The sequence below is a fragment of the Leucoraja erinacea genome, chromosome 6, assembly GCF_028641065.1.
Source record: "Leucoraja erinacea ecotype New England chromosome 6, Leri_hhj_1, whole genome shotgun sequence".
Lineage (NCBI taxonomy): Eukaryota > Metazoa > Chordata > Chondrichthyes > Rajiformes > Rajidae > Leucoraja > Leucoraja erinaceus.
In genome coordinates, this window is record NC_073382.1 from 2,681,812 (window position 1) to 2,742,886 (window position 61,075).

At 42.9% G+C, this 61,075-nt stretch overlaps 1 protein-coding gene across 2 annotated transcripts; it reads right to left on the reverse strand.

The window, feature by feature from the left end:
• Window positions 1–13,464: 13,464 nt before the first annotated feature.
• On the reverse strand, window positions 13,465–60,380 carry jade3 (jade family PHD finger 3). 2 transcript variants are annotated; one of them, XM_055636482.1, is made up of 12 exons: window positions 60,246–60,380; window positions 33,846–33,927; window positions 33,679–33,738; window positions 30,553–30,635; window positions 28,152–28,309; window positions 25,639–25,829; window positions 24,651–24,862; window positions 21,609–21,776; window positions 20,047–20,163; window positions 18,268–18,744; window positions 18,030–18,147; window positions 13,465–15,179 (listed from the first exon to the last, which is right to left on the reverse strand). In XM_055636482.1, the coding sequence occupies exons 3-12, from the start codon at window positions 33,725–33,727 to the stop codon at window positions 14,254–14,256; spliced, it is 2,499 nt and encodes an 832-aa protein (XP_055492457.1). In that variant the 5' UTR covers window positions 33,728–33,738; window positions 33,846–33,927; window positions 60,246–60,380; the 3' UTR covers window positions 13,465–14,253. The 2 variants fall into 2 exon arrangements, with proteins under 2 accessions (XP_055492457.1, XP_055492459.1); XM_055636484.1 differs by lacking the exons at window positions 13,465–15,179; window positions 18,030–18,147 and having other exon boundaries at window positions 18,262–18,744.
• Window positions 60,381–61,075: the final 695 nt, after the last annotated feature.

The following is a 61,075-nucleotide window of genomic DNA, read 5'->3' on the forward strand; positions in this document are numbered from 1 at the left end:
AACATCACCTATTCATTTTCTCCAGAGATGATGCCTGACCCACGGAGTTACTCCAGAATCTTGTGCCTGTCAAGGTGAATTCATTCTTTGGGCTTTATTTCTAGAAACAAACAAAAGGGTCCCAAATCATCCCCCACAGCTTCCCCTCCCTCTGTGCTCAGGGTTTATAATGGGCAGGTGACTTGGCTGAGGCTCATTTGTCTGCAGCCGGGAGAGGTACAGACTTTAAAGGGGGCGTGTCGTCACAGACTATAAAAATAAACATTCTTAATTCAATCACAAATGTTATGAAACGTTTGTTACACTGACACTGCATTCCATCAAGATGCATTTGGATGTTTCAGTGTGTAAAATAGTTGGGGGGTTTTTCCTCCTTAGTCCAGTGATGCTGAGACTAGGATTAACACTCTGACTATTACTAGTATTGTGGGGTGGAAGATTGCAACCTTCACCTGTTTCGACGAATGCACTCAAATAAGATCAATGCACAATCAAATAAGATCAAATAGGACAAGTTGCCCTACAACTTTAGACTGTGCACGCCATACGCAAGAAAAAGAGACTAGAATTGTAAAACCATCAGGATTTTGAAATGGGACTTTGTTGAACTGTTTAGCTTACATGATACACATAGAAACATAGAAAATAGGTGCAGGAGTAGGCCATTTGGCCCTTTGAGCCTGCACCGCCATTCAATATGATCACGCTGATCATCTAACTCAGTATCCTGTACCTTCCTTCTCTCCATACCCCCTGATCCCTTTAGCCACAAGGGCCACATCTAACTCCCTCTTAAATATAGCCAATGAACTGGCCTCAACTACCTTCTGTGGAAGAGAATTCTAGAGATTCACCACTCTCTGTGTAAAAAATGTTTTTCTCATCTCGGTCCTAAAAGACTTAAACTGTGACCTCTTGTTCTGGACTTCCCCAACATCAGGAACAATCTTCCTGCATCTAGCCTGTCCAACCCCTTAAGAATTTTGTAAGTTTCTATAAGATCCCCCCTCAATCTTCTAAATTCTAGCGAGTACAAGCCGAGTCTATCCAGTCTTTCTTCATATGAAAGTCCTGACATCCCAGGAATCAGTCTGGTGAACCTTCTCTGTACTCCCTCTATGGCAGAAATGTCATACCAGGAATACCATCGTATTTTTATGGAAAATTCTATTTATGTGGCAGAAAAGAAAAATAATAAACTGTCAAAACATGCTTAGTGAAATCTTTCGTGATTATTGAACAGACCTTTCCACAACTATGCAATTAAACTTGCAGTAACCTAACCCGCCTGCAGATGTCAGTATTGCCATAGTGATATCACCCCAAACACAACACCTCCATTTTGATGAATCTGGATACTGTTCAATAATATACCAACGACCAAATACTTCAGAAAATTCCACTGTCAATGAAATGAAATATTTTAATTTGGAACTATTTTAGTTACGCTAATATGCTTTTGCAGCTCAGACATGGCATTGGCAAAGTGAAGACAATAGATAATAGACAATAGGTGCAGGAGTAGGCCATTTGGCCCTTCGAGCCAGCACCGCCATTCAATGTGATCGTGGCTGATCATCCCCAATCAGTACCCAGTTCCTTCCTTCTCCCCATATCCCCCAACTCAGCTATCTTTAAGAGCCCTATCTAGCTCTCTCTTGAAAGTATCCAGAGAACCTGCCTCCACCACCTTCTGAGGCAGAGAATTGCACAGATTCGCCACTCTCTGTGAGAAAAAGTGTTTCCTCGTCTCCGTACTAAATGGCTTACTCCTTATTCTTAAACTGTGGCCCCTGGTTCAGGACTCCCCTAACATCGGGAACATGTTTCCTGCCTCTAGCGTGTCCAAGCCCTTAATAATCTTATATGTTTCAATGAGATACCTTCTCATCCTTCTAAACTCCAGAGTGTGCAAGCCCAGCCGCTCCATTCTCTCAGCCTATGACAGTCCCACCATCCCGGGAATTAACCTTGTAAACCTACACTGCACTCCCTCAATAGCAAGAATGTCCTTCCTCAAATTAGGGAACCAAAACTGCACACAATACTCCAGGTGTGATCTCACTAGGGCTCTGTACAACTGCAGAAGGACGTCTTTGCTCCTATATTTGATTCTGGAGGTGCCCTCTACATACACTTCAAGCTGTATATTCCTTAAGTCATGAATAAGACAGTTAAGGATGGAATCCTGGGTCACAAGCTTGTCGAGCAGAAAAAAAAGAAGCAAATTGAATAATGAGTGGATATGTAGGGGACAGGAATGAAGAAAGGACGGTGCCCAAAAAGAGGCAATGAGTAACCACAATGTCACTGGCAAGTTGAGCAAAATGAGAGAGTTGACATTCATAGAGGTGGTGTAATCAGCAAGGAATGCAGACTGAAGGGATTCAGACAGTGCGGTTTACATGTATCACCCATCAGGGCTCCATTATTATAGCGTCACCTATGAGTTGGAAGATTGGAGATACAAGTCCTCCCGTTATGTTTTAAGGCATAAGGAAACTGGGTTTGCAAACCAGCAGGGCACTGAGCGATTATCGAACTGTGGCATCTCCTGACTGAAATAGTCACAGAGGCATAGAAACATAGAAAATAGGTGGAGCAGGCCATTCGGCCCTTCGAGCCAGCACCACCATTCAATGTGATCATCCACAATCAGTACCCCGTTCCTGCCTTCTCCCCTTATCCCTTGATTCCGCTAGCCCTAAGAGCTCTATATAACTCCCGCTAACCCCAAGAGCTCAATCTAACTCGTGTAGCAGGCAGCATGTAAACAGGCCCTTCGAACCAACGTCCACACCGACCTACTGTACATGTACCATCTACACTAGTCCCACCTGCCTATATCCCTCTAGCCCATATCCCTCTAAACCTGTCCTCTCCTTGTACCTGCCCAATTATTTCTGAAACATTGTGCCAGTCCCTGCCTCAACTACCTCTTCTGGCAGCTCGCACCAATGTTTAACCAAACCCTCTGCTAACATATTGGAAGGGGCATTAAAGCCAAGATTTCACTGTCACATTGTTTTGAAAGGAAATCAATGATTGTTTCATGGAAACATGGCTCACCACTGACCCAGCCACACCACCTGAGGTTTTCTCTATTTATTGCCTGGACCTTACGCAATCCTCAGGCAAGGAGAAAAGTGAACACATCTGATTTTTGGCCAATGCTTCATGGTGCACTGATGCGATGGTCTTAGCTCAATTCTGCTCCCCTGATGTGGATACCTGCTCATAAAATGTCATCCCTTTTATCTACAAAGGAATTTCACCTCGACCAGGTTGTCTGTGGACTACATAACTCCACGAACTGATACCGAGATGGCTCTGGATGAATTATTCTCAATGATACAGCAACTCCTGATGTCCTGTTCATCACAGCTGGTGCCTTCAATCCGGTTAACTTCAACAACATACAAAGGGACACAATATGCTGGAGGAACTCAGCAGGCCAGGCAGCATCTCTGGAGAACGTGGATAGGTGACGTTTCGGGACAGGACCCTTCTTCAGGTTAAATGTTTGGTCAGATGTTCAAGTGGAGGAAGAGTCAAGTAGATGAATGAGTGGGTGATCAGGAAGGTGGAATAGGAGATGAATGGGCAGCTGATAATAGCTGGTAGGACGAGACTCTTCTTCAGACTGATTGGGGGGGGGGGGGGTCGTGGGAGAAGCTGGAAAAGAGGAGAGGCAGGACAAAGTGTGGCAGGTAATAGGTTAACGTAGGTGATGTTTGTGATAAGCAGATGGTTGGAATAAAGGCCATCTGAGAACAGAAACATAGAAAATAGGTACAGGAGGAAGCCATTCGGCCCTTCGAGCCAGCACCACCATTCATTGTGATCATGGCTGATCGTCTCCAATCAATAACCCGTGCCTGCCTTCTCCCCATATCCCTCGATTCCACCAGCCCCTAGAGCCCTTTCTAACTCTCTCGTAAATCCATCCAGTGATTTGGCCTCCACTGCCCATTGTGGGACAGGATTAATGTGTTGATGTTTGTGAAGCCAGAGGGAGGAAAGAATCGAGTGGTGGGAGGTGGGGGAGGGGAGCAATAGATGGGAGAGCAGGTGGGGTACAGGGGAGGGAAGGGAAGAGATGGGGTGGTGGGGGAGCAAAGGGAGGGGAGGGGTTAGTTAGTTAGTTAGTTAGAGGCTACCTAAAATTGGAGGTCAATGTTCATACCTTTTGGTTGTAAACTACCCCCAAAATACCATCAGCATGTCTCTTGCATAATGGAGGATGTTAACACACTTGACCACTGCTACACCATCATCAACAGCGCCTGTCGCTCAATTCCCTTGTCCTCATTTTGGCCATTCTGTAATCATTTTATGGTGATGGTTCTGTAATCTTACAGACAGAACTGATGTGCAAGGCACCAACGCAGACTAAAACAGCAGTGGTTTGAGGAAGCCAAGGATTTATTTCAGGATTGCCTTTAATTCAGTGGACTGGAATATGTTCAAGGCTAGGCTAGTTATCCAGCCCTAAATGAATGAATATACCTGTCATCACTGGTTTCATTAAGAAATGTGTTGATGACTACGTTCTGCAAAAACAATTCTGAACTGAAACATAGAAAGGCATCAGGGATGCCAAAGCGGCCCACAAGAGGAAGATAGAGGACCACTTTAACCATATAACCATATAACAATTACAGCACGGAAACAGGCCATCTCGGCCCTACAAGTCCGTGCCGAACAAAATTTTTTTCCCCTTAGTCCCACCTGCCTGCACTCGTACCATACCCCTCCATTCCCTTCTCATCCATATGCCTATCCAATTTATTTTAAATGATACCAATGAACCTGCCTCCACCACTTCCACTGGGAGCTCATTCCACACCGCCACCACTCTCTGCGTAAAGAAGTTCCCCCCTCATATTACCCCTAAACTTCTGTCCCTTAATTCTGAAGTCATGTCCTCTTGTTTGAATCTTCCCTATTCTCAAGGGGAAAAGCTTGTCCACATCAACTCTGTCTATCCCTCTCATCATTTTAAAGACCTCTATCAGGTCCTCCCTTAACCTTCTGCGCTCCAGAGAATAAAGACCTAACTTATTCAACCTATCTCTGTAACTTAGTTGTTGAAAACCCAGGCAACATTCTAGTATTTAACAACAACGATCCACGGCGGGTGTGGCAGGGCATCCAGCACATCACCAACTACAAGCCCAGCAACAGCACGACGGCCGACGGCGATGCCTCACTGGTAGAGGAGCTGAACTGCTTCTTTGCTCGCTTCGAGGCAGAACCAGAAGAGTTTGTCACCATTCTCCCACCAGCCCCTAACAACAACAACAACAACTACACCCTCACTGTGCAGGAGCATGAAGTGAGGCGGGTGCTCAGGGTGGTGAACCCGAGGAAGGCTGCCGGCCCGGATGGCGTGACAGGAAGGGTTCTGAAGGAATGTGCAGACCAGCTCTCCGAGGTCTTCACGAAAATCTTCAACCTGTCCCTGTCCAAATCCATCATCCCACCGTGCCTGAAGTCTGCCACAATCATCCCACTACCAAAAAATCCCTGTTATCAGCGGCCTGAACGACTACCGACCGGTCGCTCTCACACCAGTCATCATGAAGTGTTTCGAGAGGCTGGTCCAGCAGCACATCAAAGCCAGCCTCCCGCCCACCTTCGATCCACACCAGTTTGCCTACAGAGCAAATAGGTCCACTGAGGATGCCATCGCCACTGCTCTTCACACTGCACTGACCCACCTCGAACACTATGTGAGGATGCTTTTCATTGACTTTAGCTCTGCCTTTAATACCATCATCCCCAGCAGACTGGTCACCAAACTCATGGATTTAGGACTCTCCCAACCCACCTGCCTCTGGATCAAGGACTTTCTGTCTAACCGCCCCCAGACCGTCAGACTGGGCCATCACTTCTCCACCCCCATCACACTCGGCACCGGCTCCCCACAGGGCTGTGTGTTGAGCCCCCTCCTCTACGCCCTCTACACCCACGATTGTGCCCCCGCCCACTCCACCAACACCATTGTCATGTTTGCGGACGACACGACTGTGGTTGGACATATCTCAGGAGGAGATGAGACAGCCTACAGGGAGGAAGTCCAAAGACTGGCAGCGTGATGTTCAGACAACAACCTCATCCTAAACACCACAAAAACAAGGGAAATTATCATAGACGTCCGTAAGAACAGTGCAGCCCCCAAACCCCTATTCATCAATGGGGACTGTGTGGAAAGGGTCTCAGACTTCAGATTCCTGGGCACACAAATTACGGAGGATCTCTCCTGGACTACAAACACCACCACAGCAGTCAAGAAGGCCCAGCAGCGACTCTACTTTCTGAGGATCCTCAGGAAAAACAACCTGGAGGAGAAGCTGCTGGTGTCCTTCTACCGCTGCTCCATTGCGAATGTGCTGGCGTACTGTATAACTACATGGTATGCCAGCTGCTCTGCAGCAGACAGGAGAGCCCTTCAAAGGGTCATCAACACCGCACAAAAAATCACTGGCTGCCCACTGCCTTCCCTGAAGGACATCTTCAGCTCTCGCTGCCTTGGCAGGGCAGCCAACATCCTAAAGGACCCTTCCCACCCTGGACACAACCTGTTCCACCTGCTGCCCTCTGGCAGACGGTACAGGTCTTTCAAAACTCGCACAAACAGACTCAGAGACAGCTTCTACCCCATAGCCATACGTGAACTTAACAATGCAAAATAAGAAATAACACTCACATTCAACTGAATGGTTCTACCTCAGCTGCTATTGTTATTTATCTGTAATTTTTTTTTAATATGTATATATTTTTACCTTTTCTTATATATTTAAAATTGCTCTTGTGAATCACACCGTGGGATTGACTTTTAAATTTCGTTGTACCATGTGCAATGACAATAAAGAGATTCATTCATTCATTCATTCGGCCCTACAAGCCAGCACCGCCATTCATTGTGATCATGGCTGATCGTCCCCTATCAATAACCCGTGCCTGCCTTCTCCCCATATCCCTCGACTCCATTAGCCCCGAGAGCTCTATCTAACTCTCTCTTAAATCCATCCAGTCTTTAATGACTTGGCCTCCACTGCCCTCTGTGGCAGGGAATTCCATAAATTCACAACTCTCTGGGTGAAAAAGTTTTTTCTCACCTCAGTCTTAAATGACCTCCCCTTTATTCTAAGACTGTGGCCCCTGGTTCTGGACTCGCCCCACATTGGGAACATTTTTCCTGCATCTAGCTTGTCCAGTCCTTTTATAATTTTATATGTTTCTATAAGATCCCCCTCATCCTTCCAAACTCCTTGAAACATTGGATGACCAGGGATATTCCCTCTCTGCTAAAGTCCAGATCTGAAGCCTTCAATGAGTGTGACCCCACACTGTACAACAAAGCCAGGTGTCATTTCCAAAAGACCATCCGTTTTTGGCAAGGGAGGATTCCGAAACAAGCTGGAGGCTCAATTCAATCAAGCAGATTCTTGGCGATTGTGGCAGGGCCTGAATATTATCATGGACCACAAGCCGAAATCAAAGGCGATCTCGTCAACAATACATTTCTACCAGAGCGGCACGGTGGCACAGCGGTAGAGGTTGCTGCCTCACAGCTCCAGAGACTTGGGTACGATCCTGACTATAGGTGCAGTCTGTAAGGAGTTTGTACATTCTCTCCGTGAACTGCATAGGTTTTCTTTGGGAGCTCCGGTTTCCTCCCACACTCCCAACGATGTACAGAGGTTTGTAGGTTAATTGGCTTGGTGTAATTGTAAATTGCCCCTAGTGTGTAGGATCGTGTTAGTGTGCAGGTTGTCGTAGACTCAGTCGGCCGAAGGACCCGTTTCCGCGCTATCTCAAAACTAAACAGATGAGCTCAATGCCCTTTCCTCCCCATTTTGCACAGATAAATAAAATTCCACCAAGGTGTATTCCCCTATGTCCCACTCTCTCTGCCCCACAGATCTTGATGGCAGAAGTCAGATCTGCTGTTACGAGGGTAAGCTCACAGAAAGTTGCCACCAGAATAAAGTCTCTGAATGGGTTCTGAAATTGGGAATGAACTGGCCAGTCTTTGTGAAGATCTTCAACCTTTCACTTCAAAGTCTACACTCCACATCTGCTTCAAGGGAACATCCATCATTCTAGTACGGAACAAAACTGAGGTAACCTGTGTCAATGACCAGTAGCTTTAACATCAGCCATAATGAAATGCTTTGAAAGATTAGTAATGGACCACATGGACCGACCGGTCTTCTGGACAATCTAGATCGTATGCAATTTGCTTACAGGGAAAATAGGTTCACAGAAGACCCCACTTCCCTGCATTACATTCGGCTCTGATACACCTCGACAATAAGAACATCTGTGTCGGGATCATCTCCTTCTTTCGTGTGGCGTGCACAGCCTAAAGTTGTTGGACAACTTGTCCTATTTGATCTTCCGTTTGTGCACTTCGAGTTGATTGTATTAGTCGAAACATGGCGGACCGTGTGAAGGTTGCAATCTTCCACCCCTGTGTCGGGATGCTATTTATTGACATCTACAAGGGTCGGCACGGTGACACAGCGGTAGAGTTGCTGTCGCCTTACAGCACCAGAGACCATGGTTTGACTAAAGGTGCTGTCTGTACGGGGTTTGTACGCCTTTCCCTGTGAGTTTTCTCCGGGTGCTCCAGTTTCCTCCCACATTCCAAAGACATGCAAGCTTGTGTAAGTTAACTGGCGTCCGTAAAAATTGTCCCTGGTGTGTAAACGTCACCCATTCTTTCTCTGCTGCCTGTTCCAATGAGTTACTCCAGATTTTAGTGTCTATCCTCAGTAGGATAGAATTGGTCATAACATTTCCTCCAACTTGACCTTCATAACTGACTCTCCTCAGGGTTGTATGCCCAGTCCTTTGCTCTATTCGACTCCCTGTACTGCCGACTGTGGCCAAGCACAGCACAGAGCAGCAGTGGTACAGCAAGTCGAGCTGCACCTGAGCCAGAGACCCAGGTTCAATCCTGATCTTGGGCGATATCTGCGTGGAATTCTCCCATGGCTGCACGGGTTTTCTCAGGGTTTTTTCTCCGTTTTTTTCCCCCACATACCAAAGCCGGGGAGTTTTGTAGGTTAATTGGCCTCATTAAAATTGTCCCTAGTGCGTAGGGATTGGATGAGAAAATGTGAAGGGGTGATTGATGGCCGGAGTGGACTCGGAAGGTGTTACTTAAAAGCAGTTGTGGTGGCCACTACTGAAAATCCCTGAGAGGCTGTAAGCGTGTTGTCCTTGTCGACAACAAATTGAATGTAGGTTTACTTAAACTGGCATTTAAGTAAACACAGGTCCTGTGTAAGGAGCTCAGAGTCAATTTCTTTATGGTTCCAGGAAGTTCACGTGTGCAAGATTGGTAATGCCACAACTTAAGTTATTATATTTACTTTACATTTGTAAAATTGTCAAACCACATGCAATGTTTACCACCCACCCTCCACAGACGATGCAAGTGTTGCGTTGGTGGTTATGTCTGAAAATATGCAACACATGAAGTGTGAACATGTCTATAACACACAAAAGAACTACAGAGCATTTTGAGCATTGTTTTGCTATTTTTAATCAGAAAACTACCTGTAAAAGAGGATGCCCTGGAAAAAAATGTCAGTGACAAAACTCCAGAATTTTCAAAATATAAAACAATTGAAGTACATAAACACAAAATTCAGGTAACAAAGCTTCATACTTAAAAGAGAACAGTGAATCTGAACACATGAACTATCATAAACATTGAAGACAGCCCACTTTCGTTCTATTTCTCCAATTGTTCAGAATGACTTGTGTTTTAAAACACAGCAGTAACATTTTATGCAATCCTTCATTTCCAGAGAAGGATGAAAAATTATCTTCAAAAGAAATGGCCTCAATTAAAGGCAAGAAATAGCACCAAGAGCTCTATGGTGTTAACTTGCAGCAGAATTTATTATGGTAGCACCACAAAATGATCCATGCATATTATTCACTAGAGGCAGGGGGAGCAAAAATTATACAATTGTCTTTGCTACTGACAGCACCTAAAACCTATATATAAAAAAGGATCTCCCGTTTCTTTCGTCCATGAGATTTGCATATAAATCACAGCTCTGAAATCTTTCCTTAAAACTCCTCTCAGAATACGAAACTTAAAATGAACAGAATTGGTGTCCGAAGCAAATAAATCAATTGGAGACAGGGTTTGCTGGGTATCTCAAGTGGGGAAGGTCATTGAGGGTGCATAACCCTGTAGTCCTTGCGGCGACTTATACACCAAAGAAGATGAAAGTGAAAATAATGAAAAGATTAGAGTTCCCGAATATGCAAAAGAAAATTAATATAGATCCCTTAAAGAGAGAAGTGGGGGAAATTATAGAAAGGGAAATAAGGAAGAAGCTGAAGCAGTAGATCATTATTTGGTACTTTGTTTGCAGTAGAAAACAAAAATGTGATCATGGGGGATCCCGAGAAGATAGAACAGTGCAGCGCAGGAGCAGGCCCTTCGGCCCACAACGTCTGTGCTCACAACATCTGTGCTGACTATGATGCCAAATTAAACTATCCCCATAGCACATTATCTATATCATTCGATCCCTGCGTGTTCATGTGCCTGTCTAAATGCCTCCTGAACATCACTATAGAGCCTGCCTCTACCAGCACTACCACCCACCCACCCCACACCCACCACTCGTGAAAAAAAAAATCCCACACAATCCCTTTAAATTACCCCCTTCCCCCTCCCTATGACTTTAAAGCTATGCCATGGGTCTAATAAGAGCTGAATGCAATTCAAATTAGTATAGATTAATAAATAAGAGTACTGGCAAAATTAAGGCAATGAAAAGCTGAGCTCCCAACCTGATGGTGTACATTATAGAATTTCAAAAAGGTGGCTGCATACATAATGGAGACATTAAGTTGAGTAAAAAAAAGGGTAGAGAATTACAGATCAGTCGATCTGGCGATAGATATTGTAGAAAAGGCTGGAATTCATTATTGAGCACATGGTCCCAGGGCGTTTTGAAACTCGTAATGATTTTGGCAGAGTTCTCATTATATCATGAGGAGGAAATTGTGTCTGGTAGATTTGACGGGTTTTACTTTGAGGATGCACCCAACAGTGAACATTAGTCTGGATTTTCAAGACGTTTTTGATGATTTGCCACAAGAAAGGATGTTACATAAAATGAGGGGGAAAAGGGGGTTTTGGGGTAAACATGGACAGATGATTGATTAAAGGGCAGAAAGCAATGGGAATAAATGGACACTCACGAGACTGAAGATGTTGGAATATTCAGCAAAAAACAAACTCCTGAAGGAACTCAGTGGGTCAGGCAGCATCCATGGACAGACAACTTTTCGGGTCAGGACTCTTCAGATTGAACTAATAAATGGATCTTTTTCAAATCTGAAACTTTTCCCACATGGAGTGGCACAGGGTTTAGTGCAATATATAATTTATATTAATGACTAAAATGGAAGGACAGAGTGCAATGCATTCAGGTTTCCCGACAGTACAAAAACAGATTAGAAAGTAAACTGTGGAGACGATTTAGTCTACAAAAGGATGTAGTCTGGAGGAGCGATTGAGCGAGGTGGGGACAAATTCAATATTATTTTGAAAGATTAAGGTTTTTGAATTTTGATAAGCAGTATGTGAAAACATGCAGGCACTGAGAGTAATTAGAAAACTGAGTAGCACACTGGCCTCAACATCAAAAGGGTTAGAGTACAAGAATAAAAATGTTTGTGAACTGTTGTAGGACTTTGGTAAGGTCACATGTGTGGCTGTGTTCTGAGGATATACCTATCTTGGGGTAGTGTTGTTCGGATTTAGTAGACCAATTCTTGTGATGAGGACATTGTCATAAGAGGAGAGATAAAGAATGACATTATATTCAGAGTCAGAAAGTTTGGGAAAATAAGAAGCAAAGTAATTGAAACTGAAGGGTCAGACATTAAAGTGGTTGTTCCCATAGGATGAGAATTTAGAATTAGGAAGCCCTGTCCAAGGAGATGTCCAGGACGGCAACAAGTAAAGCTTTTTTTTTTTTTTTTAAAGCCAGAGGGTTGCAGGCGTTTAGAATTCTCTATCCCAGAAGGTCGCTGAGTTTAGAGGAATGAGGGGGAACCACATTGAAACATACAGAATTGTGAAAGGCTTGTGAGTGGATGTGAAGAGGATGTTTTCACTAGTGGGAGAGTCTAAGATTAGAGGTCATAGTCTTAGAATTAAAGGAAGTTCTTTTTGGGGAGGAATTTCTTTAGTCAGCGGGTGTTGAATCTGTGGAATTATTTGTCACAGAAGGCTGTAGAGGCCAAGTCAATTAATATTTTTAAGGCAGAGATAGATAGATTTTTGATTAGCAGAGGTGTCAGAGGTTATGGGGAGAAGGCAGGAGAATGGAATTAAGAGGGAGAGATAGATCAGCTATGATTGAAAGGCGGACTAGACTTGATGGGCCGAATGGCCTAATTCTATTCCTATCACCTACGACCTGATCTCGGCAATCAGGTATGTTTAATGTTGAGACTGATAGATTGTTGGACACTGAAGAAACTGAAGGAAGTTGGGGATCACTTGAGAAATTGGAGTTGAGGTAGTGGGTCAGCCACGATCTTGCTGCACAGGTAGCAGGCCAAGGAACCAACTGGCCTACCCAAAGAACAACTTATAATACAAATGCAGCTTTAACAAGTACAACAGCCACTTGGGACGAGCTTATGGTGTTAAATTGGCTTCCCAAATTGAAGTATTCCACTCTACGCTGCAATGGAGACATAATGACGTATGTGGGGGGGGGAGAAAGGTTAAGGGAAAAGATTTGTCACTTCTGCATTAAATAGCTTGTGCAAATTCACTGTAGTTTAGTGCTTAAACAGTAGAACTAAATTAGCATTTTCTAACATCAATATTAAGACTGTTAAATGGGTTAATTATTGTGCTCTCCCATCAAGTACTCTTTTTGGTAAACTTTGAACTTTTGGTTGGACAAGGCCAATACAAATACTGATGGCAGGAGAACTGGCTGTTGCAAAGTATTGTTCTCCAAGGTCAAACATAAAAGAGCAAGTAAGGCAAGATGATGCAGTGTTGAAATAAAACATTAAAAAGCACACGAACAATACATAAAACGCTGCGGACATCCTAATAAATCACAAGATTAAAGACTACTAGAGCTGGGGGGGGGGGGGGGGGGGGGGGGAGGGGGGGAGGGGGCTGTAAATCTGAGGTAATGTTCCATGTATTTAAGTCAGAAAAAAAGGCAGCAGGAATTATGTGCATGACCATTGTGTATTAAATTGGATGTATTGCACTGCCATAATCCTCTCCAACACAAATACATCCTAAATCTTTGCCATTGTTTAAAAATAAAATCTATGTGCTTCTTCTCCTTGGCAAAATCAGTGACTAACTTCCTCAGTCCCATTTTTGACATATCCTAGAAAAGGCAGCAATTAACTGCAACTACTTTTTTAGCCTGAGACAACCAAGCCTTGGAAATTTAACCTCAGCAGAAGTTGTTAATTAGAACACTTGGTGCTGTTTTAAGTTAGAGGTTGAAATTTATAATTGATTGTAACTAGCAAAGAACATCAGACATGGCCAGAACAACTCGGGTATGAGGAGAGGGGTGTGAGATTGCATCATATCTCCTCAATGGGAGGTCTAGGATGTAGATGATGAATGGGGAAAATGCAGTTTATGACTCGAATCAGAATTCAGATTGGTCTAATGGGCAGTAAAGCACAATAATTAAAACAAAAATAAAACTGGGTGGCAATGCCGAACCTTTCATGAAATACATATACTTTCTATGCAATTTCCAATTGCAAGATATTGAACCAAGTGCTTTCAGTTTGGGGAAACCTTCACACTTTTTTTTTTGGAGGCAATTATTAGCAGAATCATTTTTTCCACAAGATTATCAAAAAAAAAAAAAAAAAAAAAAATAGTACAGCCTGTTGCGTCCGAAAACATGCTGCAAATAAAACAATGCCAGTCATCAGGAAAAATAATTCAAAGGTTCCTTCATAGTTTAATTAGAATGCCCCAGACCACTATAAAGCATTCAATTTTAAAGAAAACTTGTAACTTTAAAAACCTTGATAAAAACATACTTGTCATTCATCTGTTCGTGGGGCAGGTCATTCTTGAGTGCAATTTGCAATAAGTTCAAAATTCCCTTCCCATACAGAGCATTGTGTAAAAAAAAAAAAGGACTAGTATTGGCTCAATTACATATAGCACAAAATCCTCATTCATTCAAGTATTGATCACCTCTGCACTGAACTGATGTGACAAAGCACATTTAACCTAGATCTACTCTCCTTACCATGTTGCTCTGACCTAGAATCTCGCCCATAGTCTTGGCTAGGAATTTCTTCGTCAGAGTTCCTTTTCCGTAGCCTGTTCCTCTCTTGTCTAATGTCAGTTTCTGTCTCCGAGTCGCTCAACTCAACGTCGGGACAATAGCCATCGTTATCCTGGTAGGCTGCTGTCGTTTGATGCTCAGAAAGCTGCTTACTCCACAGGCGGTCCTTAGCAGATGGTCTTCGTAAAGGCTTTTCACAGTTTCGGAAGTCTTCTGAAGTCCTCACTAAACTGTCTAATCTGTCTTTACAAGACTGACCAAACTCTCCCAGTTTTGATTTTCTGAAAGTGCCCTGGTTGGCAAAATGATTTGTAAGTGTTGTCACTTTATCGTAGGTTTGACTGGAACAGTCTCTCTGAATTACTATCCCTGACCTGCTAGATAGGCCATTTGATTTAAGAAACACTGGATTATTGCTGTCTCGAGTCTTTCCGTTGGCATTAGCTGATTGTCCACGAAATGGTATATGAAGTGCTGATGGCTTGCCAGATGCCTGTTCCACGTGACATTCGGGGGATGGTAAAGAACTATCTGCCTGAAGATCCTGTCTGTGGTGGCTACCTGTCAGCAATAGTCCATTGCTTCTTTCCTCGTGCCTGAGCCAGTGATGAGACTGTAACTTTTCACTAGTTCTGGAGCCTTGTGGTGTTGGCGGATTGTCTTTACTGTACAAACTACGTTCAACATTGAGGGACACTGGACCATTGACAGCAGTGGTAGAACAACTGTTGACACTTTGCGAAGGTTTTGCAGATGTTTTTAGCTTTATCATGATTCTTGGAGGGTCATGGAACATCAGTCCTTCCCGTGGGAATGGCAAAGGCAGTCCTTAAAATAAGAAGATGCATTGAAAATACATTGAAACACAGCAAAGCACTGTCTAGTGTCTTCCTCCAAAAACACAGAGGAAAATAACTCAATATATTAACAACCAAGCAATATGAAGGAAGTAGAAATCTAGAACTAGTGAAATACTAATATATCTGCATCTATTACAAAACTAACATGCAAGTATAATTATGGTTCAAAAATTACCTCAGTGTACTAAAGGATTACTGCTTTAAATATACATACATGCAGAATACCAATTTAAAATGGGTTGAAGCATTTTATTCACTGTGGGTAAACTACTTTTGGCAACTGTTTAGGGGTAACATGAGGGGGAACTTCTTTACTCAGAGTGGTAGCTGTGTGGAATGAGCTTCCAGTGGAAGTGGTGGAGGCAGGTTCGATTTTATAATTTAAAAATAAATTGGATTGGTATATGGATGGGAAAGGAATGGAGCGTTATGGTCTGAGTGCAGGTAGATGGGAGTAGGGGAAAATAAGTGTTCGGCATGGCCTTGTAGGGCCGAGATGGCCTGTTTCCGTGCTGTAATTGTTATATGGTTAAAAACATTGGGAGGAGGTACCAATTGAGGATGGGGGTGAAGGGGGTAGTGGGATAAAGGAGCATATCAACTCATGTTCAACTCCCAGTGGTTCAAGGTAACAGTGAAGATCAGTGAGAAAGTAATTCGCTTGCTGGGCTACAATCGGTGTGGACAGGAACAGGACGAAAGGAAACATAGAAACAAGCGGCAGGAATAGGCCATTTGGCCCTTCGAGCCAGCACCGCCATTCAATACGATTAAGGCTGGACATCCAAAATCAATACCCCGTTCCCGCTTTTTCTCTAAACGAAACCTAACAGCCACAAACAACAAGAAGAATCATAGATAGGATACAATTAAGACCATTTTCAAGGTTTAAGATATGGGGAAAAAATTGCTTTATTTTTATTTGTGGTGCCAACATCGTTCATGACAACAATGGGGCCATCAATTATTCAACACATTCTGTTCTGGTATATGTCATTTGGATTAATTTCTTCACAAAATGTGGACACCGCTATAAGGCCAACACTAAATGGCCTGCTCTAATTACCAAAAGATGTTGGTAGACTACTTCCAGAAACCACTGCAGTTTTCTCAACTTAGGCACTCCCACGTAGGATCCATCTGATCTCATAAGTAGCCCCGGCAAATGTTTTGTAGTAAAATGCTCTTGCTCAGCATTTATTTCTCAACTCGGTGACATACTATAGATCTTCAGCCGTATCAATGTAAGACCCACATACACTGTTTCCCAAAAGCCAGATTTCAACAAAACAAATACTAAACATATGCTCTCAATCTTGCTTTATACCACTAGCAGATTAGAAATATGTACACTGGCCAGTATTATTTGCAGTGACTTGAAATCCCAGTGCATGAATCAAACAAAACACAGCTAATGTGAGGACATTTTCCCTCAGGGATTACTTAATCCAATTTTGTGCATTTGTCAAATCCAATTTCCCTAGGAATTAATGGAACGTTAGGAGACCTGGGAAATAAAGTTCACAACTGCCCGATTTATCAAACAAACATCCCCAGTAGGTTGGAGATACCAAGCTTACCATTATGCAGGCCCCTAACATTTCATATGAGACCTCTATATAAATATAAAACCTACTATTCTGCTGTCAACCAGCAATTTTTCTCATTAAACAGTGCAAAGGTTTAGATATATGAGGGAAGAGTATTTATTGGTGGATTTATGTACACTATTATGTGCTCAATTATGTCATTAGGAAAATCTGTCAAAACAATGAACAAAATCGATTATTTGTACAATGGATGTGTGCGAGGATAGCTGATGAAAAAAAATATAATAAAAATTAGGGAACTTCAATTCTGAAAGAGATAACCAGGAAAAAAGTGGAAAGGTTCACACAAATTTGAAAACTGAAGATGAGAGCGAAAAATGAGAAGCAAAAACACAGAACGACAATGAGGTAGAGAATGGGTTGCTTCAAATCAATCAGCCCACAATTGAGATATGGCTCTCAAACCTGAAGTATGAAGGGAAACATGAATAGTCTTTAAAACATTAAAATTAAAACAGAAATAATCACAAGATGGAAGTCTAAGGAAAGAAAGTTGCATCAGTCACAATAACCCACTTATTGTAATGTCAATGTAATAATTCCATAAAAGATTGGTCCCATCATGGTATTCCTTAGTTTAAGAAACATCTAAAAAGATGAAATTTAAACAGTTATTAATAACTGTAATTAATCCTCAAATGTTCTCCATATTCTATTCAAGTAGGCCCCCTTTTAAGATATTAATTACCCTTTCCCGAGTGTGGGCCCCTCCCCATTTCCTCTGCATTTGAAAATCTCTTTTATTTCCAACTTTTCCCAATTCAGCTGCAACTAAAACAACCAATGTTTATTTCTCCACAAATATTACTTTACCTGTGGTGTGTATAGAGTCGTGGAGTGTTGTAGCACGGACCAACTCACCTATGCTGACCAGGGTATCCCATCCAAACTCGTTCCATTTGCCCATGCCAGACCCATATCCCTCTAAACCTTGCTTATCCATCTACCTGTCCAAATGCCCATAAATGTTATTGGAATTATTATTAGTTATAAAATGTTCAGTTTTCAAATCGGATTTCCAGCCTCTGGAGAATTTAGCTTTTGTGTTCTGGCAGTACACTCCAAATGTAACCACCCTTCAAAAGAATATTTAAACATTTCCTGGCCTATATCTTGTGGTGCTGCTACAATCGTATCCTATGCCACACAAATTGTTGGAATGCAACAGTAAGGATCAGAAGATTGCACCATAAGTTGTACATATTTACCTGAAGCAGTATGCTGATTCATCACTTGGATATGTAAATTGAAAAGCTGTTCTTGCACTTTACTCTGTGACAATTTCAGTTTCTCTCTTCTGCTGACCATGTAACAAAGATTCCTCACCTAAAAGGAACAAAACAGGAACATCAGCTCAAGTACTTTCTTAGCATTTGCAAACCCCAAATTATTGCCTTTTATTAGAGACATGCAACATATAACAAAAGAAAATGCAAAGATTCAAACCCTTTCTAGGTCTTGGCGTAGATGCATGAACATCTTCATCCTGGAATGGATTCGGTCTTCTTTCTGCTGACCCAAGCAATGTTCTTCATCTTCCTTCGGAGGTAATAATGGTTTACTGAAGTTGCTTTTCCTCTTCAGTTTCCAATATTCAAAGATATATTCCACCACCTGCTCGGGGAAGTGCAGTTCACAAGCCACATCGGCCGCCCTCACCAAGGTATAAAACTCTTCCTCCAGCTCCTGAAGTTTCTGTGCACGAAGGCCTTTCTTCTCAGTTTCGGTCTGCTTCTGCTTTTGCTCACTGATTTTCACAGTTTGTTCACAGTCACCTTCTTCACTCTGCCGGTTTTTACTGTGCTTGAGACAGTAGGACTTGAACTTCACCTCATCGCCATCATCCAGGATCGTCTTCATCTCCAGACTGTGTTCAAAAGCACAAGTTACGTGAAAGGCTGTGATGCAGCTCTTCACTGAGCACTGAGGATTAAAGTATGAAAACACATAACAAATGAATGAAAACAATAAACTTACAACTTGTGATAAATATATTGACCAGCTGAGTATTTAAGTGAAAAAATTTTCATTTTCCAATTTCATGTGTGCGACCCAGAGTTTAAATTTGTTTATACAGTTTTCATATCTTCTTATCATTCATGTTTTAGTCCTGCAGCAGCACTTCAGAACATGACAATGTTCCACGATTTAGTTATAATTACTTCAAGAAATTATGCAGAATTTGTAAAATTGTTCCCGTGAAAGAAAAGGCGCCTCTTCATTGCATCAGTGTACAAAGGCCTGAAGAGGCTAACATCTGTTAGCACTTTGTGATTTACTTAATTTTAGTTTAGAGATACAGAACGGAAACAGACCCTTCGGCCCACCAAGTCCACGCCGACCAGCAATCCCCGCACATTGACACTATAACATACAAGCGACAATTTACACTTATACCAAGTCTACAAACCTAAGCCAATTAGCCTACAAACCTGTACGTCTTTGGAGCGTGGGAGGAAACCGAAGATCGTGGAGAAAACCCACATGGTCACGGGAGGACGTACAACTCCGTACATACAGCACCCGTCGTCGGGATCGAACCCGCGTCTCTGGCAATGCAAGTGCTGCAAGGCAGCAACTCTACCGGTGCGCCACCATGCTGCCCGGTGGAGACGAGAATCTCCAACAAGGACATCAATGAGTGCATAAACAGGGCAAAGTGCTGCTACAAGTCCTGACCCAACAGGTGGAAACACTATTAATGTATGCCGTCCTGCAATGCTATTATGTCCTGTCTTGTCAAGCATAAAGAATCTCTGTGATCTCTATTCCAAGTATTGTGAAAAATTTAACTGCACCTCTGTTGGGAAATTCTGCACTGAATTTTTCATTTCTTGTGCTTGATCAATATACAAAGACTACATTATACAGCTAGTTGAATAATCCTGCTTACAACAAAAGTTAAACTACTTCTCAAGATTAACTGCTGACAAAAGTGCAAGTAGCCTCTAGTCTGTGAAGTTCCCTAAAGCAACCACAGCTCACTGAATTACCCTACCAAATACATTAATATTTATTCAAAAATATCGACTCAAGTCTGCTGCAAAAAAAAGATTCAATGTACTATTCTTGGAGCTTGAGCAAATGCCACCACTCAAAGTAATTAAATGAATGCTGCAACAGCTTGATAAGTGTATTCGAACATGAATATACAAGAGTAGGATGGTAGTCTCATCACACCTATTATTTACCCACCCCTTACCCAGTTTACCGGAGGAGACGTACCTGAATGCAGGCCCCAGTCTTCAATTTGCAAAGGCTACAGACTAATGACCATCGGCTCGGTGGAATGTGAGACACCTTTGTAATTGGTTCCATCCTTTCAGGGCAGGCAATACTGACCTAAAGTTATAATAAAAGGAAACCACACAATCAAAATCAATGTCAAATAGCTAATCATGATTTGTTAGGGGTCAAGTTGAACCGATGAATGCAACATTATCAGTATGCCATTTTCTCTTAACTGGAGCAGATTAATTATTTGGGGAAATGGCAGGCGCGTACCATCCGAAAATTGTAATTATTCCCTGTAAGACAACCTCTTAAAGTACTAAAGGAATTTAATTTCATTAGAGACGGAAGCCGGTTACGGAAATGGGGCCGAAAATTACCCATGAATCTGCCCATGACCATACTACGTCTTTTTCGCGAGTGATCTATCTTGCTTGCTATAGGATCTTTGGTCAAATCTAACGTTTTTGACTAAAGATACCAGATATCAGACAGCCATGCCTGAGGAAATAGTCTCTAGATGCACTGTTATTTGCAATGCTATTCAGACAATGGAACAACCCCAGTCTCCAGTAAGAACCCTTCTAACCCATGACTGCTTTCAGTCTTGGTTGCAACCTTTCTCCTGTGCCTGATGGTGTTACTGAAGCAATATTATAAGCAACAATAAAAATACACCTTGGTATCAACATTCTCACTGGCTCCCAGAAAGACTTCAATTATATCGAATGCCCTCATTAACTCAATCGTCAATAAAACTACAAATAATTGATAACCCTTCTAAATAGCAGAGTAGTAAGGTTTGCTCCTGCTGCTTAGACCTCTGTGCTGTGCAACAGGCACAAAAAGGTTATTTAATTGCATAATCCAATTTGACAGGGAGAAACTAACTGGGGTTTTCACATGGATTGGCATAATCTGGACACACATGTTTCATGCGCTGGCATGTCACAGGCAAAAAAACAACAAAAATCTTATTATGCGCCCAGCAGAACAGGCAGCATCTCTAGATAGAAGGAATGGATGACATTTCAGGTTGAGACCCTTCTTCAGACTGAAGGGTCTCGACCCAAAACGTCACCTATTTATTCTCTCTGGAGATGCTGCCTGTTCCGCTGAGTTACACCAGCACTTTGTGTCCATCTTCGGTGTAAACCAGCACCGACAGTTCCTTCCTACACATATTATTCATCCTACAGTCTATATCGATCTCAATTACATTTAATGAATAATGCTGTAAGTTAATCACTTCAAATGTATTACTGCAAAACAATTTCTCGATCTGTGCAATTTGCAACTCTTGAAGATTAAATAAATTCCAGTTCAAAAAAACAGGAGAAATTTCCCTTGCAAAGCAAGTCTTATGATGTCAAATGATATTGTATCGCCATACTTCCTGATCTCATAGGTTTTCATAATTTATTCCGTTGTACATATTTTGTGCTTCAGCGGTACAATGGTCCATTTTCTGCATTCTCTTAAAACAATCACTTTGATATTTTAGCCAAGAAAAGACAGAGATTTTTAACAATACATTTTCAATATATAATTTTTACCTCAGGTATCCACAAGGCACAGCTCACATGTGCCCACTTGGTTCCAGCACGTGTGGCTTTCATTGCCCCGCCTTGCTTTGGACACAGAAGACACTGTGGATAGAGTCCAAGGACACATGTACGGCACAACCAGCTACCTTCAGGCACTTTTAGAATCCCATAGCAAGCCTAAATGTAAAGGATTCTCTTTTAAGTAAATCCAAATTAACATGTATTTGTACAATTTTCATAACCATATATTACATCAACTGTCAACTTAAAATATAAAACCTGTTCTCTTTCAATTCTGACCTCGAACGCTTCATGGGTTTAAAATGTTACATCAATGGTGGCCATGCTTTCAGCTGCCAAGTCCTCAAAATCTGGCACTCATCTCCTATTCTTGTCTCTACCTTCCAACCTTAAGTTTTGAACTGCTTCCAAAATTTCCCTTTAACCTAACTTCCGGACATTTGTTCTAACACTACTGCGATTCAATGCACAATGCACTCTTCCTGTGAAGTACATTTAGAGGAAATATCCTTTTCCGTGAATGGCCTTGAAAGGAAAAGGTCCTGTGATTTGCATCATTAATGCAAGCCTTAAACATCAGGCCTGTTTAGGAAGTCTGAAGAAGGGTCTCGACCCAAAAAGTCACCCATTCCTTCTCTCCACAGATGCTGCCTTTCCCGCTGAGTTATTCGAGCATTTTGTGTCTACCCTCGATTTAAACCAGCATCTGCAGTTCTTTCTACACAGACCTGTTCAGGATTCAGGCAAATCACTTCAAAGGAACCGATGTGCAAAAACATTGGAATTTTGGTTGCTAGTCAGCAGATTTAAATGGAAGTTACAGTTTTACCATTGTTTAAAAGATGAAAGAGTTTGGCGTTCGCAAGTTTAGAAAAATTTCAAGGACATTGGGAGTTAAAAACACATTGTGATTATAATTCTGAATCCTAGCCAGCTCCTGGACATCAGGTAAAACTAAAAACACTTCCATTAAATAAACAGGTCGAGACCCTTCTTCAGACTGATGTGGTGGTGGTGGGGGGGGGGGGGGGGGGGGGGGGGGGGGAAGAAGAAAGAGGAAATGCTTGACCCAGTTGGTGATGGCCTTAGACAGTATCTTGTAATCTACATTCAACAATGTGATGGGTCTCCAATTCCTTATATCCTTCATCTCCCCCTTCTGCTGTAGATTAGGGTGATGCTGCCCTTTCTCATGGAGTCCGACTTGCTGCCGGCTAGAAGCATGTCGTTGTACACTTCCAGCAGGTCGGGCCCACCCAGTCCCACAGAGCCGAATACAACTCGGCTGGTAAGCCATCGCTTCCGGGAGCTCTACTCAAGACAAAGGAACGGATGGAGCCAGTCAGCTCCTCTAGGGTCAGTGGTTGGTCCAGACTCTCCCGCTTGCTGTCCTCCAAGACCTCCGTGATAGAGGACAGGAAGTTCTGGGAGGCAGAGCTGTCTGTGGCCTTTCTGACGTACAAGTCCATATAAAAGGATTTGCAGATCCTCAGCATGTCCGTCTACAAGGATGTTACCGAGCTGTCCTCCTCCCTAAGGCTGTTCATCACAGAGCTTCCCCTGTGAACCTTATGGAAGAGGAAGCGTGAGCACGTCTTATCCTGCTCCACGTGGCCGACACTGGATCGGAAGATGATCTTGGAGGATTCCGAGGTAAAGAACTGAGCTTGCTGGCCCTTCAACTCTCTAAGTTCCTCCCTCTCGACTGCAGAAGGAGTAGTTGCTGCAAATCTGTCTGGAGTTGACACAATTCCCTCTGACTGTCTTGCTCTCTGAACCCCTTTAAATATGAAGAACCTCTTAATGTTCTCCTTGGTTGCTACCCACTAGTGTGCCGAGGAGTCAAAGAGGGGCTTCACTGTTCTCCAACATGCATAGGCCCTCTTTAGTTCCTCAATGTTCTCTGGGGTCAACAGCTTTGCATTTAACTTCCACGCCCCTCTGCCTGCCTTCCTGTCCCCCTGTAGATGACAGGAAGCCTGAGGGAGGCAGTGGTCAGAGGCCATCGTGAGGTCGGTGTGTCTGACCGTGACCGCCTTCGACGTGAAGAGGAAGTCTATCTGGGACCGGACTGACCAACCTGATCTCCCGGTGGCCCAGTACTTCAACTCCCCCTCCCTTTCCAAATCGGATCTTTCTGTCCTGGGCCTCCTCCATGGCCAGAGTGAGTCCCACCGCAAATTGGAGGGGCAGCATCTCATATTTCGCTTGGGCAGTTTACACCCCAGCAGTATGAACATTGACTTCTCCTATTTCACATAGTCCTTGCTTTCTCCCTCCTTCCCCTCCCCTTCCCAGCTCTCCCACAGCCTACTATCTCCGCCTCTTCCTTTCTTCTTCCCGCCCCCCCCCCACCCCCACCTCCACATCAGTCTGGAGAAGGGTCTCAACCCGTAACGTCACCTATTCCTTCACGTCATAGATGGTACCTCACCCACTGAGTTTCTCCAGCATTTTCGTCTACCTTCGATTTTTCCAGCATCTGCAGTTCTTTCTTAATCAATTAAATAAACGCAATGGTGTAACTGGTTGCAACATTTTGACACTGACAAGGAACTATTATGTAATAGCAATCTAGCCACCCAACAAGTTATGGATCCTAAACCGCAGGTATGATCTTTACTCTATCGATTCCTTATAGATGCCAGGATGAATGGATATTAGAGTCAAGGAAAATTGACAGTTTATTATTAGTAATAGGTTTGCCAAGATAAACGATCAAGAACGTGTTTGGATGAATTAACGTAAAAGGAAGTGTATCGCGCACCAATTGCATTAGCAAGTTATTTGTATGTATTCCACTACTGAAAAAATTGAAAGGACCAATACTCAAGATGTTAGTAATAAAACCTTCAATTTGAATATAAGTATCAAAGCCTTAAACGAGTATTATTACATACAAATTAGACATTTTACAATAGTTTTGCAAACTAGTAACATGAAAAGGTTGGATATTTGAAATTGCACCACTCATTATTTCTGTGTGTTACGGTTAGGGCTGGCATAACCCTAATTAAATAAAATTCTTACTTGATGAACACAGATATTACATCTGTCACAGAAGACCATCTCATTGCCTTCTTCACTATCAGGAGAACGGCATACATCACAGATAACATCTTCATCATACTCAATCCCCAATCCTTCCTCAGTCTCTATGGCATGGTTCATATTCTCGTAGCAATGACGTTCCAGGGCTTCTATAGTTCTTTCCATTGTGTTTTCAGGAATAAAGCTACAACCTGAATCAATAAAAGTTCAAGAAAAAAATGCTGCTAATTCATCGTTCAGTTTATTCAAATTTGATTTACTGATAAGATATACAAATCATTCAGCAATGTTTAAAGACGTCTTAGGAATTAAAAAATTCCGTAAAATCTTTCAATTACATTCTACTTGCGTTATTTTTCAAAAATGCTCATTTAACCAATGCTCCAAGCTGCAATTGCCCCAGCAATCACTAAACTCTTTCTTTACAGTGAAATTACATTTCTGTAGTGAAAGAATACACTTCAAGCCCAATTCCTTGTTTTCTGTACTCAAACTAAATATCATGCAGGGATCGTAATTATCTTCCTTTAAATCTTAATAATGTTTTTATTGTACTGCCATGCTCTGTTGAATCCTATTACAAAAAACACATGAACAATATTATACAGTACATGGAACATTAACTATAAAATAAAAAAAAACAAAAAACAAATCAATAATTTATTTGTTCTCCATCAGCAAGCTTGTGTCCTCTGTTACGATGCTCCCTCAGCAGACTGACTAAAGATCTTACCAGTCCAATGCACACATTTCAAATTTCAAAATAACTTTGCCCTCTGTTAACAATGTTTCACCATGATAACCTGCAGTCGCAGGACAAAATAACAGCTCATATTTCTAGATAAAGTTTGCTTGGATTTACCGCAAAACATTCATATTATATTCTGGATCAATTAATTAAGTTTATCACTGCTCCTCGTATGGTAACAGTGTCTTTGTAATGCTGCACAAAATGGCTTTTACATACCCATTTCTCTCAGTTCTTCATTTGCTGCTTGCAACCAGTAAATATCCATATCATCCAAATCATAACGGCATACACTGTCTGCAAGTTCCAACATGTTAATATATCCAGGATCTGTGGATTCGGTGGTGGAATATCGAATATACTTCCGTGGTTTAGTAAATAAAGTCTCCTTCACTTTTTCTACAATAACCCTAAAATGGTAAACCAAGAAGCCAAAACAGGATAAGAGTCAAAACTATGGAAGTCTTCTCACTACACTTCAAAAAATATCTTTTGTCAAAAGTCTTTAAAAAATGCACATATTAGATCGTCCCGTGCCAGATATCAGCGGGCAATTTGTTTACTTTCAGGGTTTGTTGAATGACAAAGTGGGAGACTAAAATGGGAGAACAGAATAGAAATTTCTATTAACTCCTCAACAATAAAATCAATCTCTCCCAGCAAATTAGACGTGGAGAGGAGGTTTTAGATGTATCAGGACTAGTTGAGCAGAGTTTCAGAATAAAGGTCATTTAGTTTATGTTGGAAAGAAGTAGGAATTTATTTTCTCAAATGTTTACGAACCTTTGGAATTCTCTACCCCAGATACCAATGGTAGTTGAATCACTGAATGTGTTCAAGGCTGAGATTGATTAAGATATTTCTGTATTGTATGGGAGCCTCACATGTTAGTAAATCAGACAAAGATGTGGCTAACGTCATATCATTCACAATCTCATTGAATGGTGGAGTAGATTCGTGGAGTAACATGACAAAAAGTTGTTCTCTTCCCCAATTTTTTATATTTCCTTTTACAACATACTCCTATATACATCTTCAAATCTGCTGAATATTTACACAGGCAACGGTAGGAATAATGAATGTAAGAAGAATTGACCAAGTTGAACAAAGAAATGAATAGTATACAGGTAACCTCCACATCATGCCATTTGGATAATGGAAGTTTGCCTCTATAGAATTCACAAATCACTTCTCCAAATTTGGAGAAACAGAATACATTTCACATTCAATGAATTTATGCGAAAAACAACTTTTTATAAAACTCTCGTTTCTTCACACATGAGAAGATATGCCTTGGTGTTACATAAAAAATTGCGATATGAACAATTTTCTAGCAATGCTTCCCTCCAAAATCAAGGGGGGGGGGGGGGGGGGTGTCACATGCAATGTACAATAATAAATCCAGATTGATTAAAATATATGCTTGTATCTTGATAATAGTGAGAAGAGTCAGAGGGTGGTAGTGGAGAGCTGTTTTTCGGATCGGTGGCCTGTGACCAGAGGTGTGCCACATGGATTGGTGCTGGGCCCACTTCCGTTCGTCATCTTTATGAAGGATTTGGAAGACAAATCTTGAGAATCTTGGCTTGAGAATTAAGGGACAGAAGTTTAGGGGTGACATTGGGGGGAACTTCTTTACTCTGAGAGTGGTGGCTGTGGAATGAGCTTCCAGTGGAAGTGGTGGAGGCAGGTTCGATTTTATCATTTAAAGATAAATTGGATAGGTATATGGACGGGAAAGGAATGGAGGGTTATGGTCTGAGTGCAGGTAGATGGGACTAGGGGGGGATTAAAACAAAAAGTGTTCGGCATGGACTTGAAGGGCCGGGATGGCCTGTTTCCGTGCTGTAATTGTTATATGGTTATTATTTGGACAATGCTAGTCGGCAGATAGCTCCAAAATTAGTGGTATAGTGGACAGTGAAGTTTATCTAAAATATCAACAGGATGTAGATCAACTGGAAAAGTGCCCAAGGAATGGCATATGGAATCTAACAGACAAAAGTTAAACCAGGATAAGAGTTGCACAGTGAATGTTAGGCCCCTGCAGAGTCGTGTAGAACAGCGAGGGGCCTAGGGATGCAGGAACAAAGTTCCATGAAAGTGGTGAGTCAGGGTAGCGAAGGCGGCATTTGGTACTCTTGCCTTCAGTCAGTCAGGGCACTGAGTGCAAGAGCTAGGATGTAATGAGTGAGTATGCTTGGAAAATTGTGCACAATTCTGCTTGCCTAGCTATGGGAAGGGTGTCATTCAGCTGGAACAGGTACAGAAACAATTCACAAGGATGTCACCAGGACTGGTGGGCTTGAGGACAGATCGGAAAGGCTGGATTTTTTTTTCTTTGGAGAGTTAAGAGTCTGAAGGGTGAGCTTATAGAAATGTATTAAAACTTAAGGGGCTTAAATAAGATGAATGGTAATAATCTTTAAGGGTGTCTAAAACTAGAGGGCACAGATTTATGAGAGGGGAAAGATTCAAAGTGGACCACATGGGTGATGTATATGTAAACCAAGCAGCCCAAATAAGTGGTGGGGGGGGGGATGATAACAATATTTAAAAGAATGGTTTAAAGGGACATGCAACAAGTGTAGGCAAACTAGCTGAGGTAGGTAACTTGTTCAAGGTGGATGAGGTGAGCTGAAGGGCCTGTTTCTATGCTGTATTCTGTGTTATGCTATGTAATTCTATGCTATGACTCAAAAAAATGCATTCATTTAGTGCACAGCTGATACCTGACAGATGGATTTGGAATTGTTTCAGGACTTGCTGGAACTTGTACCCCTTTTTCCCACTCCTGTTTCCATTGATCAGCCAAGAGATAACATTCATCCTGGTTCACATGATGAGAATCTGGAATCTTCATAGCACTTATGAGATCCTTCCTGAATACCTATAAAACCAAAGTTAAATAATTAAACGAACATTGAAGGAGGCAACCATAACACGTTTGGGTGGTCATGCACTGGATTACACCACGGCAAGTATCCAGTTCATACCTGCAGTTCCTCAGTGAGGCAACAGCAGAATATTGTCCAAAATAACTTGAGTGCATAATCCAGTGGTTAAATATAATGCAGGGTAAAGATAACATTGGAGGAGATACCAACCAGCTCAGCCAGGAAATGGTAAAAGGCGAGAAAAATACATGCATGCACATTATTCCAGTTTATTTCAAAATGTAAAGAGCATAAAAAGCCTTTCGCTTTTCCTTATTTAATGCTTGAATACAGGTTTTCCATGTTACTAATGTTGGCAATGGCAATAACAAGTTCATATTGATAAATCTGATAAGGTAATCTCATTCTCATCTTTATGTTTTTAATTATCGGCCCTGAGCCAGCACCGTCATGCAATATGATCATGGCTGATCATCCAAAATCAGTACCCCGTTCCAGCCTTTTCCCCCATATTCCTTGATTCCCTTAGCCCTAAGAGCTAAATCTAACTCTCTTTGAATAACAAAAGGAAAAGACACAGATGATAGATAAAGTTAAAGTTGGTGCATAACTTGGAATGAATAAGAAAGAGTGAACAGTTGATTAAGCTGTAATCTTGACAGGATGGAAATGGAGAATGTTTCCTCTTATGGGAGAACCTAGAACAGGGAGTCACTTTAAAATCTTTAAAGTGAAGAGGGAGATGTAACATCTGTAAAGTGAAGAGGAGATGTAAGATCTTTGGAGTAAAGTACAGAGGGAGATGTAATGTCTTTAATATTTAAAATAAGCAGTGGCCCATTGGAGACAGAGATGAGGCAAACTTTTTCTCCTTCTGAAGGTTGCGGGTGGTTGGAATTTTGTTTCTCAAGGGGTGGTGGAAGTGTTTTTGAATATCCTTACGTCAGAGATAGACAGATACTTGATCAAAGGGATGAAAAGCTACTGATTGTGGACAGTTTAGTTTAGAGATACAGCACAGAAACAGGTCCTTCAACCCACCAAGTCCACACCGACTAGCGATCCCCTCACATTAACACTATCCTACACACACTTGGGACAATTTACAATTATACCAAGCTAATTTACCTACAATCGTGTACGTTTTTGGAGTGTGGGAGGAAACTAAAGATCTCGGAGAAAACGCACGCGGTCACGGGTAGAACGTACAAACTCTGTACAGACAGCACCCGTAGTCGGGATTGAACCCAGGTCTCCAGCGCTGCATTCGCTGTAAGGCAGCAACTCGACCGCTGCGCTACCGTGTCGCCCAGGAATGCAAAAGTTAGGGTTACGATCAGATTAGCTATGATCTCATTAAATGGCAAAGCAGGCTTGAGGGGCAAAGGGATCTGCTCCTGTCCTTCATTCATTTGGAGGCAGAAATAATTTTCATTTTCAGACTACAAAGTTAATTCCCGGGATGGCGGGGCTCTTATATGCTGAGAGAATGGAGCAGCTGGGCTTGTACACTCTGGAGTTTAGAAGGATGAGAGGGATCTCATTGAAACATATAAGATTGTTAAGGGTTTGGACACACTAGAGGCAGGAAACATGTTGGGGGAGTCCAGAAGCAGGGGCCACAGTTTAAGAATAAGGAGTAAGCCATTTAGAACGGAGACGAGGCAACACTTTTTCTCATAGAGAGCGGTGAGTCTGTGGAATTCTCAGAGGGCGGTGGAGGCAGGTTCTCTGGATGCTTTCAAGAGAGCTAGATAGGGCTCTTAAAGATAGCGGAGTCAGGGGATATGGGGAGAAGGATATCGGGGTCCTGATTGGGGATGATCAGCCATGATCACATTGAATGGCGGTGCTGTCCCGAAGGATCGAATAGCTTACTCCTGCACCTATTGTCTATTGACTTAAGCCCTTAACTATAATGTTAAAAATACTTTCCACACGCAAAAAACTTCCAGCAATGGAATGATAATGTGTTATAAATTTACTAGAATTAGTGTGTGAAAGCTAATCTCTCCCAAACAATTGTAGTTTTCATGCAAACCAATTTTCACTCGAGGAAAGACTCTCCAAGGCTTCATAGTCTGGGATTACATAAACATACACATAATTAGGAAAAGTACTCAGGATCTATTCTTCATGGAATGAAGCTCAAGTAATTTTTAGTTTTCACAACTAAGATAGTTCAATGAGATTTTGTTTTACCAAAATAAACATTTTAAACTGAAGTAATACTAACCTCAGCAGACTTCTTCTTTCCACTTGCTGAGGCATGCCTGTCAACTCGATATTTGGAATGGGATGACCACGATGTTGAAGGACCTACGCAGGTAGTTACAAAAGCAATAATGAGAATTTGTGGCCAGTCAGGCCCATTGAACAACGGTCCACCCAACTGTAATCTTAAGTGAATTATGTGGGGTGGAAGATTGCAACCTTCACGTGTTCCGCCCCGTTTCGACTAATGCAATCAACTCGACGTGCACAAACGGAAGATCAAATCGAACAAGTTGTCCAACAACTTTCGGCTGAGCACGCCACACGAAAGAAGAAGAGGAAGAGGTGAATTATGTGATAATAACAAAATAATGGTGGCCTGACACAAGACTGTGGACAAGATTGGAAATTAACAGCTATTTTATATAGGAAGTTTGAAAATATAGCATCAAATAACAAAATATAGTATGAAATAACAATAATCAAATAACTAACAGTATAATTCTTCAAACCAAAATCTATATATACAATAATTTAATACAATTAAGAAGCGAACACTGACAGGAGCATTTAGCAAATTTAATAGGGATTCAGTTCTTTAAATGTCACACATCTATCTATCTATATATCTAATGTTAAAACAGTGAGTGAGTGTGTAAGTCAATCTGGTTAGTTTTGTTATTTTCTTCCAAATGCAGTGCAGCGTAGGTTCACGAGATTGATCCCTGGGATGGCGGGACTGTCATATGAGGAAAGATTGGAAAGACTAGGCTTGTATTCACTGGAGTTTAGAAGGATGAGAGGCCACCTTATAGAAACATATAAAATTATAAAAGGACTGGACAAGATAGATGCAGGAAAAATGTTCACAATGTTGGGGGAGTCCGGAACCAGAGTCTTAGAATAAATGGGAAGCCATTTAAGACTGAGGTGAGAAAAAACTTTTTCACCCAGAGAGTTGTGAATTTGTGGAATTCCCTGCCACAGAGGGCAGTGGAGACTGGATGGATTTAAGAGAGAGTTAGATAGAGCTCTAGGGGCTAGTGGAATCAAGGGATATGGGGAGAAGGCAAGCACGGGTTATTGATTGGTGCCGATAAGCCATGATCACAATGAATGGCGTTGCTGGCTCGAAGGGCCGAATGGCCTCCTCCTGCCGCTATTTTCTATGTTTCTATGCTAGGCCACAGCCTTCCCATTTTCACACAATTCTACTCACATTTACCCATCGAGGCGATAATCATCTTCCCGTCGCATTCCCACCTATATTTCCCAAGTTTTTAATTGTTTAAAGTTTTAATAACAGTGTTACGTCACAATCCACTCGCAAGGCAGGACGGGACACACAGGGAGGGTGGGGCACTCCAGCGCGCGATGAACTGGGAAACCAGAGTGACGTCACCACACTCGCAAGGCAGGATAGGACGCTCTGGGAGGGAGGGGCACTCCAGCGCGCAATGAGCGAGGTGTTGTGGCGCCCGCGCCAGGCGAGGAGGGTGGTGCTGAAGCTGCAGTGAGGGCCGAGCCGCTGGCTTCGGATGGGGCCGTGACTGGGGCCGAGAAAGAAGACACCGCTAGAACCAAGGATGAGTCTGGGTCCGGGGTCAGGGACGAGCCCAGAGATGAAGTCAGGGCCCGGATTGGAGCCCAGCTGACGGCTGGATTCTACCAGAGTTCCAGGCCCTGGCTCTGCTCTTCGACCAGGGTAGGTCCTGGGACAGGGAATGGGTGAGGGGAGGATGATGAGGCAAATGAGGAGGGAGATGGGGTGGTAGAGGGAGGGGAGTGGGGAGTAGGGTGATATAGGGAGGTGGGGGGGGGGGGGGGGGGGGGGGAGATGTGAAGGAGGGAGATACCCCCTCCTTATCTACCCTCCCTCACCCCTCTCCCCCCCCCCCCCCCCCCACTCTATCACGCTCCCTCTCCCACTACCCCCCTCCCTCTCCTCTCTCTCTCTACCCCCCTCTACCTTCTCCCTCCCCCCCTCCTTCTCCTTCTATACCCCCCTCCCTCTCTCTCTCTGTCCCCCACCCCTCCCCTCTCTACCACCCCTCCCTCTCTAGGGATTAAAGAAGGTGAAGAGGGAGTGCTGGGGGATGAGAAGGGAGAAATGAGCTGCGCCTGCGCAGTTGGGGGCTATGCGTGAGTGGTTCAATATTGCGTTGGGGGAACGGCTTGCGTTGGGGAAACGGGTGAGTGGTGTAATCTTGCGTTGGGGATCGTCTTCAGTGAAGGAAACCTGCTTTACATACCTGGCTCGGGCTAAATGCGACTTAAGTTCAAACTAAGTGATTGACTGAATTCCCCCATGAAGGGGGGGTGGGGGGGGGAAGACTCCTGATCAGAGAGATGAAGTGTTAATTCCAGCTTTGAGTGGCATTCATACATGTTGCAGTCTGCATTTCAATAATCTGAGGTAGAAAATCTGTGGTGACAGGGACAGCCGTTTCTCAAGTGCATTCCCTGGATGATCCAGAGATGCGCACAGCCCGGTCAACGCAAACATTAGAATTATTTTTAAGCACCAGGAGACCGCAGGGTTTTGATTTATGAACAAGGAGGAAGACTGACTGAACTCTGTGCCTTACACCACAGTGAAGAATGTTGTGGTGGATGTTTGTGTTGAATCTTATTGTGTATTGTGTGTTCTTTTTTAATTATACCGCTGCTGGCTAATTCATTTCCCTGCACCTTCGGGTGTATGAGACAAATAAAATCGACTATTGACTATTTCAACATGACAAATCACTTCTTTGAGCATTTTTTTTTCCCACAGAATATTTGATCAGTTAAAATCAACTTCAAATAAATGGCACCCCACAGGCCTTTTGGAAACATGAGAAAACCATAGCAACATTCTGCAATTTCACAAAGATCGAATCCCCCAATATAACATTTCAACTTTCATAAAACTGCATTACTACTTCACACACCTTCAAGGATGCCAATTAGTGTCAGATTTAGGCAGATTTTTTAATGGGCATTTTTTACATTGTGGTTGAACCCAAAGGACATGCCAACTCACAACATAGTTATCTGACATAATAAATACAGATTTGATATGCAAAGAGATCTTAAGCAGATGAAAGATATACATTTACAGCAGCACGAGCATTGGGCTGCTAAAACACATGCTGATCTTACTTACTCTCATTGTCTGAACTGTCACTACTGCTCAGATGTCTGTTGCGTTTCATCCTGTCATATCCTTGAAGACAAGAAAGAGATTGTGATTTGCAATTCAGCATGACAAATATAGTCTCAATGCGATCTCGGAGATGAGTAGATCTTTAAAATAAGTAAAATTGAACTTACCATAAATTCTACGTGTATACGCATATTAATTCATTACTGGCAGGCAATCAATGAATCCATCCATCATACAAACAAATCAGCTCTACAAGGGATAGAAAAATAAGTTTCATTATTCTAATTAAAAAAAAAATCATTTAAATCTTTGATGTTTCAGGATTCACATATTCTCAATACACTACTGCAAGTCAGCCATCGACGCAGCTATCAATAGCTGAATACTGAGATAATGCCATCGCTGAGATAATGCCATTCGATAGTCCAACAGAGGAAATATATACTTCCAGCAGTAGCCTGAAAATCTCAGGTTTAATAATGAAGTCTGTTCCATTTCAGTTCTCTGCCAGCAAAAAATCTGGGGTATCGCTAAAAAACAGCCTCAAAATTTCTGGGCGAGGAAAGGCAAATAAGTTTAAAAAAACTCAGGATCGGCATGTGCAGATCCTTGTGTCTACAGGATCCAAGGTTGCACAAATATATTTTAGCCATCACAAAGTAGAAAATTCACATGCCAAGAATTCACATGCCAATTATCAAGAAAGCTCATCAGCGCCTCTACTTCAAGAGTCAAGAGTCAAGAGTCAAGAGAGAGTCAAGTCAAGAGTCAAGATTTGATATGCAAACATTATTAATACTTCCTGAGAAGATTACGGAGAGTCGGTTTGTCAAGGAAAACTCTCTCTAACTTCTACAGGTGCACAGTAGAGAGCATGCTGATCGGTTGTATCGTGGCTTGGTTCGGCAATTTGAGCGCCCTGGAGAGGAAAAGACCACAAAAAGTAGTAAACACTGCCCAGTTCATCATCGGCTCTGACCTTCCTTCCATCGAGGGGATTTATCGCAGTCACTGCCTCAAAAAGGCTGGCAGTATCATCAAAGACCCACACCATCCTAGCCACACACTCATCTCCCTGCTACCTTCAGGTAGAAGGTACAGGAGCCTGAAGACTGCAACAACCAGGTTCAGGAATAGCTACTTCCCCACAGCCATCAGGTTATTAAACCTGGCTCGGACAAAACTCTGATTATTAGTAACCCATTTTCTGTTATTTGCACTTTATCAGTTTATTTATTCATGTGTGTATATATTTATATTATGGTATATGGACACACTTATCTGTTTTGTAGTAAATGCCTACTATGTTCTGTGTGCTGAAACAAAGCAAGAATTTAATTGTCCTATACAGGGACACATGACAATAAACTCACTTGAACTTGAACTAGGCATGAAAAGAGTAAGGGCTAAACTCAACTGCAATGATCTAACTTCAGAGATATTCTAACAAATATTATTCAGAACACTTATTTGGACTCAAGTACATAAAGTAGGAATCTATGTCGAACCGTAGTATATTATAGTTGAGCAACCTGCCCTATCAGACTTAGATTCAATGAAAGTTGCCTCATTGCATCTCGTTCTTATTCTTCATGTAGTTGTGTATGAGTACAGGACTTGAATGTACAAATGACTCCATTTATATTTTGCAGAATGTACCACCGTGGTGGGCCAAATCTCGAACAATGACAAGATAGAGAGCTTAGTAAGCAGGTGTCAAGGCAACAGCCTCTCCTTTAATATCAGCTAGATAAAGGAGCAAGTTATTGATTTCAGAAAATGAGGTGATATACAAAGCTCTCCATAATGTTTGGACAAAGACCCATCATTTATTTATTTGCCTCTGTACCCCACAATTTGAAATATATAATCAAAAAAAAAAAAATCACATGTGGTTAAAGTGCACATTCTCAGGTTTTATTAAAGGCCATTTTTATACATTTTGGTTTCACCACGTAGAAATTACAGCTGTGTTTATACATAGTCGTCGTCGTCCCCCACCCCCCCCCCCATTTCAGAGCACCATAATGTTTGGGACACGTGGCTTCACAGGTGTTTGTAATTGCTCACGTATGTTTAATTGCCTCCTTATTGCAGGTATAAGAGAGCTCTGAGCACCCAATCTTTCCTCCAGTCTTTCCATCACCTTTGGAAACATTTATTGCTGTTTATCAACATGAGGACCAAAGTTGTGCCAATGAAATTCAAAGAAGCCATAATGAGACTGAGAAACAAGAATAAAACTGTTAAGAGACATCAGCCAAACATTAGGCTTACCAAAATCAACTTTTGGCCAAGGAAGACCTCCACAGCTGATGACAGAAGAATTCTCACCATAATAAAGAAAAATCCCCAAACACCTGTCCGACAGATCAGAAACACTCTTCAGGAATCGGGGAGTGGATTTGTCAATGACCACTGTCAGCAGAAGACATTGTGAACAGAAATACAGAGGTTACACTGCTAGATGCAAACCACTGGTTAGCCACAAAAATAAGATGGCCAGGTTAAACCCCTGTCTCTGACAATCAACTGCCACTGATACAAATAATGTAATACACAATAAAGCGCAGATGCTGATTGACAAAAAGTGAACACACAGTGCTGGAGTAACACAAAGACGCAGCAGGATTTTGGAAACGTCATCCCGTCACCCATTCCTTCTCTCCAGAGATGCTGCCTGTCCTGCTGAGGTAAAGACTGCCCACGGTAGACTCACGAGTCACTACGGTAAACTCACGGGCTACTACGTTCGTACAACGAGTTTAAAAGTTTAACATTTTTACTTCAAGAGTAAATTTGACTCGTGGAAATCTTTCATCATGTTGAAAGATTTTCACGAGTTAAGTTTCCCGAGTACCTGCCGTTAGCGTTACGAGTTCCGATGTTCCCGCTACTTTAATTCTACGTGATTACCACGAGTTTGATTTGTTTTAAATTCAGGATCACTTGTGGGTGGACTCGCACCGTGAGACGGGGCCATTACAGTTTGCCATGAGGTACAGGTGCACAACCTTTTATCCGAAAGCCTTGGGACCAGACACTTTTCGTAATTCAGAGTTTTTCGGTTTTCGGAATGGAAGATTTTTAGCGTAGATTTTAACGGCTGGCTCAGTGGTAGAGTGCTCGGCTCATATCCATAAGGTCGCGAGTTTGCGCCTCGATCCCGGCAGTTACTCGATCGCGAGTTTGAGTCTTCAATGTAGGTTTTTCTTGCAGAATAGGAGAGAATAGGGAGGGTTAGGCTGGGATCCTTCTCCGCGAGATGATCTTAGTGCGGGAGACAAGTGTAGGAGAGGTGTACTGAGTGTGTGGGCAGAACTTTGAAAGTGATTGCCCACCATTCTCAAAAGCCGCTGTGTTTCCCTGTCCCTCCAACTCCAGAGGAATCCGCTGCCCGATGGGCCGCTACGGCGACAAGTGGCAGTTCGCCCACAGCCCGAGCTGCGCCCCCTCATCCGCAACCCGGGTTCCTCTGGAGTTGGAGCGGGGCTGGGCTAGAGTTGTTGCTGGCTGTGAGTCTCTGGGATCTCCGTGCTTGCAGTGGGCCTGGGGGTCGGTGTCCCGATGAGGGGGCGCAGCTCGGGCTGTGGGCGAACTGCCACTTGTCGCTGTAGCGGCGCATCGGGGAGCGGCTTCTGGTGGTCCTGACGTCTCTCAGCTCCTGTCCAGGGGGATGGCCGGAGACGTCAGGACCAACAGGAACCCGCTCCCCGATGCGCCGCTACAGCGACAAGTGGCAGTTCGCCCACAGCCCGAGCTGCGCCCCCTCATCCGCAACCCGGGTTCCTCTGGAGTTGGAGCGGGGCTGGGCTAGAGTTGCTGCTGGCTGTGAGTCTATGGGATCTCCGTGCTTGCAGTCGGTGTCCCGTTGGTCCTGACGTCTCCGGTCACCCCCCTGGAATGGAGCTGAGACTGGGAACTTTACCGCCCTTGCCCCCTCCCTCTGCAACTGCAAACAACCCCACAGTTCCCAGTCTCAGCTCCTGTACAGGGGGGTGGCCGGAGACGTCACAGCCCGAGCTGCGCCCCCTCATCCGCAACCCCAAGACCAAGACTTACCTTGCACACCATCAGCTTCTGTCCCTACGGGGACAGCGGAGAGCGTGTTCCTCTGGAATTGGAACGGGGCTGGGCTGCTGATGGCTGTGGGTCTCTGGGTTCTCCGTGCTTGCAGTGGGCCTGGGGGTCGGTGTCCCGTTGGTCCTGACGTCTCCGGTGACTGGCACTAGATCCGACGTGAAGACAGTGCAAAGCCCCCACGCCGGTGCAATGGGCGGGGAGCTGGAGAGGGGAGGGAAGGGGTCACACACATGGCCGGGAAGCAGAGGGGTGTAGGTGGGGTGAAACTGAAGGGAGCGACAATCTGCTGCTCCCTGCCCGCTGAGTTAAAAACGTTCCCACGCAAGACTCACGATACACTGTGTATCGTGAGTCTACCGTGGGAACTTTTTAACCTCAGCGAGCAGGCAGCAGCAGATTGTCAATTATTAACCCTCCCGCGCAATATACCCTCACCTTCTCTTTTATGAATGGGGATTTAGTTCCCCTTTCTTCGAGGACCGACCGGAGGTTCCGCTGTCACCTCTGCGGGCCGCCCTCGGTGAACGTTTTCAAGGACCTTTCTTCAAGGACTGAAAAAATGTCGCTATTCGGAGGTTTTCGTTATTTGGATCTTCGGATAAAAGGTTGTGCACCTGTACTTAAAAGAGCAACCACAGTTCTGCAAAAAGGTCTTGTGGACAGATGAGGCAAAGATTAACTTATATCAGAGTGATGGCAAGAGTAAAGTATGGAGGAGAGAAGGAACTGCCCAAGATCCAAAGAATACCACTTCATCTGTGAAACACAGTGGTGGGGGTGCTATGGCCTGGGCATGTATGACTGCTGAAGGTACTGGCTCACTTATCTTCATTGATGATACAACTGGTGATGGTAGTAGCATAATGAATTCTGAAGTGTATAAGTTCAAACAAATGCCACAAAAGTCATTGACCGGCAGTTCATTCTACAGCAAGACAATGATTCCAAACATACTGCTAAAGCAATAAAGGAGTTTTTCAAAGCTAAAAAATGGTCAATTCTTGAGTGGCCAAGTCAATCACCCGATCTGAACCCAATTGAGCATGTCTTTTATATGATGAAGAGAAAACTGAAGGGGACTAGCCATCAAAACAAGCATAAGACGGGCTGCACTACAGGCCTGGGAGAGCATCACCAGAGAAGACATCCAGCAACCGGTGATGTCCATGAATCGCAGACTTCAAGCAGTCATTGCAGGCAAAGGATATGCAACAAAATACTAAACATGACTACTGTCATTTACATGATATTGCTGTGCTCCAAACATTATGGTGCCCTGAAATGTGGGGGACAATGTATAAACACTGCTGTAATTTCTATATGTAACCAAAATGTATAAAAATGGCCTTTATTAAAATCTGACAATGTGATTTTTTGCTATTACAAATCTCAAATTGTGAAGTAAATTAATTAATAAATGATGGGTCTTTGTCCAAACATTATGGAGGGCACTGTACATACCCCAGTCAGCTTCAACGATGCCGAAGTGAAGATGGTTCAGAGCTTCAAGTTCATCATCCTAAATATCACTAATTTGTTTATCCTGGACCAACCACATTGAAGCTATGGCCAAGAAAGCAAAGCAATGCTTCTATTTACTCTTAAATCTAAGGAACTTTCCAATGACTCTTACAAACTTTTGCAGATGCACCATAGGAAACATCCTATCAGGATGCATCACAGCTTGGTTTGGCAACAGCTCTGCCCAAGACCACAAGAAATTGCAGAATAATGTGGATATACCCCAGACCATCATACAAACCAGTTCCCACACCATTGACACCATCAGAACGTTACTTTGCCTCGGTGAAAAAAGCCAATGCCATCAAGGACTACTTACATCCATATCATTCCCTCCCGAGGGCAAAAAATGCAAAACCTTGAAAGTACATACCATCGGATTCAGGAACAGCTTCTTCCCCATTGTTATCAGACTAATGAACAATCCTCTCGTAAGCCAATGGTGTAGACCAACCTAATCTGCCACATTGCAACTTGATTGACCTCATGTATAGCAGGATTTGATTGGATAGTAGGCAATTTAATTTTTTCCATTATTGTCACAGTATACGTGACAATAATAAACCAATAGAACATGACAAAAATAGTGAGGTTAAGGACAGCACCAATGGGGAATGAAGGAGATAAACCTTGATCATTGCAGTATTCAAAAAGTAAGGGGCAGAAGTGGGAAGAAATAAAAGTGAAGGAACAAAAGGAGCAAGTGAATAATATGCGCAGTGCTGCATGCTGATCGGTGATGGTAAAATACAGTGAATTAAAAAGAGGTATGCCTGGGGCTATGGGAATAGTAGCAAAATTAATAATTACCATAAAAGGAGAAAAAACACCAAAAGATGGAAAAAAGAAAAAGGCTGAAATAGCTGTTTAACTAAACTTTTGAATTCAATGGAAAGTCAGGGATGAGAAGCTGCTTGTCAAGCTAATGTTAAGCCTCATTATTAGTTTCAGAAGGTAAAGCTCAGAGATGGAATGAAGTGTAGAATTATAGCAACAAGTAAGCAAAAGGTCCCGATTAACCTTGCAGCTAAAACAGAAGTGTTCTTCAAAGATGTCATTGCATTTGGTGCTCTTGATGTGATCTCCTTTACACTGGCGAGGCCAAATGCAGAGTAGGCGACTGCTTTGCTGAGCACCTGTGTTCTGTCCACTGTGGCCAGCTGGATTTCCCATTTGCTGGACATTTTAACTCCTCTTCCCATTTCTACAACAAGCTGTCCTTCCTTGACTTCCACTGCTGCCAGTTGCAGCCAAATACAAACAGGTGGAACAGCATGTCATATGAGTGCACCCAGATGGTTGCCAGTGTCAAAACTAGAAACCGGTTAGGAAGAAATAGATTCTATCTACTTATAGGCTATTGTCAGTTACTATCTGTATCCCTTCAAAAACTGCTGTCAAAGCTTCAGGTGTAAAACTTTATGAATTCTAACATCATGCCAAATAGAACTTTATGTCTCACTTTGTAATTGCAAATTAAAAAGCGTGCTCTGCATGTGTGAAAATTGATCACTAATGCCCACATGCTGTTCAACATTTCTGCACTAGTAATTACTTCAAAAGTTCTATAATGACTAAAATAAAGATGATCAAAACTCTCACCAAATCTTCTTTAATATTACGATCACCGGTGTACATTTCCGCAAAAAAGCTTTAATTCTTAGATTTTTTTTAAAGCATGATAGTCAATGGCTCACACATGATCGAAAACAGTTACCAGTCACTCAAAAATAAACAATTTGTTTCAACCATAGTCCAAGTTCCCCACAATGGCTCCAAAATTAGATTTTGCCACAGTTTCTCCCAATAACTTTATGATAGCGAGCGACATTTTAAAATCTGAGAATCCAAGCATAGCACGCACAATAAATGCAGTAAGATTGTAATCATATTAATTGAACACAAAAAATACAGTAATTCTCATAAAAATACGAGTTTTTTTTGCTCAAGAAACAAAAGTAAATGTTCATGCTTTCAAACTCAGGTGTTTCATATACAAGACTGGAAGGCATTAAAGGAGAGGGAACCAGCTGCTGGAAGAAAAACTGGCAAACCCAAGCAAAATCAAAAAGCAGCTTTTAAACATGGAAAGGAACCATGCGATTCATTATTAGGACCATTCACTACTGGATAAGTAGGGGATAATGTTCATTTTTAATAATTATGGAGTAAAGTTTATGCTCAATTTTGGAACTTTACTTTGATTAGTATCAATTTTAATGTTCAGGATAGCACAAAATTAGTACAGGGGAAATAATTTATCAATGCCTATATACCATAAATGCATTGCATGCCATTAAAACCCATCAAAATGTAGTTATTGTGCAGACACCCCTTAAGCAAATATTACCTGCTCTAAATCAATGTGTTCACTTGGCATTTATGTTGTGTTTCTAACAAATTCATTTCAGTTGCCTTCCTCGCAAATATGACCCCTATGGATCAATCAATCCATCTTATTTCCAAGGTCGATTTATTACAACAATGGAAACACATTTTTCAAATCCATGGTTGCAAAATGAATGCAAGATTATTGATGTTCACATGTTTCAAAAACCCTATGGATAACAATACCTTAGAGGAAGAGAACAAAAACTTCTAAATTTATAATAAATTACACTAGATATGTAAGCGTTTAAATCAATAGAGAACAGGTATGATTAAATTAGAAAAGATATAATGAATAGGCTTTTAGATAAGCACATGGATATGCATATGCATAAGAGTCATAGAGTGCTACAGTGTGGAAACAGGTCCTTCGGCCCAACTCGCCCACACCGGCCAACATGCCCCAGCTACACTAGTCACACCTGCCTGCGTTTGGTACATATACCTCCAAAACTGTCCTATCCATGTACCTGTCTAACTGTTTCTTAAACGATGGGATAATCAACTACCTCAACTGGCAGCTCGTTCCATACACCCAACATCCTGTGTGTGAAAAAGTTGCCCCTTGGGTCCTAAAAAATCTTTTCCCCTTCATCTTGAACCCATGTCCTCTGGTCCTTGATTCTCCTACTCTGGGCAAAAGACTCTGTGCATCTACCCGGTCTATTCCTCTCATGATTTTGTATAAGATCTATAAGATCTCCCTCATCCTCCTGTGCTCCATGGAATAGAGACCCAGCCTACTCAACGTCTCCCTATAGCTCACACCCTCTATTCCTGGCAACATCCTCGTAAATCTTTTCTGAACCCTTTCAAGCTTGACAATATCTTTCCTATAACATGGTGCCCAGAACTGAACACAATATTCTAAATGCGGTCTCACCAACGTCTTATACAACTGCAACATGACCTCCCCACCTTCTATACTCAATACTCTTGACTGATGAAGGCCAAAGTGCGAAAAGCCTTTTTGACCGCCTTATTTATCTGCGACACGACCTTCAAGGAACCATGTACCTGCATTCCTAGATCCCTCTGCTCTACAACACTACCCAGAGGCCTACCATTTACTGTGTAGGTGCTGCCCTTGTTCGACGTCCCAAAATGCAACACCTCACACTTCTCTGTATTAAATTCCATCAACCATTCCTCCGCCCACCTGGCCAATTGATCCCGATCCTGCTGCAATCGTTCACAACCTGCAAACCCACAAATTTTTGTATCATCAGCAAACTTGGTATTCTTGCCCTGTATGTTCTCATCCAAATCATTGATGTAGATGACAAACAGTAACGGGCCCAGCACTGAACCGAGGCACACCACTAGTCACAGACATTCAGTCTGAGAAGCAACCTTCCACCATTACCCTCTGCTTCCTTCCATGGAGCCAATTTGCTGTCCATTCAGCTATCTCTGCTTGGATCCCATGCGATCTAACCTTCCAGAGCAGCCCACCATGCGGAACCTTGTCTAATGCCTTATGCAGGCAGATGAGATTAGTTTATCTTGGCATCAGACTTTCTTTGACTGAAGGGCCTATTCCTGTGCTGTACTGTTCTACGTTCTATCCACCTAGAAACAATTTGTTTACATTGTGGAAAAAATGCAAGGTGTGGCAATTAGTTGAAGCAAATTGATGCAAGTTTTTGGATAGTACAGGTGCACAACCTTTTATCCGGTGTTCCAGAAACCGAAAAGCTCCGAAAACCGGCCATTTTTTCCAGATGTCGTCTGCGCACCAAAGCTCGCGTTTGGCGCCAAACCTGACCCAAAACGACCCACGGTCAACCCAGGTCTGTACTACTGTAGCGGCTGCCTCCTCCCTGGAGACCGGGAGACGCTTAAACATCTGTAAATCATTGCTTAAATGTTAGTCAGTTAGTTTGGAGGGCTTTTATGTGAAGGGGGTGAAGGGGTAAACTTTAATTCTTAGTCCCCTACCTGGTCGGAGAGACGGGGAGCGCTCAATGCATTACCGGGTCGCCGTGCAGTAAGCTCCGCAGCGCTGTGGCCGGTGGGGCTGCGGGCGTCGCCGGTTGTAGCTCCGACCCCGGCAACTCTACCCCTGGCTGCGAGGCGCTCCAAATCCAGCGCGGCCCGCGGCCGGACGCCCCAGCTCCGCGAATGTCGGGAGTCGGCGGCATCGCAGCGCTGGGATACCAGCGGGGTGCGGGCAATGCCTTACCGGGTCGCCGTGCGGCAAGCTCCGGAGCGCTGTGGCCGCCGACACACAACATCGCGGAGCGTCGCTGGATTTGGAGCCGCGCAGCCAGGGGTAGAGTTGCCGGGGTCGGAGCTCCAACCGGCGCCGCAGCTCCGCGGCTCCAAATCCAGCGACGCTCCGCGAATGTTGGAAGAAGGCGGCCACAACGCTCCGGAGCTTGCCGCACGGCGACCCGGTAAGGCATTGCCCGAACCCCGCTGGTATCCCAGTGCTGCGACGCTGCCGACTCCCGACATTCTCGGAGCTGGGACGTCCGGCCGCGGGCCGCGCTGGATTTGGAGCGCCTCGCAGCCAGGGGTAGAGTTGCCGGGGTCGGAGCTACAATCGGCGCCGCCCGCGGCCGGACGGAGCCCCCAGCTCCGCGAGGTTGGGAGTCGCCGACCAGGTAGGTAGGGGACTAAGAATTAAAGTTTCCCCCTTCACCCCTACACCACCACCACCACATAAAATCCCTCCAAACTAACTGACTAACATTTATGCAATGATTCTCCCGGTCTCCGGGGAGGAGGCAGCTGCTCCAGACTTTTCAAGCCGCCCGCGCTACCTACCTAATCTACGCTAAAAATCTTCCATTCTGAAATCCGAAAATGTCCGAAATCCGACAAGTGTCTGGTCCCAAGGCTTTCGGATAAAAGGTTGTGCACCTGTATTAAAGGTGCATATAAAACATTTTTTTTTTAAATACAAACTAATCCCCTATAACCTTGTAACAAATCACAAGTCTGAGAACTGGAAAGCACTGGTAGAAGTTTAGTTGAATTTATTTTTTAGATCACAGATACACCGTGGAAACAGGCTCTTCAGCCCAATGTGTCCGCACCGCAAGCAATCCCCGCACATTAACACTACCCTACACGCACTAGGGACAATTTATACATACCAAGCCAATTAATCTACTAATCTGTAAGTCTTTGGAAGAAACCAAAGATCTCGGAGAAAACTCACATGGTGATGGAGAGAACATACAAACTCTGTACAGACAGAACCCGTAATTGGGATCGAACCCGGGTCTCTGGCGTTACAAGCGCAGTACGGCAGCAACTCTACCGCTGTGCCACCCACTGGTTACGTTTCGTGAACCCTTACATGGATCAGATTTTACTTTAGTCAGAATCTTGTCAAGTTACCTGTCAGTTGCGGCTTGCCGTTGGGGCACTTTCTGTGGTGCACGGTCTTCTGGGTAAGCACCGCCACCGTTCCCTGCTTATTTTCGCTGTAAACTTGAGTGATCGTACAGTGTTGGGGGAAAAACAATCAACCGTGATTGCAGTAGGGACGGAGTACAGAATTGTTTAAGTGCGAGTTTACGCAAGTCACCTAATGTGTAAATCGGGGCGTGTCTGTATAGTCATGGTAATGATAGCTGAGCGAATTGAGAGTTAGAGCAGGAAAACAAAGCGATTGCATACAAATCACAAGTATGATCACATCTGGTATATTCTGCATAATATTCATTTATAATATCAAAGGAAGGAACTTAATAGTTAACTAATTAGCTATGGGGAGATAATCTGTGATATGTCTCTCTTTAGGGAATAAATATGTTATTTGAATCCAAAGCATAATCAGGATTAGAAATCTAAACAATGGTTGTGGGCATACGATTACAAGGTAAGGTGCAGAGATATTAATATACAATTTAGATTTCACATAGATCAGATGAACAAGTGGAATGAAAAGCTCCGGAACAAAGTGGTGTGTAAAAATTTAATCATGAATTGGAAGATGAAGAAAAGGATGGCAGTGCAACAGCAAAATTACCACACAATGATCCAAAAATTCAGGATGAACAATTCAGTGATTTGGGTTAAGATCCCATGGGTAGAATCTAAACCTAGTTCACAATCCAAAATGTTAAAGAACCTAGTTATTATCAATGATGACCACAAAATTACCAGATCTTTGTAAAAATGAATCTAGTTCACTAATGTTTTTAACAGGAGGAAATCTGTCACTTTTTTTCCCATTCTGGTATCTATAAGACTCCAAATCCACTTATGTGAAACGATGAAGCAACCCACTCAATCGGACTGTAACCTGTCAAAACAGATTAAGCATATAAAGACTGGCATCACCATATGCGCCGAATTCTGACTAAGCAAAAGTTACTCCCAATACTGCTGATTTGTACATTTTTATTTCACAAGCATGTGGGGGCTGCTGTCTAAATTGGGAAAGCTGTCACATACTCTAGACAAGTAACGTCGGGCGGCACAGTGGTAGAGTTACTGCCTTACAGCGCCAGACACCCAGGTTCGTTCCGGACTGCAGATGCTGTCTGTACGGAGTTCGTATGTTCTCCCCATGACCTGCGTGTTTTTTTTCCCCGGTTTCCTCCCACACTCCAAAGACATACAGGATTATAGGCCAATTGGCTTGGTAAAATTGTGTGTAGGACAGTATTTGTGTTGGTCGGCGCAGGCTCGGTGGGCTGAAGGGCCTGTTTCTGCACTGTATCCGTATCTCTAAACTAAATGAAACAACCCTACAATGTTGTTCTCACACAATCATATTAGTAACAGACCAGTCAACATCTAGTTTAATGCACTAAAATTAATTATACCAAAACTAACTCCACCTCTAGCCAAGATATTCGAGTACATTTATAGCATTGCCATTTACCAACAATGGGGAAAATTTCCCACACCCTGTTTATCAAAAAAAAAGGCAAATCCAATCAATGTAACGTGCAGTGGATATTTCCGTCAATCTCTATTCACCCAACTTCTGCATATATTGTATATTCCTGTTCAGGGTGGCAAGTAATATTTCAGATGATGATAGAACATCACCATTCTAAATAGGAATCTGTGGAGGATGATTAGACATTTTGAATTCTTCCTGGAATAAATGCAGATGCTTCCCTCTCATCCAAGATTAAACATTTTTGTGAAAGCACATTAAAATGTTTAAAAGGAGATTTACTTCTCTATTGTTTGAAGACGGGTCCGGTCCCAACTCGAAACATCACCTATCCGTGTTCTCCAGAGATGCTGCCTGGCCTGCTGAGTTACTCCAGCACCTGGTGTCCTTTTGTGTAAACCAGCACCTGCAATTCTTTGCTTCTACTAAATCCTCTATTGTTCTATTTAAGTTAACTCTCTGCAGAGCTGACTCGCAGCAGCAAGGTTAATGGTTCAATTAATCGATACCAAGTAAGTTGTCCCGAGTCAGAGTGACAGCTGAGATATATGAAGGCTTTCAAGCCCCTGCTATTTCCATTCCTCTTTGAAGACTCCTTGCTGTAAAGTAGGTTTCCGATAGATTGAGTAAGTTTGCTTACAATGATGCACAAGTACGTTCTCCCTGTGGCTGCGTGTTTTCTCGAGTGCTCGGGTTTCCTCCCACACTCCAGAGACATACATGTTTGTAGGTTAATTTGCTGCAGTAAAAATTGCAAAATTGTCCCTAGTGTGTAGGATAGTGCTAGTCTATGGGTTGATCGCTAATGAGTAGAAATTCTAATGTTGAACTGGGAAGGTATACCACCTACTACTTTATACCTAATAAACAATGCTGTAATTAATACTGTAGTATTATCGACAACAGACCAATGAAATTCATATGCGCAGCAGCATAACAGACCCATATACAAAGAAAACCAAAAATAAAATCAATTAATTTAGACACTAGACAATAACCATATAACAATTACAGCACGGAAACAGGCCATCTCAGCCCTACAAGTCCGTGCTGACAATAAGCAATAGATGCAGGAGTAGGCAATTCAGCCCTTCGAGCCAGCACCGCAATTCAATGGCTGATCATCACCAATCAGTACCCCGTTCCTGCCTTCTCCCCATATCCCCTCATTCCGCTATCTTTAAGAGCCCTATCAAGCTCTCTCTTGAAAGTATCCAGAGAACCGGCCTCCACCTGCCTCCTCTGAGGCAGACAAATTTAAAACCCTAATGTTAGTGCAAAAGGCCCAAAGTCCTTAATGCAACCAAGTTTATAGTTTAAATAGCGATTGTCGTGTTCATAGGGAAAGTTGTAGTTGGGTAAAAGATATTTTGAACCAGAAGGTCACAGATTTTAAACTCCTACGCCTTCTTCCTGTTATTAGGAGTGAAATAAGAGCGTGGCCTGGCCACTGTGGGTCCTTAATGATACTGGCTATCTTTATAAGGCAGCATCTCCTGTAGATCGCTTTGATGGTGGGGAGGTTTGGCTGTGAAGCAACTAGTTACTACGTTCTCCACTATACACTTGTAGGCATTCAAGAGAGTATTCGTCGACATACCAAATCTCCTCAATTTTCTAAGGATGGAGAGGCGCTGATTGGACTTGTTTTTATTATGTAATCAATGCGCTGTCCCCACGACAGGATCTTCAGAGATATACACGGCCAGGCCTTAATGTAGTCAGCTCGCTGCATGCCAACATGTCAATGAAAATGGGTTTGTGGATCCTCAGCTTCCTTCTTCCAATGTCAACAATCAGTGCCTTGGTCTTGCTGCCATTGCAAGCGGGTTTGGTGTTCTGGCACCGTTCAATCAGATGATCAATTCCCTCCTATATTCTGAACATCATTACCTGCAATTCGTCCAACAACAGCAGTGGTGTCGGCAAATTTTTAAAAAGAGCGTTGGAATTGTATCTGGCTTCACAGTCACGGATGTAGAGCAAGCAAGCAGGGGACTGGGAACAACCCCAAGATGCTCCTGTGCTGATGCTTATCGAGGAGGAAGTGTGGTTGCAAGTCATATGATTGTAGTCTGTTGATGAGGAAGTTGCATAGGAATGCTCAGAGATCCAGTTCCCTGAACTTGATAACAAGTTTGGAGGGGATAATGTAATGAATGCCATCACACAATCACTGGATGGATTTAAAGAGAGTTAGATAGAGCTCTAGGGGCTAGTGAAGTCAAGGGAGGCACGGGTTATTGATCGGGGACGATCAGCCATGATCACAGTGAATGGCGGTGCTGGCTCGAAGGGCCGAATGGCCTCCTCTGGCACCTATTTTCTATGTATCTATGAGATGTAATCGATGAACATCAGTATAATATACATGTTCTTATTGCCCAAGTCCAGTGCAGAGTGGAGACCAAGCGAGATTGCATCCCCCCCCCCCTCCCCCAATCGATTGTTGCGGTAGGCAAATTGTAGCGGGTCCACGTTCTTGTTAAGGTAGGAGTTGATATGTATGCCATAACCAAAGCACTTAATTACCAGACATTAGTGTTACCAGTCAGTAGTTAGTGAAGCATATTAATGGAACAATATGCAGTTGTTTTCCTTATTGAGGCAGCTATGGCGATTTAATTCCTTGTTAAACCGTCACAATTATGGAATGGTACAAATTTTTGCAATTAATCCACTTAATTATTATTATTCCATAATAAGCAGTTGCCAAGAACTTAGTATTCTTTTCAAATGGGACATGCTTTGATTTAATTAACTGATCCCTTTCAAAATATTTACACCAATCTATTCATAAATTACTTACATTCACAAAACAGCTTACAACCTCGGGATGTTTCAAAGCACTTCACAGTCAAAGTATAGGAAATTAATGATCAGAAGAATATGCTTAAATAATTCACTTGAAGGATAGACGTTCATTTGCATGATGAGGAAAAGATCTATGCTCACTATAACCTGAAAATGGCAGAACAAGAGAGGAACCATCTCCTCCAGGATTTTTCTTCACATTCACGAATTGTCATTAAATCAGAGGATACCGGTCCAATTATTGAAGAATTGCCTTCATTTCTTCAGCAGGTCATCAGTATGTAACACAATAAAACAAAAAATTGGAGGGCACTGCTTAAAACTGCTCTTTCATGCCATTTGGCAGGAGACCACAATGATCAGGATTAAATCGCTTTGTATTGTACCTATGCACAACCGGTTCTGTGGCCCAGTAAGAAACTGCACCACTCTGCCAAAGACTGACAGAATAAGGACTCATGAGTAAACAACTATTTTAAACATCTGAATCCTGAGAACAATAAAAGCACTGAAGATACCACCTCTTAGCTACTAAGTTGCTAAATTTATGAATCCTTTGCTTAATCAATTACACAAGTAATCAATCAGTATACATTATTAATTAATTGTTTAATACTCACAATGATCTGCTGAAGAAATGAAGGTAATTCTTCAATAATCCTTTGATTTCAGTAGTAATGGCCCTCTGCATTAAATTTGGCACAGCAACAAATGGAAATTCAAACTTAAAAAAAGTTTGCTTAGAGAGAAAAAAACTATTTTGCAAAATTGGACTAAATTGGATATTTTAGTCTGATTGCTGCAGATACGAGACAATAATCATTGTGACGTTCATTATTCAGCCAACTGGAAACTGTCAAAAGCAATGCAAGTAACAAGCCAACAACCTTGTGCATCCACTCCTACATCCCTCTACTCTGTGACTCACTCCATAGGCCTCCGCCATTCACTGTGAAGATCCTGTCCTGGCTTGTCTTCCCAATATGCAACACCTTGCACTTATTTGCATTAAACTCCATTAACCATTCCTCAGCCCACTTGCCTAACTGATCAAAATCCTGTGGTAATTTTGATAACGATGATTTTTGATAATCATATATTAAAGCAACAAAGTTTCATGTTTCTTTAGATTTTACAAAAAAAGTCGATAAAAACAGGCTACGCAGTTTAATTAAGATCCTTACAAAATGAAGCACTTACTCTTACTCCATTGATTGCCATGAAACACATTTAAGACTAAAAATTAGAAAAGGAATTATTTGAATGCCTGTTATTTTAGCAGTTATTTATTCAGACTAATGGATTCTTACAACAATAGGAGATTATTGAGCCAACTAAAACAGCTTTACAATTGTTTTTTTCTTTGTGGCCCTTAGCTTTTGCACCTTCCAAGAGAGGTAACTATGTTGAAGATACAGACCAAATGACGTAACAGAGGAAATGGCAACAGAGCCAACATATCTTGCCAATTTTTCTTTGAAAGTTATTACTGTACTGTTTCCATTACCCTTTCACAGAGTGCATTTTAAGTTAGAACTTACTGTGCAAAAAAAAAGTTCTCCTCATTTCACCTCTGGCAACTCTCCAAAGTTGTAAAGCTGCATCATCCAACTTGATTTTAAGTGCTTCTATTCAACATCCCTATAATCTTCTCTAGCAAAATTAATTTCAGTATCTCCAATCTTGCCACCTAAATGAGACTCATCTGTGGCACATTTCCAGTAAACTCCCTCTTGCCTCTTCCAAGTTTTTGACTTCCTGAAGCACGATGCAAATAATTAATACAGCCAACACCTAATCTGTGTTTTTAAAGGTTCAGTTTACTTTCTTATGTCCATATTCTGTGAGACTAAATTGGAATTTAACTTAACAATTCAACCAAAAATATAATGTATGCAGTATCTCAAAAATGGCCAGAACCAAATTTGCCAGTACTGTTTGTGGCCAATAGTTCATCTCCTCATTTTCACTAGAAACACAATTCTCTAATATAGCCAGCAATATGGGTTGGCTCTTGAGTGGAAATTCAGCAACAAGAAGGAACAAAAGGGTTAGGGGGAGAATGAGGTGGCTATGGATCTGTTTGAACTCGCCCTTTAAAGTCTGCACCCCAATAGGTGCCTATTCGCATGCCCTCTAATTAAGCTCAAACACAAGGTGCTCTTACAACGAGAAATCAATCAAGCCTCAGGGGAAAAGAAACAGCTCCATAGGCACAAAAAGACAGAAACCGGGTGAACTAGAACAGGCAGTGGCTGAAATGAAGCAGCTATGTTTGACACCCGTCTTCACTGAGCATGGTTCTGTTGTAGACCCATCGGTTAATGTCACGTCTTGGATGTCTGTGAACTCTGCATCATTGCCTCAACACTTGCCTCAACACTTTGCAGTCTTTCCTGCTGACATATTCTAAAAACATGGGTCGCTGCTCACCCTACAACAACTGCACTCCAGATCAACGTTATTCCAACCTCCATTGTGACGCTGCGCTCTGCAGGCAATGTTGGTCGTATTACAGGTGCAAAGGCCATGCTCCGTGTGCCTTGCTCGCCACACACACACACACACACACGTCCTCTACAAACATGCTTCTGCCACACCACACTGTCTTTAACAATAAACGTTCTTAACCCCTTAAAAACATGGACCACTTCCCATATTTTGGGAGTCGCCCAGTGGACAAAGCAAACTTTAATGATGAAATTCACCATTGTCTTCAATGTGCAGCATTGCCTTTGGTCTGACTGATTGAGGAAAAGGATATTTGAAGATCAAGAGTTTGGAGCTGACACAAAACTCATATTCCACCAGGAAGCAGTGACCTCTGCCCTCCTTTTTTGCTTCTGACGCTTCAACTAAGCATACCAGGTGTAACAAGCCCCTGCAAAAATACTAACGATCTCTCCACAAAATAGTCCAAATTCACTGAGCAGGCAAGCAAACCATATCAGTACCCTCTCCCAGAAGTTCCCATTACAGAGACCCAGGTTACATTTAGTTGGCTGCAATGAACAGGTCACCTCATTTGTGCGCCTGGTACCAGTCTTCTAGGGCAGACACTATTCTAATCTCTGCCTGGGGATGAGATTTTCAGAAGGATAAAGAAAAGATTTCAAGCATGCACCCAAAGTTTCAAGCATGCACATCCCCAAAAACCTTGGGAACCTCTGTTCCATGACATCTTTGACGCTGCACAGCAGTGCAACTAGTAAAGTTATTTCTTCACAACTTCAGCAACCCAGGTTTGTTCCTGATCTTTGGTGATGACTGCATGGAGTTTGCACATTTGTCCTGCAACTGCATAGGTTTCCTCCGTGTTTCCTGAAATTATTCCACATCCTAAAACGTGTGGACTGAGCCATTATAAATTTCCTCTACTGTGAGATGAATGTAAAATCTGAAGGGAGAGTAGCGGAGAATAAAATAGGTTATTGGAGGATTAGTGTAAATGGGCATTCAATAGTCGGTGCGGACTCGTGGGCTGAAGGGCCTGATTCTCCGATGTATTGTTCTGGCCCCTTCAGTATACACAAAATCAGAATGGAAGTCATCCTCAATCACAAGGAATTGCCTCAGAAGATAGTTGATAAAAATGCAAGAGATTCAAAAGTTTATCGATCCTATCGATCCTGACAAGATCAACTGTTGCACAAACTGCAGTCAGCACCCATGGGCAAGAACATTAAAAGGAAGTCAAAAATGACCATCACCTCAGTACTTTTCAGCATTCATGCTGTCCCAATACTGCACTTTTCCTCCATTAAGATTCCCACTGAGATGGAATGCATGTGACAAATGGGAAGCTGTTCAACCTACACTGCGTTTAAAAGAGAATCAAAATAATTTGAACCCGAGTTTTGAGCTACAATATGGAAACAACGCTTCCAAATATGCATATTTGGCAACTCAGCTCCAGTTATTGGTGACTCATTCACTGAAACATACCAGAATGGACCTTACACCAAACATTCACAAAACAAATGTCCTCTGACAACCAACTCTTGCTGCAAAACACACCCCAATAATTAGGTCCCACAACAAATCCTGGAACAAATGTTCCATTGCCCATTCCTGAGTGCCACTGCCAAAAAACAAACAGTAAATATAAAATTCATTGTTACTTTCATAGTGTCAGCACAGCCTTAGGTCACCTGAAGAAAACAGCATTTGAAGACCAATACGTCAAAGCCATGCTTTTTGATCAACCACAAGGTGCTGCATATCATTCCCTGCTGTCGGTGTCTGTGGCAGATTGTCATCCTACAAGCTGCTTAAGCTGTTTAAGGGCCTAACCGCCTAATTTTATACATTTGAATTTACAAACACGAGTCATTTTTTGTAATAAAACTGATAATTTGAAAATCTGGTTTTTAAACTCTTTAAAGGTGCCGGTGCACTGTTTTGGCACATAAAAGAAGTGGGTCAAAGTCAGTATAATGCTCAAACTAAGCAGCCATGATTCATAAGCTTCCAAGATATCTGCAGATGGCATCTCACCATCAATGCCACCTCTGCAAAATTATCCAAATCCTGTTGCAGGATAAGTACGCAAGTGTCATTGTCCTCTGCCAGGTCAATATCCCCAACGAGGCCTTAATTACACTTAGCCGACAGCATTGGGCAAGCCAATCTACCACATACATAACACTGGCACCCAAGGTCACCACTCCAAGCTTCATCACGGCAAAAGATTACCAGCAAGAACAAGGAAACAATTGAAAGCGTTTTTAACAGCTGCCCTGAAAAATGTGCAACATCTTCATTAAGTGGAGGAAATCTTTGACCTCTTACAATTCAAAGAGGAGAGAGAGGGCAGCACAACTGTGCAGGGGTAGAGTTGCTGCCTTACAGTGCCAGATAGTATCAGGTTCGATCCTGAATATGGGTGTTGTCTGTATGGAGTTTGCACGTTTTCACTGTGACCGACTGAGTTTTCTCTGGAACCTCTGGTTTCCTCCCACATTCCAAACATGTGCTCGTTTGTAGGTTAATTGGCTTCTGTAAAATTGTCCCTCGTGTGTAATATAGAACTAGTGCACAGGTGATCGCTGGTTGGTGCAGACTCCGTGGGCCAAAGGGCCTGTTTCCATGCGGCATCTTTAAACTAAACTAAAGGTATCTGGGATGGTACTGAGACCAGAGCCCCTTTGTTGGAAGAATACAGAAGCCCGGCTCAAGAAAGGGAAAGAATGAACCTCTACCCACCGACTCCATCAAGCATCTCTTGTCCATTTGTGGCAGAGTCCGATGGCCCCACATTGTCCTCATCTACCAAGTCAGAACCTGGAACGAAAATAAGTTATCCTTACCTGCCTATTAATTCATCATCAGAGGATCAGCAATTTGATTGCCAAGATGTAAATCATCAGAGAACAGTCATGCTTTCTACAAGAGAGGGAAGACTGTGAAAGGCACACTCAAAGTTGGCTCCACCCAAGATGCTATCCAGGGATTTAGCATTATCGAGCATTAAAAAGGCAATACGGGGAGAAAAGATAAGGTACGAAGGTAAGCTAGCCAAGAACATAAATGAGGATAGTAAAAACGTCTTTAGGTATGTGAAGAGGAAAAAATTAGTTAAGACCAAAGTTGGATTCTTGAAGACTGAAAAAAGGTGAATTTATTATGGGGAATAAGGAAATGGCAGACAAGTTGAACAGGTACTTTGGATCTGCCTTCACTAAGGAGGACACAAACAATCTCCCTGATGTACCAGTGGCATCCCAGGATACTTAAACAAGTGGTTCTAGAAATTGTAGACACATTGGTGATCATTTTCCAATGTTCTATAGACTCAGGATCAGTTCCTGTGGATTGGAGGGTAGCTAATGTTATCCCACTTTTTAAGAAAGGCGGGAGAGAGAAAACGGGGAATTATAGACCGGTTAGCCTGACATCGGTGGTGGGGAAGATGCTGGAGTCGATTATAAAAGATGAGATAGCCGCACATTTGGATAGCAGTAACAGGATTGATCCGAGTCAGCATGGATTTACGAAGGGGAAATCATGCTTGACTTATCTTCTGGAATTTTTTGAAGATGTAACTAGGAAAATAGACAAGGGAGAGCCAGTGGATGTAGTGTACCTGGACTTTCAGAAAGCATTTGATAAGGTTCCACATAGGAGATTAGTGGGCAAAATTAGGGCACATGGTATTGGGGGTAGAGTGCTGACATGGATAGAGAAGTGGTTGACAGACAGGAAACAAAGAGTAGGGATTAATGGGTCCCTTTCAGAATGACAGGCAGTGACTAGTGGAGTGCTGCAAGGCTCGGTGCTGGGACCGCAGCTATGTACAATATACATTAATGACTTTGATGAAGGGATTAAAAGTAACATTAGAGAATTTGCAGATGACACAAAGCTAGGTGGCAGTGTGAACTGTGAAGAGGATGTTATGAGGATGCAGGGCGACTTGGACAGGTTGGGTGAGTGGGCAGATTAATGTGGATAAATGTGCGGTTATCCACTTTGGTGGCAAAAACAGGAAGGCAGAATATTATCTGAATGGAGTCAAGTTGGGAAAAGGGGAAGTACAACGGGATCTGGGGGTCCTTGTTCATCAGTCAATGAAAGTAAGCATGCAGGTACAGCAGGCAGTGAAGAAAGCAAATGGCATGTTGGCTGAGAACAAGAGGAGTTGAGTATAGGAGCAAAGAGGTTCTTCTGCAGTTGTACAGGGCCCTTGGCGAGACCACACCTGGAGTATTGTGTGCAGTTTTGGTCTCCCAATTTGAGGAAGGACATTCTTGCTATTCAGGGAGTGCAGCACAGGTTCACCAGTTTAATTCCCGGGATGGCGCGACTGTCATATATTGAGAGAATGGAGCGGCTGAGCTTGTTTACTCTGGAATTTAGAACGATGAGAGAGGATCTTATTGAAACAGATATTGTTAAGGGTTTGGACACTGTAGAGGCAGGAAACATGTTCCCGATGTTGGGGGAGTCCAGAACCAGGGGCCACAGTTTAAGAATAAGGGGTAAGCCCTTTTGAACGGAGATGAGGAAAAGCTTTTTCACACGTAGAGTTGCGAGTCTGTGGAATTCTCTGCCTCAGAGGGCAGTGGAGGCAGGTTCTCTGGATACTTTCAAGAGATAGCTAGGCAGAGCTCTTGAAGATAACGGAGTCAGGGGATATAGGGAGAAGGCAGAACGGGGTACTGATTGTGGATGATCAGCCATGATCACATTGAATGGTGGTGCTGGCTCGAAGGGCCGAATGGCCGTCCTGCGCCTATTGTCTATCTTTCTTTGTGGAAGTTATAACATTAGCCACCCAATATTTCCACCCAAGATTCAATGACTCCAACCATGCCACACTGTTACGTGCCATACTAAATCAAATGCTCTTTTCTTGAACTGCAGCATGACTCATGGCATTTTATATAGAAGTCAGTGCCAATGAATGTGTTGATTGTAAGCATTTAAGGGGGAAAAATAAAATCACCTATTTGCCTTAAACCCACATAATATTTTTCCAGCAGCAGTTACAAGTTCAAACCCTGCCCAATATCATACGCCTTCAGCCCATAGTTGCTGTCATTTGTTGAAGGCTTACCCATAACAGCTGGCTAGGACCTAGTTTAGCAAAGCCCAAAAGGTATGTTTTCCCATACATCTATAATGTATACATTTCCTGGTTGGGAGAGGAAGGGGGTGGGAGAGAAGATCAAAAATCTGTTAAATTTGGAATCAAAAGACCTCAGCATAAAATTAGGCTGACATTTAAATACCCAAAGAGTGCAACATTGCCAGAAACGTCATATTTCCGGCAAGATGTAAAATTAAGTTCCTGTCTGCTCTCCGAGGGTAAATCATGTAAAATATCCCACTGGACTATCTTGATGCAGAAAGGAGTTTTCCAAAGTCTTGTCTAATATAAATTGCTTAATCATCAGATTATCCATCACATATAAAAAAATGTTAATGCTAAAAATACTCAGTTGCTTAGACAGCTAATATTAACATTTTCTCGACCAAATTTGTATCCGGTTTCCTTCATTACAACTTAGAACGTATTTCAAAACTACATATGTGGGCAAATGGACAGACAACGTTTAGGATCGGATGGCTGATCATCCTTGAGACTGAAGAAGGGTCCCAACCTGAAACATAGTCCATTAATTTCCCTCCACAGGTGCCACATGACTCACTGAATTCCTCCTATAATTTATATTTTTACTCAAGATTCCCACATCTGCAATCTCGTTTCTCAAACATACCTCCATTATTGTAAAGCACAATGAGTTGTTCATATTTTCTTTTCATTAATGTAGATGGCTACATTGATCTACAATGACTGCAACAAGATCTGGATCAGTTGAGGAGGGCCAAGGAATAGCAAATGGTATTTAACTCCAAGAAGAGATGTGCCACTTTGGTCTGACCATAAAGGGCAAGACTTGCACAATACATGGATGAGCCCTGGAGAGGGATGTAGAACAAAGAGATCTTGAGTACAGGTGCATTGTTCCTCAAAAGTGGCAATTCAGGTGGATAGGATGGTCAAAAAGGCATTTATTATGCTCACCTTCATCGGGAGGCGTATCGCACACAAAAGATGAGACATCATGATGCAGCTGGACAAGTTGTTGCTTGAGACCACACTTGGCCTACTGTGAACCATTTTGGTTGCTCAGCTAAGGAAGGATATCATTAAGTTGGAAAGGGTACACAAGAGATTCATCCGGATGTTACCGAGACTTGCAGGCGTTACGGAGTGGCTGGATAGGCTGGGACTATTTTCTTTTGGAGATTTGGAGGCTGCAGGGTCACCTTATTGAAGCCTGCAAAATCATGAGGGAACAGGCAAAAAGAGTGCATAGGCTTAAGGTGCAAGGGGAGAAATTTAAGAGGGACCCCAGGAGAAAAAATTTCCACTCAAGGGGTGTCACTATCTAGATTCAGCTGCGAGAAGAAGCTATAGAAGCAGATACAATTATGACTTTCGAAAGACATTTGAACAGATATACGGATTGGAAAAGTTTATAGGGAGATAGATCAAATGCAGGCAAATGGCACTAGCCCAGTAAGCAAAAGTAGGCCAAAGGACCTGTGACCATCCAGTATAGGTCTATGATTAAATGATTTAAGACGAAGAAAACAACATAACTGGAGTCTGAAGAAGGGTTTCGGCCCGAAACGTTGCCCATTTCTTTTGTTCCATAGATGCTGCCTCACCCGCCGAGTTTCTCCAACATTTTTGTCTACCTTTGATTTTCCAGCATCTGCAGTTCCTTCTTAAACATACAACTGGACCCAGGATCATCTCAAAGCGACTTTAGCTATTTTAATCACAGTTACTCTTGGCACAAACTAAATGTTGCTGCAATTTGCTTTTAAAGATACAGCGTGGAAACAGGCCCTTCAGACCACCAAGTCTGAGTGTTCACCCCATACACTAGAGCATTCGCCCACTACACTAAAATTTACAGAAGCCAATTAACCTACAAATCTGTACGTCGTTGGAGTGTGGTAGGAACCTGGAGCACCCGGGGAAACCCCATGGGGTCACAGGGAGAATCTACAAAGTCCATACAGACAGCACCCATACTCAGGATCAAACCCGGTCTCTGACGCTGTGAAGTAGCAACTCTACTGCTGCGCCACCCTATTTCCATAAAATACAATTTCCTAGAAACAAAACTATGATGTTGATTGAAGGATATGTACAAATATAGGCACCATTATTAATTTTCCTAAGTCGGTCCGGATGCAGGGATTCAACCCGAAATGTTGACAACTCCAATGTCCCCCGACAGATGCGGCTTGAAATGCATATTTCCTCCAATAGATTGTGCTCCAGATTCCAGCATCCACAATCTCTTGTATTTAGATTATTTCCCCTTCCCTTTGATACTGCACAAAGCAATTTTCTTCCTTGGCCGCCTAGAGAACAATTTGAACTTCAACTCCAGTGAGACAGTACACCATTCCCTCGGGACTCCACTTATTGTACTCAAATCCATAGATCAGAAACAGAATTCAGAACTTTCTGACTCAAAGGTTCTCACCTGGCCATTGCAGATAACATATATTTAAAGCCCACTTTAATAAAAAATATAATTATGCAATGGTATTTAACTTTTGATTATATATTAGTATATTAGTAACTGCTTCAAGCTAATCAATAAAACCGAATTTAAGAGGACAAAATGTGTGGGAAGGAACTACTGCTTCTGGTTTATACCAAAGACAGGACAATCTGAAGAAGGGTCTCAGCCTGAAATGTCACCAACCTATTTCTTTTCTCCAGAGATGCTGCCTGGCCCGATGAGTTGCTCCAGTATTTTGTGTCTATCTTCGGTGTATAAACCAGCATCTGCAGTTCCTTCCAACACTTTTAGCCTAAAGAACTTTAGACTGTCTGTCTTTGAATCTTGAACAGTAGTTTTTAATTTACAAAAGAAAGAAAAAAGTTTTAGACTTCCAATGCAAATTTCTTCCATCTGGATGGAGAGCGGAAGGAAAGCCGAGCTGGCATATATAATAGAGTAGTGATGGGAACGGGAAGGAGGAGGTAGTTCTGGGGCCTTGGCGCCAAAGCTCAATGTGAAGCAGTCCTCTCTCCACTCAGCACAAACGTTGAAAGACACACAAATACATACATACACATACGCAGACACACACCGCCGTGTGGCAGCTCGCAATGCAAGTAATAATAAGGCGCGTAACAAAAATAAAATTAACATCTTGCACAACTCGCCATTGATAAAGTGCGCCATTGACTATCCATTGAAGCATTGAGGTGAAGGCGCTTGCCCTTGCCGGGGGGGGGGGGGGGGGCTGTGCATGGAGGAGGGGAAGGCCCATGGATCCGCCGCGGCCTCCATTATCACACACTCTCCCCTTCAGCCGCAGACAAAGGAGACGCCTCAGCGCCGCATGCACTCACCGAGGGTTCAGTGGCGGGAGGCCCGCGGCTCCATCACGGCCCAAGCGGCCAACAAGGGCTCGTATTATGCGGCCGCTCGCTGTGTCTCTCCTCCCGCCCGCCCTCTCTCGCCGCCTCCTGTGCGTGTTGACAGAAGGCAGTGCGCAGGCGCCGGCCGGCCGCGCCGCACAGCATGGCGGGGGAGCAACGGTCACCCTTGGCCAAAGGCAACTCTGCTCAGGGCAAAGATACTGGTGGTGGATCACTACTGCTCAGGGCAAAGATACTAGAGGTGGATCACTGCTGCTCAGGGCAAAGATACTAGAGGAGGATCACTGCTGCTCAGGGCAAAGATACTAGAGGAGGATCACTGCTGCTCAGGGCAAAGATACTAGAGGTGGACTGCTGCTCAGGGCAAAGATACTAGAGGAGGATCACTGCTGCTCAGGGCAAAGATACTAGTGGAGGATCACTGCTGCTCAACAAAGATACTAGAGGTGGATCACTGCTGCTCAGGGCAAAGATACTAGAGGTGGATCATTGCTGCTCAGGGCAAAGATACTAGAGGTGGATCACTGCTGCTCAGGGCAAAGATACTAGAGGAGGATCACTGCTGCTCAGGGCAAAGATACTAGAGGTGGATATCTGCTAGAGGAGGATCATGCATTTCGTTGTCTCTGTACTGTACACTGACAATGACAATTAAAAAATTGAATCTGAATCTGCTGCTCAGGGCAAATATACTAGTGGAGGATCACTGCTGCTCAGGGCAAAGATACTAGAGGGGGATCATTGCTGTTCAGGGTAAAGATACTAGAGGTGGATCACTGTTGCTCAGGGCAAAGATACTA

What these genes read in the sequence shown, in the direction of transcription:
- jade3 (XM_055636482.1), bottom strand. Translation starts at nt 33,727, where the DNA reads ATGAAACGCAACAGACATCTGAGCAGTAGTGACAGTTCAGACAATGAG. An exon ending in TGACAGTTCAGACAATGAGA is followed by an intron (nt 30,636 to 33,678) that starts GTAAGTAAGATC and finishes CTACCTGCGTAG; the next exon opens with GTCCTTCAACATCGTGGTCA. An exon ending in ATTCCAAATCCATCTGTCAG is followed by an intron (nt 25,830 to 28,151) that starts GTATCAGCTGTG and finishes TTACCATTTTAG; the next exon opens with GGTTATTGTAGAAAAAGTGA.